Source organism: Neomonachus schauinslandi, chromosome 9 (assembly GCF_002201575.2).
Source record: "Neomonachus schauinslandi chromosome 9, ASM220157v2, whole genome shotgun sequence".
In the NCBI taxonomy this organism is placed as follows: Eukaryota; Metazoa; Chordata; class Mammalia; order Carnivora; family Phocidae; genus Neomonachus; species Neomonachus schauinslandi.
Window position 1 is genome coordinate 72,402,341 of NC_058411.1, and position 72,089 is coordinate 72,474,429.

At 42.6% G+C, this 72,089-nt stretch overlaps 3 protein-coding genes and 1 non-coding gene across 4 annotated transcripts; 3 read left to right on the forward strand and 1 right to left on the reverse strand.

Moving 5' to 3' along the window:
* Positions 1 to 24,708: 24,708 nt before the first annotated feature.
* Positions 24,709 to 25,656, forward strand: LOC110585357 (olfactory receptor 4E1). Its single transcript, XM_021695567.1, has one exon. The coding sequence runs from the start codon at positions 24,709 to 24,711 to the stop codon at positions 25,654 to 25,656; it is 948 nt and encodes a 315-aa protein (XP_021551242.1).
* A 3,491-nt stretch (positions 25,657 to 29,147) lies between these two features.
* Positions 29,148 to 30,074, reverse strand: LOC110585358 (olfactory receptor 1509). Its single transcript, XM_021695568.1, has one exon. The coding sequence runs from the start codon at positions 30,072 to 30,074 to the stop codon at positions 29,148 to 29,150; it is 927 nt and encodes a 308-aa protein (XP_021551243.1).
* Positions 30,075 to 34,140: 4,066 nt separating this feature from the next.
* TRNAK-CUU lies at positions 34,141 to 34,213 on the forward strand. The gene has a single exon. It is a non-coding gene; the product is annotated as a tRNA-Lys (tRNA).
* A 27,949-nt stretch (positions 34,214 to 62,162) lies between these two features.
* LOC110585509 (olfactory receptor 10G2) lies at positions 62,163 to 63,117 on the forward strand. Its single transcript, XM_021695698.1, is given in 2 exon segments — positions 62,163 to 63,070; positions 63,072 to 63,117. Coding segments are annotated over 2 exon segments (954 nt in total).
* Positions 63,118 to 72,089: the final 8,972 nt, after the last annotated feature.

Below are 72,089 nucleotides of genomic sequence, written 5' to 3' on the forward strand. Positions count from 1 at the left end.
TATTTGTGGAACATAAGGAATAACATGGAGGACCATAGAGGAAGGGAGGGAAAACTGAAGGGGAAAAAATCAGAGAGTGAGACAAACCATGAGAGACTCTGGACTCCGGGAAACAAACTGAGGGTTTCAGATGGGAGGGGGGTTGAGGGGTGGGGTTGCCGAGTGATGGGCATTAAGGAGGGCACGTGTTGTGATGAGCACTGGGTGTTATACACAATGAATGAATTGTTGAACACTACATCAAAAACTAATGACGTACTATATGTTGGCTAATTGAACATACTCTATGCCAGAACTGAGAACGAAGACCAATATATATTTCTTATTATAAATCACATTATCATAGGCCTTCGTTTTTATGGCTATGATGTGTTCTTTTGTATGGATGTTCATTAAGTTTTTTAATCAGTGTCTTACTGAGGGATATTTAGGTTATTGCCTATTCTTTGCCACCACAAAAGTTCCACAATAAATCACCTTGTACTTTTTAGATGTGTGCACATAGCTAAAGAATAAATTCTTCAGTGGGGCACCTGGGTGGCTCAGTTGGTTAAGCATCTGCCTTCAGCTCGGGTCATGATCCTAGGGTCCTGGGATCGAGCCGCGCATCGGGCTCCCTGCTCCACAGGAAGCTTGCTTCTCCCTCTCCCACTCCCCCTGCTTGTGTTCCTTCTCTTGCTGTGTCTCTCTCTGTCAAATAAATGAATAAAATCTTTTAAAAAAGAAGAAGAAGAAATTCTTAGAAATGCGGAAGCTGGTTCAAAGGATATAGACGTTTGTATTTCTGAAAGATATTGCCAAATTGCCCTCCAAAGGCAAAGGAAAAATTTATATTCTCACCAGTATCAGAGAGGAATGCCTGTTTTTTTGCATCCTCAAAAGTTTTAACCAATTTTTAGATCTTTAGAAATCTGACAGGTGGGGGCACATGGTTGGCTCGGTCAGTGGAGCATGCGGCTCTTGAACTCAGGGTTGTGAGTTCGAGCTCCATGTTGGGTGTAGAGATTGCTTAAATAAATAAATTGGACCTCTGCGGCAGCACGAACCCTGACAACAAGCACGCATTCTCCTCTCCACTACTCTTGCCTGCACTCACTGCTTACTTTACTAAATACCACAAGCCCTCATCTAGTGTAACCATTATAGAAAGGCAGAAGGGATTGATGTCAAACTTTCTGGTTAAAACTCCTAACCTTTTTGAATTTTGAGATATTTTTCCCAATTCAAATCTTCTCACATCTCTCTTATTCTCCAGGACTTTTCAAAGATTAAAACAAACAAACAAACAAATCAGTATCTCCCCCAGCGTTCATCGTTCCTCGGCAGGATCACCTGTGACCTGGCTCAGGAAGATGCAAGGAACCTGACAGCCACCAGCCAGACCAGAGACCCAGCAAAGTCAATGCCAGACCCCATCCTGAGTGGCTACCACCAGCCACCACACTTCAGAAGGCACCCGGCTCTTCAGAGCTCCCTCGGTCCCCGCCCTACCCTGTTGCACCCCTTGAACTGGGCAGGCTGCAAGAAGCAGAAACACTTGGGTGCTTTTATGTCAAAATAGCAAACAAATAGCAAAAAGGAAGTTGAGAGAACCCCACTCTTTACTATCCAAGCCACAGATGAGTTTTCTTGACACCTCCTTAACTGTGGGCCTTGCATCAAGTGGAACATAAACTCTAAGCAGCCAGTAAAAACAAAACAAAACAAAACAAAACAAAAGCAGAAATAAAAGAAACGTGTTTCTCTGCAAACAAGTCCAGTCCTCTAGGATCTATTTTATCCAGGCCTAATGACATATGGCAATTTTCAATGGATAGGTAGTCTTAGAGTATCTTTTTACCTTTCTTGGACTTCACAGATTTATTAACCATATTCAGTTTACCATTTTAAGTTTTAGAAGGATTATCCTTGATTTGGAAAAGCATTTCCTAAACTTTTGTACATTATGTCACATGGAGAAAATTTTAATATTGGTGCCGTGCACAGGAACAGATACACCCAGAGATGATGGGTACAAGGAGTTTAGCCAGCCCAGATCCCCCTGGCTGTCCCTACAGCAAAATGGTCAGTATTTCTGAACCCTCACAATACATCCAGGTACCTCATGTGGTAGGGAACACTTCTGACATGGAATGTGTACGCTCAGCCAAGATTAATAAATTATGCCAAAGTTTCTCTCTTCTTCTCTGTAACAAGTTTTACTTTGGTTTATTCTGTGTTTAAAACTTATTTACTCTATTTTCACAGCTTCAGGAAATAACCCTATAGATAATTCTTGGTTACCTGTGACTTCCTTCAAGTACACCACACACACACACACACACACACACACACATTTTTACTCTGCTTTCCTTCATATAGTCTGTACTTCAAGTAGAAAATTTTCCTTCAGCAGGAGGAATTACCTTTTGTATTTTTTGTGGTGAAGATCTAGGGGTGCATTTTCTATGTTTTCTGGGAAATGGTTTCTCATACACCACTACTTACAAATCCTTGCCTTTAAAATAAAGAATGAGCATCAAGGTGGACATTTTAGGCCTTTTAGACCTGGCTGGAAACACCCTCCCATGTGCATTTCTTTGTGCTCTTTCCCATCGTGCGGATGGCTGCAGAGTGTATGACCTCCTAGGGAAGGAGAAGCCCAGGGTGGAGGGACTCTGGGGTCCTGAACGACCACACGAAGGAGGTTAGCCTCCAATCTGAACATCCACTCAGCACTGTCCTGTGGGGAAATCTATGGTGACTCGCTACCAAAATTAGGGGAGTTATTCGGAAATTCAGCATATTGTAATATAGCTACCAAATGTGGAAATCACCGAGTTAACTTAAATAGTTATCCGTCTAGTACATGGACATTTAAAAATGTCCAAAGGGGCACCTGGCTGGCTCAGTCATCAGGGCATGTGGCTGTTGATCTCAGGGTCTGAGTTTGAGACCCACGATGGGCACAGAGTTTACTTAGAAAACAAAACCAAAGAAAACAAAAGTATTTACAAATGACCAAAGCCAATCAGGCTCTAACAATTGAGCTGGTCAGTGGTGGGATGGATCCTCTCACCTGTTCTTTCAGCCACTGGGCCCTGAGCACTCGGTGCCAACGCTGCTAAGCCAACCAGGTCCTCCCGCTAGGAGCTCAGGGTCTAGAGGGGAAGATGGACAAAACATGAAACAAAACCGTGAATGAAAAGAGCAATCGTGCCATAGAAAAAGAGCAAGGTGCTACAACTGGGTCCTGTACTCCCACCAGGGGAGGGGTCTGAAAAGGCGGAGCTGAGGCCGCGGTGAGATTTCCTACAGCAGGAGAAGGAGGAGCCAGCCCTGCACCAATCCGAGTCTATGTCGCCCGGCAGAGGGCACCATGGTGCAGAAGATTGTTGGAGGCAGAACTTGATGTTGCCAGAGTGGAGGTTAGACAGGAGGCCAGGGTGGCTGGAGGAAGCTGAGGATTGCGGAGAAGGTGGGGGCAGCCCGACAGTCTCAGTGCCCTGCTCCTCCTGCTGTGGGACCCTATTTCCCCACACTCAGTGGCCTGATCAACAAACATTTACTGTCTCACCATCTCAGGGGACCAGGAATCCAGCAGTGCTCAGCTGGAGGCTCCTGCCAGAGCCTCTCAGGAGGTTGGGGCTGTTGTCAATCCTGAAGCGGGACCTGCTTCACTTAGAACCTCAGCTCCCTCAGGGGTGTTGGCAGGATTCAGTCCCTATCGAAGGCCTGAGTTCTTCTCTGCCTGTTGTTGACCCTCAGGGCTAGGTTACGTGCTTGTGTCTGTGTCATGGCTCCCCATAGGGGCTTGTTCCCCAGTGTGGGGATCTGAGAGAGGACACAGGTCAGAGTGAGCACGTGGCTGGGCATGGAGCTATTCAAACCAAATCTCAGAAGGGGCTTTGGTCATGCTGCCGTCTTTTGTGGCATGGAAATGTTCACTAAGTCCAGACCACACTCCAGGGGAGGGGGTTACACAAGGATGTATCTACGTGAGTCGGGGATCGCAGGGAGCCACTGAGGGGAGAAGGGGAACACCCCAGCAGGGTCAGTGCCTTGCCCGGAATCACAGACTGGTAAAGGCAGAACCAGGCATGAACCCAGCTCTGTGAATGTCCTCAAAGTTGGGGCCATGGCTGCACCTCGCTGTTCACTGGGAGCTCCGGAAAAGGTGGTGTTTTGTAACTGGCTGTAGACATGGAGATGGTACAGGGGTGAGGATAAGCATCGAATCCTAGACAGGAGGCATTCCAGCACGTTCCTGTCTGAGGAGGAGCCCAGGGCAAGGCAAACCACTGAGTGCCCCCGTGTCCACATGTCACCCAGAGGAAAGGAGGGAATGGCTCATGACACATGACTGGCAGAGTCTAGGGGTAAGGGTGGGCTCAGCCCTTCTAGGCCAAGGCTCCAATACCTTCTGCAGGGATTGCCTTGGAAATTAACAGCCCAGGACCTTGGGAAGCTATTTCCCATCCATCCCTAGGTGGGACTGTCATCTGGATCTGTAGAATGTGAGCACTGGTGCACACACATGTGCACACAGGACCATGCATGTGCCCATGGGCACATACACACACACCAACTCTCTCTCTCTCTCTCTCTCTCTCACACACACACACACACACACACACACACCATTAGGACTCTGGGGTGGGATCTGAGAAGGTGCAGACTCAGAGAAGGTGAGAAAGGAAGAAAATGCAGTTGGAGGTATTTCCTACATGGCATACCACTCCTCCAATTTCATAGATATTATCCCACCTATGCCTATGGACTTCTGGAGGACGTACATGCTAGAATAATCCATATTGCACAGGCAAGACACAGAGCATCCATGACAGGCACATTGGCTTATCCAGGGTCAAAACAGGTCAGACTGGAGAGCTGTGTCAGAACCCAGGTGTGTTTCCAAGCTGGGGCCCTGGCTGCACCCAGACCTTCCCTGGGGCCTGTGGAGCGGGGTGTATTGATGTCACTGGGTACAGATGTGGCCTGGCATGCAGACCGGGGATGAGCAGCCGGCAGCCCAGAGCACTGTTGGTGTAGGTTCTAATCCAGGAGTGGACCCAGGTAGGGGATCCCAGGCAGTGAAATCACAAACTTTATAACAGACCCCAACAGAACTTGGAACCCCAGTCACCAGGCACCCACATTCTAGTGCAGTCCCATATCAGGCTCACTTGGCTGGAGACATCCAATTGGGAGAGATGTTCTTGTGCTGCTTGCCCACTTCCCAGGGCTCTGGCTTCCAGAAACCCCAGTGTGAGGGATTTCTCACCTGCTGCAGACACTGGCTCAACTCATGCCCCCGATGCCTCAGGGCATTTGCCAGGAGGTGCAGGAAGGTAATACCAAGCGAACTAGCCCGGGCCAGGCCACCTCTCCAAGCCATCCCTGAACAGCCCCATCCCCTCCTCTTCAGTTTCAGGGAAAGAGGGATGTGTGGGGGGGTCCTGCCCTGGGCTAGAGGGGGTTGCAGGGCAGTGGATAATACCCTGGTGATGCCTTCATGTTCACACCGATGGCATGGTGGGCAGGGTGGAAAGAGGATTCCTGAGGCGCCTCTCACCTGTGCCAGAGTGAATCCAAGGCCCTCAAGCTGTGTCCCTTTTCTCTCCATGGTGGAGCTGTGTGCATCCTGGGGTGTGGCGTGTCTGGAAGGGAGTCCCCTGGGTCTGAGGACCAGCAAAGGCAGCCAGACAGGGCTCCGAGGCCTCCTGCCTGGCTGCCGGGCACTGTCTTTACAGAGCTCCACACAAGAGATGGGGCAGGAGCTGAACAACGGGATTCCCTGCCCCACCTCCTTGAAGGACAGGAAGGAATCCCCACTGCCAACAGAACCCGGCGCTGGCTCAGGGTGAGTGCAGGTGCTGGGGAGACCCAACACCCAGGGCCCCGATGCAGCAAAAAGGGCCCCGGGTCCCAGCAGCCAGTCTGCTCCTCCCCTGGGCTCCCTCCTAGACTCCTGCTCCCACATGAATCTGGATCTGCATCTCCTCCCCAAACTTGCTCTCAGGGCCCTGACCCGGTGTTGGCCAGATGCAGAGTCATGTCCACATATTTGTAGAAAGAGCAGAAAAGAGACTTTAAACCATGTCTGAGGCCATTCAGTCTAGAGTCCTTTTGCACTGTGCTATGCATTTTCCCAACTAGTGCTCCCTGGTGTCCCCGTTGGCTTGACAGTCCTTCCCCACCTTCCCCAGGTCTTGCACATGATCATGGTGGGTCGGGGGACTTTTCCCCAAAGGGACATGGGGCTCATGGTACTATGTCTGCTGCTCTGCCACTGGGTTGTGAAACAACACATCCCTGGGGGCCCCTCAGGGTCAGGAGCAGGGGCCTCATTGTGCTGCACAACATTCCAGAAGGCCTATCAGTCACCCCAGCCATTGAGCCCCTCACTGATGCAAGACTTTGATGTGATTCCCTTCTGTTGCCAACTCACAGTGCTGCACTGAACATACCACACGCCCTAATAACCTGAGCACTCCCACCCAAGGAACAGTCTCTGTGTTCTCCTCTCAAGACTGGGATATGCTGTCAGAAATCACAGGGACGATGCCGTTAATGCAGGGAGGAGCTGTCACTACTCAGCTGACAACCTGACCTGAGATACCAACATGGTCAGACATCCTCCATTTCACATCCTTGTATTGTTGCCAAGATCCTTTTTCCTTAAAAAGATTTAATTATTTATTTATTTGAGACGGAGACAGAGACAGAATCCTCAAGCAGACTCTGCCCTAAGTGCGGAGCCTGACGAGGGGCTCAGTCTCAGGATGCTCAAATCATGACCTGAGCCGAAACCAAGAGTCGGACCCTTAACTGACTGAACCACCCAGGCACCTTGCTCCTTTTGTCTACTGTGGGCCCTCCTGTCCCACCTCTTTGCACATGTCACCGAGAGCTTGGGGGTTTGCTCTGGGCTCCAATCCCGAACCCTCCTGGTGGCTGCAGTGCTGACTGCATGTCTCCCCTGTCCCACCTCAGGTAAAAAGGCCTCAACCGTGAAGAGCAATGAGACCTGCGTGGTGTGGCCCCACCGGGCAGAGCTGCTGAGGAAGCGAGTAGAACACCTGGTGCCCGCCTTCCTAGACAGAGACCTCAGCTAAATCTCCATGTTCCTGGGCGCATACAGAGCTTTTGCCACCACCCACAAGGTGCTGGACCAACTGTTTACAAGGTGAGCACCCTGTCCCTCCACAGCCCAGTGGGATTTGGCCACCTACAGGTTGGGAGTCTTGAGAATGTCACCAAACTTCCCTGAGCCTCAGTTTGCTCCTCTGATTCGGACAGAGCTATTATAGGGACTCAGTGGGGTCCTGTAGGGAAAGTACACCTGGGTGCTTGGCCCTGTGGAAAGATCCACTAGAGGGGCTGTGGTCGTGCTCATTTATCATTGTCCTGCTCCCCACGATGAAACCTCTGCCTGATCCCTCACTGTCACCATGGTCTTGAGCTGGGCTCTTTTCCCACTGAAAAAGGAGACTTGAGACTCCATCTGGGGTGTGTGTCCTGGGTGAAACCAGAACAGGGATGCCCAGGGATAAGTAGGGGGCCCAGGCCCACTCAGATATTGGCGATGGGGCTGGTTAGGGCCCTTTCATTCATCAAGCATAAAGGATGCCCTCCTGGGTGCAGACATGCAGACGCTTCTCTGGGAGCTGACTGTGATCCCATGCACAAAGCAGACAGCACGCTGGAGCACCCCAGGGCGCCATACTAGTTGGGAGTCAGATAGTGACACTAGACATGACGAGAGGTAGGGTGGTCCACAGGGCATTTCATGTGATGGCCCCCTGGCCTCCTCTAGCTATGGATGCATCCTCTCTTACTGTGACAAGATCAGCAGAGCCCAGGAACAGTGGAACATGTGCATGAGTTTATCTAATGCAGGAGGGCCTTCCCTCTCCAAGAGGGCAGCAAGGGGACTGTGATTTGGAGGGGCCGCTGGACCCTCACCCCAAACATCTGAGATTCCTGTGAGAGGGTCAACGTCTGAGGGCTTCTTCTGCAAAAGAGGAAAGGGGTCCTGGAGAGCCGTGGGTGGGGTGTGGGCACTGGGGGAGAGCAGAGGGGGCTGGAGGAGAGCTTCAGCCTCTAAGAGAGTCATTCCCAACCCCAGCCCCCTCCCAGCCCTGTCTCTACCCCAATCCTGGGACCCAGAACAAAGGGTGTGGGGAGCATCACACGCACCCATCTGCTGGAACCTGGACACTGGGTGCTCAGCAGGTACTATGGAGACCCAGTGAGGGCTCGGGGACTGGACATCCCCCACCCTGTGGGAGATTAGTGTCCGTGGAAGGACACCCACTCGTGGCACCTAGTGAATGAGGCAGCACAGAGGCACAGGAGGTACAGTCTGAGGTACTGCGAGGGTCCTGGGAAGGCCTGGGAAGAGACAGAGTCCCTTTGTTCCCTCCTTGGTTGGATATTCACAGAGCACTAGTTTGTGCGGTGAGGGCAGTGAACAGGCCAGACACCACCCCTCCCTGCCCACATGCAGTTGAAGTCAAGTGGCAAACGGGCAGGGAGACAGACTGAGGAGTGTGTCCAGCTTCCACAAGGAGGACAGAAATGGTCACACCATGGGTCAAGGGCTCCCAATCACAGAGGATTTTTGCCAACCCCTCCTCAGTGACCAGGCCTGTCTCAGTCAGGACTGCCAGATCACAGGTAGACATGGAGGAGAAATGGTCTCTGACAGCCAGGAGCCAGAGACCCAGGGGCCCACGTTCCCACAGGGGTTCCCTGAGGCATCGGTGTAGAGGGTGCCCTGTCCTCTGACTCCTCTGCCCACCTGTCTGTCCCCAGGGCCATCTCCTCCATCCTGGGCACCTGGCTGGACCACTACCCTGAAGATTTATTCCAGCCCCCAGAATTTCCCTGCCTGAAGATGCTGCTGGCATACTCAGGGCTCAAGATTCCAGGCTCAGACCTGGATCGACGTGCCCAGCTCCTCTTCTCACAGCTGGGCCACCTTGAGCCCACTGAGCCAGAGGCTGAGGCTGAGGAGGACTGTGGGTGACTGATGGGGGCCTGTGGAGGGGAGAGAGTGGGCCACACAAAGCAAGCCTCCATAGACTGCAGTTTGGCTGGGGGCAATGAGTAGTCTCAGATCCCTGTCCCCATGGGCTGCAGTCTGGGGAGACCACCCAGGGACCGGATCTTGGACTCAGACAATACTGAGTGGTGGGCAAAGTTTCCTTAATTTAGAAGGGACATGGAAAGACAATCACGGTGACGTTACTTTCTCTTCTTGGAGCTACAGCAGCAGCCCCAGAGCAAGATCCTGAGCCACCCCTAGAGCTAGCCCCAGCTCCCCCTGGGGTGCCTGCTGCAGCTTCACAGCCTGAGCTGGCGAAACCCATCACTGAGGCTGGGGCTCAGCAATTAGAAAGAGCAGTGATGCCACCTGCCGTGTCGGGGCCAACACAAGTGACAGCCACAGCTCTGATCCAGGGACAGGAGCTTGAAGAGCCCCCTGCACCTTTGGCAGCCCCGGCGACTGACAGGCTCCAGCAGCAGCTATGGGGGTTCCCGAAGGGCTCAAGCAACCCCCTGCCTCAGTGCAGCAACCAGCCTTGGCCCCTGAGCAACAGCTCCTGTTGGCTGCAGCCCCGAAGGATGGCTTCCCCTCCCCTGTCATTCCAGTGTTTGTAATTTTGTGTTGTTCATGCACCTATTTAATGGCTTAATATATTTTGTTCTATCAATAAACTATAAATTGAGTTCACATAAAATTTTACTCTGATCCTTTTAAATTGTACATCCGGGTGCCATCAGGTCCACTCAGAGTGTTGCACAGCCTTGTCCTTCTACAACGTTTCCCTCCCAGAGACCCCTGTGCTACTCATCAGTCACTGCTCATTCCCTCGAGCCCAGTCCCTGCAGCCACTGCTCTTCTCTCGGGCTCTGGTGGTTACTTCTGGGTTTTCATGTATTTGGAATCATACAGTGTGGCCTTTTGTGTCTGGCTACATAACATATGAGTGATTCATTATTTTTTCAGGTTTAAAAAAATAACATTTTACTACAAAGGAATATTCCTGATAGAATAAAGATTATGGGGCGCCTGGGTGGCTCAGTTGGTTAAGCAACTGCCTTCGGCTCAGGTCATGATCCCGGAGTCCCGGGATCGAGTCCCGCATCAGGCTCCCTGCTCGGCAGGGAGTCTGCTTCTGCCTCTGACCCTCCTCCCTCTCATGCTCTCTGTCTCTCATTCTCTCTCTCGCAAATAAATAAAATCTTAAAAAAAAAAAAAAAAGAATAAAGATTATGTGAAGCTCCAAAACGAAATATTTTCATTACCTGGGATAGGGTTCCTTTTCGTAAGTATGACTCGAGAGCCAGAAATATCTGGGTCCATGAGACACCTTTAAAATCTTTCATTTTCCTGGATAAGCCATGTTTCAATTATTCTAATGTGCCTATTGTAAAAATATTAAGATTACATATTAAATCTTCTCATTTATTACAAACATATCAAGTAATTAAATAGTTCCCTAAGGTTTTAGCCAGATTATGTTTTGTTAGTAAAATAGTGATTTAATATGAAGAAAAGAAGACACATTCCTCCTACCAAGAAATGATCTCCCATAACGCATGGTGTCCCTCTTCCAGTCCCTTCCCTCTGAGTGCAGTACGTGTGTGTGTGTGTGTGTGTGTGTGTGTGAGAGAGAGAGAGAGAGAGACAGGGTGGGGCTGGGAGGGTTCCACAGCTGGGCTCTTGTTCTGCCTGAAGTCCCCACAGCGGACAGGCACTGTGCTCCTGTCCCCTTGTGAATTTTCAGTGACCACACATCATTCACTCAGCAGCACCACCTGTTGGAACAATTGAGCCATTTCCAATTATTTGAGACTCATAATTAAACTGAAGAGTACGTCTGTGCCATAAATCTCTTTTTCTTTAGGACTGATTCCTATAAGCACAATTTCTGGAACACACTTTAGGCACATTGTTGGAGTATTGGCTGCAGGGTCCTCTATCTATGCTCTCTTTATTAAAGTGGAGCTTTGTTCGGGAAAGGAGGGACCCCGGAGACTAGAGATGAGCCCTGAAATCATGAGGAGGACAAGTCAGCAGTGAGGCCATCAGGCTACGTGGGAGTGACCCATGGAGCAAGAAAGAGCCTGCCCACACTCCCGGATGGGTCCTCCCTCAACAAGCATCCCTGCCCATGTCCTGGAACACACCTCATCCAGGCCCCGTCCCAGGACACACCCCAGCCACTCCAGCCCCTCCTGCTCTGTAACCTAGCTTCTAATTAGAGAACCAGGCCCTGCTTCCAGGCCAGCAGAAGGGTGTCAGCCAGGCCACACCTGTCTGCTTGCTCCCTGTCCATCCTGCCTAGGCCCCTTCCTCTCACAAAGGAACCGCTAATGGAAGCGCAGGTCCGTGAGTTACAGACATGACCTGAGTGTGTTCATCCAGATGTACATTTAGTGGCAACAGCAAGAACCACTTGAACCTCTGTGAGCAGGAGAGACCTTTACAAAGCACACTGGGTGCTCACAGAAGCTGCAGGATGGACAGAGCCTCAACCAGGGGCTTTGGCACTGGGCATAGCCCCTCCACACCCCTCAGGCTCCTCCAGCAGTGGCCCCCTGCCCCTGCCAACCCCAACCTTGATATCCCTCCAGTTCAGTTTTTGTGAGAGAGGGCGCTATGCTTCCTGCTCAAGACACAGGTGAGGAGAAGGGAGAGATCCCTCTCCTCCCACAAAGTCAGCTAAGGGGGAGTCCACTTGATCTGAAGCTCTCCATCTGGGGGCCCGGCAAAGGACAGAAACCCTGTGACCCTCCGCCTTCCCCAGGGAGGTTCGGTGTGGTTGGGCACGGCAGGAGTCTGCAGAATTTGGCACACAACATGATCTCAGCTCCGGGGCTGGAGATCTGGGTGGCCATTTTAATTTTCACCCTCTAAAGAGGCAGAGAAAGCCTTCTGGGAACAGAAGCCACAAAGAGCAACCAGCTTACCCTGAGCCCCATCCAGCCCCCTGGCAAGGGGCAGTACATCTCTACCCAGGCAAAGACACCTGCCCCCCAGAAAACCAGGTGGAAGAACAGGCAAACAGCAAGTTTACAGACCAAACAGGACTGCAAAACTCCAGCACCAGGGGAAAATAGTATATAAAACTCGAGGCTTTTTTCTCATGATTCATTTATCTTTCCATTTAAAAGTTTCCATTTCTTTTTTTTTCTTTTTTCCCTTTCAACTAGTTTTTTATTTTATTGACTCTTATTTTTAACTCTTTTTCTTTCATTTTTTACATTTACATTTTATAGATATATTCTTCATTTTTGGATTCCTTTCACTGTATTCAATTTTATTTTTGTATATATGCATAAGTTTTGCTTTCTTTACAATTTTGGGATTTAGTGTCTTCTAACACACAGACCAAAAGACACTCAGGACCAAGTGGATCACCCTGTTTTGTCCACCCTGTGAGATCATATTCTCTCTTGCCCCATCCATTCTTCTCTTGGCAAAATGACTAGAAGGAGGAATTTACAACAAAAGAAAGAACCACAGGTAATACTCTGCCACAAATCTAATCGATATGATTGTAAGTAAGATCTCAGAGCTGGAATTCAGGATAACAATTATAAAGTTACTAGCTGGGCTTGAAAAAAGCATAAAAGACACTAGAGAATCTCTTAGTGCAGAATGAGATCAAATTAGGCAGAAATTAAAAAGGCTCTAACTGAGATGCTGTCTAAATTGGATGCTCAACAGCTAGGGTAAATGAGGCAGAAGATAGAGCAGGGACACAGAAGACAAGTTGATGGAAAGGAAGGAAGCTGAGGAAAAGAGAGAAAGCCAACTAATGGGCCATGAGGGGAGGCTTCGAGAAATCAGCGATACCATAAAAGGAAACAATATTCAAATTACTGTGGTCCCCGAGGGAGAAGAAAGAGACAGAGGGACAGAAGGTATATTTGTGCAAATAATAGCTGAGAACTTCCCTAATCTGGAACAGGCATTCAAGTCCAAGAGGTAGAGAGGGCCCCTCCCCAAATCAATAAGAATAGATCAACACCGCGACATATAATAGTGAAGCTTACAGATTTCAGAGATAAAGAGAAAAACCCTGAAAACAGCTCAAGACAAGAGGTTCTTAACCTACAGGGGTAAGAACATTAGACTGGCAACAGACCTATCCACGGAGACCTGGCAGGCCAGAAAGGGCTGGCATGATCTATTCAGGGTACTAAATGAGAAAAACATGCAGCCAAGAACACTTTATCCAGCAAGGCTGTCATTCAGAATGGAAGGAGAGATAAAGAGCTTCCAGGACAGAAAGAAACTCAAAGAATATGTGTCCACTAAACCACCCTGCAAGAAATATTAAGGGAGATCCTGTAAGTGAAGAGAGACCCTAAAGGTAACATAGGCCAGAAAGAAACAGAGACAATCTATAGAAATAGGGACATGACAGGAAATACAATGGCACTAATCTCCATCTGCTTTTGAGATTTTCTCTTTATCCTTGGTCTTAAGCAATTTTATTAGGATGTATATTGATAAGGTTTTTTTCATGATCCTTATGCTTGGGGTTTTTGTTTGCTTTATTTCTATATTCTTGAATCTATAGGTGTAGAGTGTTCATAAAATTTGGATAATAATCAGACATTACTTCTTAAATATTTTTTTCTGTACCTCAGCTAATTTCTTATCTACCAGGCCACTTGAAATTGCTCCACAGCTCACACATAGTCTAGTGTTTGTGTGCAGGGGTGGTTTACACCCTTCTTTTCCTGTGCTTTAGTTTGGACAATTGCTATGGTCATACGTTCAAGTTCATTTTTTTTTTTCTTCTTTGGTGTCTAATCTGATAGTAAGCCCATCTACTATATTTTTCATCTTAGACATGGTGTTTTTCAGCTCCAGAAGTTTGGTTCTCCTTGTTTTTATATCTTCTGTGTCTCTATTTAACTTAATACTTTGTGTACATTCTTATTTATATGAAATCTCTAACAGTTGTTTGAATGTACATGTGCAATACTTCCATCATCTTTTTCATTTCTGGGTATGTATCTACTGTTTCATCTTTCTCCTCATTACAGGTTGAACTTTTCTCCTTCTTTGCCTCCTGGTAATCTTTTATTTGAAGGCAGGTATTGTGAATTTTAATTGTTAGATATTAACTATTGCTTATATTCCTACAGATATTCTTGAGGATTATTCTGATAGTTAGGTTCCTTAAAAACTATTTTATCCTTCCAGACTAGCTTTCAAAAAGCTTTCTTAGGTGGTATCAGAGTAGTCTTCAATGTATTCTGCCTTGTTCTGATGGTATTCTGAGTACTCTTTACAATGTGTCATGAATTATGAGGTTTTCCACTCTGGCTGCTGGTACCACAGACATTTCCTGATTGTGTGTGAAGTCCAGTGACTTTTTTCCTTCTGCTTCTCCTGGGCTATTATTTTCCCCAGACCAGGTACATTCCTCACTCACATGCCATTTAAGAATTCTATGAAACTCAAAAGTGATCCTGTATGGGTTTCAGAAGTTCTCTTTCTCTGTACAGCTCTCCTCAGTATTCTGTACTGTAAACAATAGTCATATTGACCTCTCTGAACTTCCATCTTGCTGTCTCAAATTCAAGGAAATTGTTGGGCTTTGCCTGTATTCTTCATCCCTGACCTGTAGACTAAAAACTAAATCTTTAGGCAGTAAGTTAGGGAAATCCAGAGTCCCCCCCCCATGTTTGTTTTCCCTCTTGCAGAAGTCACTTTCCTGCATTGTCTGGATATATATAGAAAGTGTTATTTCAGGGTGCCTGGGTGGCCCAGTTGGTTAAGCCTCCGACTTGTGATTTTGACTCAGACTCAGGTCATAATCTCAAGGTCTTGGGAACAAGCCCTGCATTGGGCACCACACTCAGCACAGAGTCTGCTTGATATTCTCATTCTCCCCCTCCCTTCCCCCTGACTCTCTCTCTCTCTCTCAAATATATAAAATCTTTAAAATAAAGTAAAATAAGTTACTTAGAGACAGGCTATGCAAGAAGGACACTCAGACTCTCCTCGGTTCCCCTGAAAGCAGGAAATAAACCTCCCATGTGAAAGACACCCTCCCTGTTCCAGGAGGTCAAGAAATATCCTTATCACAAGAGATAGGAAATTAAGAGCCAAGAAAGCTGCATAAACAACCTTGTTCTTTTTTACTAATTTACCACTGCAGCCATTCTATTTTCCAAAGTGGCTGCACCAGCTTGCATTCCCACCAACAGTGTAAGAAGGTTCCCCTTTTTCCACATCCTCACCAAATTTGTTGTTTCCTGCCTTGTCAGTTTTTGCCATTCGAACTGTGTGTAAGGTGGTATCTCAATGTGGTTTTGATTTGAATTTCCCTGATGGCTAATGATGTTGAACATTTTTTCATGTGTCTGTTAGCCATTCGTATGTCTTCTTTAGAGAAGTGTCTGTTCATGTCTTCTGCCCATTTTTTGACTTGATTATTTGTTTTTTGGGTGTTGAATTTCAGAAGTTGGTGGTTTTTTTAAGATTTTATTTACTTATTTATTTGAGAGAGCGAGAATGAGAGAGAGAGGGAGAGCACATGAGAGGGGGGAGGGTCAGAGGGAGAAGCAGACTCCCTGCTGAGCAGGGAGCCCGATGCGGGACTCGATCCTGGGACTCCAGGATCATGACCTGAACCGAAGTCAGTCGCTTAACCAACTGAGCCACCCAGCTGCCCCGAGAAGTTCTTTATAGATCTTGGATACCAACCCTTTATCTGTAATGTCATTTGCAAATATCTTCTCCCATTCTGTGGGGTGCCTATTATTTTTGTTGACCGTTTCCTTTGTGGCATCACTTCAAAGTTTTTTCAATGGGTTTCCTTAAAATAGAAGTCACCTTAATTCAGTACTATAAATTCCTTATAGGAACAAATCATGATTCTCATGGATCTTTTTATCTCATACTACAATAAGTATGATATTGCACACACCCTAGATTATAGACCGCTTATTGATTGCTTTTAGCAGAGAGTCAGTGACCTTTCATAAGGGAGGAGCATGGCACTTTGATCTTTTGGAATGGAGAGAATGGAATGGGAAGGAGGAAACAGGAGGATCAAAAGTGGGGCGTCTGGGTGGTTCAGTGGACTAAGCATCTGACTTTGACTCAGGTCATGATCTCAGAGTCCTGGGATCCAGCCCCCTGACGAGCCTTGAGTGGGGGCTCCCTGCTCAGTGAGGAGTCTGCTTGTCCCTCTCCATCTCCCATCACCCCTACCCCCACTCATGCTCTCTCTCTCTCAAAAAATAATCTTTTTAAAAAAATACCAAAAAGTTACCTGTCCCAACACCGATAAAAAATTTCTATGTGATTCAACAAGCAACTCTTTTAGGTGTTGCTCCTCTATGAAGCACAGCATCCAAGTAAAGTAACAGAGTAAATATCAGAATCAGCAGCAACAGACCTGGTTCAGCTGCTCACCTGACATATAAACTCTGTGGAAAATCACTTAATGCCAAGTCCAATTTTCCACCTCACAGGGATATTGTGAAGATCAAATAAATTAATGAGTGTGAGAGAGCTTTGCAAACTCTCAAGTGCTATGCCAGTGTAAACAATTGTTCTCATTTATTCTGCATGAGGGACAATTTTGGAGCATGAGGGACTTCCGGGGAGGAAAAGCCTGAGTGGAACATTTAAGTGGCAGCCTGTATACAGTCAGAGAGGGAAGTACTGGGCCAGGGAGAGAGGGCTACCAAGAAGAAGAGGGAAAATACAGACACTGTATGTTAGGCCAAAACTCAAATTTCTCAACCTTGTATATTATCAGTGACAGTGGCAATAATAATTGCCCCATAATCAATTGAATGTCATTTTCTATATTATCCTTGGTATATTAGGCTTATGATAAAGGATCTCATTCCAAAAATGCTTGAGAATGAGTATGGGCAGTATATCCCTCTTCCTGATGCATACCCTAATTGCCAACATGACAGTATAATACAAGCCCCACATTGACCAAGTAGCAATATCTGTAAGTTCTGGAAGCTCTGAGTTTTTCAATCCAGTCAAGTCTGGCCTCTGATCAATGGTAACAAATGCAACAAGAAAACTGGGGAAAAGGAGCCCAAGCCACAAGTCCTTAGGAGTAAGAATTTTTGGTAATTTCTGACACTTTCCCCCTATTACCATCTTCTCTTCTACACACTGTTTCATGAAGAGTCAGCTATAAGGCTTCCTTCTAACTCCACACCCTTGATTTCATATATCCTAACCATCCCACAAAACTATTCAATCTTGAAATTTAAACTCAAAGTATAGGGGCGCCGCACTGGCCCAGTCGGAGGAGTGTGTGGCTCTTGATCTCAGGGAGGTGAGTTCAAGCCCCATGTCGGGTGTGGAGATTACTTAAATAAATAAAACTTATGAGAAAAACTCAAAGTATGATCTGTATTCTTCTCCTTTGGATTCTTCTTTCACCAACTCAAACTACCAAGCTTCTATATCTAAACAGAGAAAGCCAAAGGGTAATTAGAGCAAGAGGTTCTAGATTTTCACTGTATAAAAAACAATGAATATTGATGCCAAAAGAGTTGGCTGTTACAGGGTGGTGGCTTTTTTGTTTGATTGACTGAACTGCATATTGCATAACTGTATTAACTTAAGCAACATATTCACCAAGTGCCAAATGCTTTGCAAAGATCTCAAGAGTTCTAAGAAAAAAATTACCATTGTTATTTATGTTCTATGGATGAGAAGCTGAGGCCAAGAAAGGCTAAATGACTTGCCCAAATTTACACATCTAGGACATTGGAATTTGCACTCAGACAATCTGACTCTGAAGTCCAAACACTTGACCCCTCTGGCAGAGAGCTAGCTGATTAAAATCTTAACTCCATGGCCCATCCCTCATCTCTGTGTTTTTATATGGATTACATAAAAAAACACAAAAGCACCTCACCTAATACTTAGCACATAATAGTTCATTTAATCATGTCTAAACACATCCTAAAGATTTAGATGTGGAAGCCTTATTTTCCCTTTAAATTTCCCTAGTGACTATTTCAAAGTCTGTAACTTTAGTCCCCACAGAATTAACTTTTTCTAACTAGTGACTAGGGCAAGCGGATGTCATTGCTTAAAAAGTCCCAAGGCATAAAACCTATATAATTCAGGTAAAAAAAACACCAACACTGCAGCTGCCAGCCCCAGCTGCTTTCTTTCTGTACAGATTTCCTTTCAGTACTCGGTAGAATAATCCATCTGAAGCTAGCAATATAAAACTTACACCTAGAGAGTGTGCTGCCAAAGAAACAGAATGCCTCCGTCACACTGGTTCTGAATAATTAGGTCAAGTTTGTGTTAGAAGTCTCCTGGTAAACTAGCATGGCCTGCAAAAGTGGTGGGTAGCAACTTTCAATCATTCTGCTGCCAATATCACCTGAAAAAAGTGCAAAAAATATACCATTCTTACACCACATCTCCAGTTGACTGGAAACCAATTCTAGAAAATCTCAGGGCAGAGTTACATGCCCTACATATTGAAAACTATGATAATAATATAGGTGCTAAGGTGTAATATTTTGCAGAAATCCTGAAACACTTCTGATAAAATATCACCAAAGGTATTTACTGTGACTTAGCACCGAAAACTGAATAAGACCCAAGGGAACTTTGAGGGTTCTGGCCATTCTTATAGAAAGACCAAGGTAAGCAGGGTTATTTGATTTGTCCAACTTTAAATTTGCCCAATTAGTTATTTCTACTGGAAAATAATTCGCTATCAAAACTTGACATTGAAACTACAAGACCGTGACAATTCAGTTCTCTTTGGAGGGGCTGGGAGCATCGGAAACAACCCAGGGTGAGTTTTATAGACATTTTGTTTTATTCTGTTTTTGCTCTTAATTATTTTCCTCCATTTTTCTGAAATGTATGCCACAGACATTAGTTTTTCTTTTTGTGCACCGTATTCTCAACATAAACCGACACCAAATTTCTCTTGCAGTTGGGCACATCTCCATTTCTCAAAGCATTTTTTTTCCTGCAGCTACAAAGAAATAGAAGGGAAAAAAAAGTGATGATGATGGAACACAAGTCTTCATATCAGACCTGGTTCTCCATCCGCACAGCCTTTCTTGTGTGTGACGGTGAAATTCTCCAGTTTGATTTAAAATAAACCCCTGGCTCCATTCTTGCTCAGTTCTTCAGTTTTCAATTTTGCAATCATCCTTTAGGAACTTAGTAAATTAAAAAGGTAAGATGTAAATCATTCACCATTTAAAATAGCTTTCTAGGGGCACCTGGGTGGCTCAGTCCGTTAAGCGTCTGCCTTCGGCTCAGGTCATGATCCCGGGGTCCTGGGATCGAGCCCCACATCAGGCTCCTTGCTTCGCGGGAAGCCTGCTTCTCCCTCTCCCTCTGCTGTTCCCCCTGCTTGTGTTCCCTCTCTCTCTCTCTCTGTCAAATAAATAAATAAAATCTTTAAAAAATAAAAATAAAAAAATAAAATAGCTTTCTGGGGGCACCTGAGTGGCTCAGTTTATTGAGCATCTGACTCTTGGTTTCAGCTCAGGTCATGATTCATCAGGGTCATGGGATCGAGCCCCACCTCGGGCTCTGTACTAAGAGTGGAACCTCTTTGAGATTCTCTCTCTCTCCTTCTCCCTCTACCCCTCCCCCCACACACTCGCTCTCTCTTTCTCTAAAAACAAATAAATCTTGAAAACAATAAAATAAAGTAGCTTTCTAGAGCAGAAGCTTTAAGTGAACAATCTAAGAAAAATTTTTAAATAGTAAAGTTAAAGACACCATGAGTTTAATTCATATGTTAACTGAAAAACTTCTCCTGTCCCAGAAATACCTTCTTTTCCCATGACCCTACTTTGCCAGTTTCCTAATTTGACACTACCTTAGTCTTCCCTCTATTGATATAGACTATCAAAAGGGTCACTGTCTGCAGAAGACCAGCATGATGAGTAATAAGAAATACTAGAGAAGAAAGAGGTAACTACAAGCAGAAGAGAAAAAGTTCTCTAGGTTTTTTTCATAAGCAATGTGGAGTTGATTCATTTGTCTGCAAGAGAGACTGACCTTGAGGAATGCGGGAAAGCTCCAGTAGTAGTCAGTGATGGGAAGAAGGCAGCACAGGATGACAGGACCCAAGGAAGCAAGAGGGCGGCTTGCATGGGTGGGGACCCCTGGAAGACTGTGCATCCAGGCAGTGGCATGAAGATAAGCGAGAAAAGAGAGACTCCCCACAGATGCCCAACCAGGCTGGCAGGGGGCACCTAGCAGGGGAAGAGGCAGGTCACCAAGACACATTCCACTTAGCACCCTAATTATGCCAGCCATCATATAAATGATTCAGGTCAGAGTGGTGGCAGAGAGAGACTGGGCCGGGAGTCAGGAGGCCTGAGCTCCAGACAAAGCTATTACTGCAGGTCTCTGTGAACTTGGGCCCGTTGCTTTACCTCTCTGTGCCTCATTTTATCTACCTATAAAATGAAAAAAGAGAAAAAAGAAAAAAAGAGATGAGGAAAACACTCAGATCTTTGTAAGAGCTAAGATCTTGTGGGGTTCCTCGGTGGCTCAGTCAGTTAAGAGTCTGCCTTCGGCTCAGGTCATGATCCCAGGGTCCTGGGATCGAGTCCCGCATCAGGCTCCCTGCTCAGCCAGGAGTCTGCTTCTCCCTCTGCCCGTCCTCCCTCTGCCCCTCCTCCTCCCACTAGCTCTCAAAAAATCTCTCTGTCTCTCTCAAATAAATAAAATCTTAAAAAATAATAATGATGATAATAATAAATACATTTCTTATAAAAAATAGTGAGAACCCTCTTGCACTGTTGGTGGGAATGCAAACTGGTACAGCCACTATGGAAAACAGTATGGAGGTTCCTCAGAAAATTAAAAAGAGGACTACCCTACGAGCCAGTAATTACACTACTGGGCATTTACCCAAAGGAGACAAAAACACTAATTCAAAGGGATATATGCACCCCTATGTTTATTGTAGTAGTATTTACAACAGCCAAGATATGGAAGCAGCCCATGTGTCCACTGACTGATGAATGGATAAAGAAGATATGGCATATATATATATAAACACAGTGGAATGTTATTCTGCCATTTGCAACAACATGGATGGAGCTAGACAGTATAATGCTAAGCAAAATAAGTCAGTCAGAGAAAAACAAACACCATCAGTTTCATTCATATGTGGAATTTAAGAAACAGAAGAAACAAACAAAGGGGAAAAGGAGAGAGAGGGTGGAAGAGACAAACCAAGAAACAGACTTAACTATAGAGAACACACTGATGGTCACCAGAGGAGAGGTGGGGGGGGGGGAGGTGGAATAGGTGATGGGGATTAAGGAGTGCACCTGTCGTGATGAGCACCGGGTGATTAAAATTGAAAAAAAAATTTTTTTTTAAATAGTGAGGCCTGGGTCAAAAGGAAGTTAATTTAAAAGAAAAGAAAAGAACCACTCTGGTTTGACTTGTGGGCCAGACAACAGAATTGGACTTTATGAAGAGCTGAGGATAACCTAGTCAGGACAGGAAGCTCTTTTGCCTGGACCTTGATCTGCAGCTTGCAGGATGAGCAAGTCCGGGGGCTGAGGCCAGTCTCCCTCGCCTCCTCGCCAGAGATTCCAAGGTTTCCAGGGTTTTCTCCAGCCTCCTCCAAAGAAATGTTCCAAATAGACCCCAGCCACACTGCACATGGCCCAGCAGCTTGGGAAAAGGCCTCTGCCGGCCACAAACCAGGTCATTGCCATGACAGTCCCAGGGCATCACCACAGAGCCCACAGGGGTGGAAGTGGTTTGGCCGAATGAAAAATGCAGTCAACAGGCAATAGAGAAAACTGTGCTCAAGGCCAGGACTTGTACGACTTTGAACATGTTACTGGCTTGGGGTAGAAAAATCTTCATTTCTTCTCTGCTAAAGATTTATGACTAAATATAAGCACTCCCCTCTCCAAGGCTGCCTTAGATCTCTTAGTGAATCATGGTTCTCTGCACTATTATTCCAAAACCGTGTGTGTGGAGCCTACTGCGTGTCCAGCATGATTTAAGTTGCTGAATGGGCTTTTTTTTTATTATGTTATGTTAGCCACCATACAATACATCATTAGTTTTTGATGTAGTGATCCACGATTCATTGTTTGTGTGTAACACCCAATGCTCCATGCAATACGTGCCCTCCTTAATACCCATCACCGGGCTAACCCATCTCCCCACCCCCTCCCCTCTAAAACCCTCAGTCTGTTTCCCAGAGTCCATAGTCTCTCATGGTTCATCTCCCCTTCTAATTCCACCCCCTTCATTTTTCCCTCTTTCTCCTAATGTCCTCCATGCTATTCCTTATGTTCCACAAATAAGTGAAACCATATGATAATTGACTTTCTCTGCTTGACTTATTTCACTTAGCATAATCCCCTCCAGTTCCATCCGTGTCAATACAAAAGTTGGGTATTCATCCTTTCTGATGGCTGAGTAATATTCAACTGTATATATGAACCACATCTTCTTTATCCATTCATCTGTTGAAGGGCATCTCGGCTCCTTCCAGTTCGGCTATTGTGGACATTGCTGCTATGAACACTGGGGGTGCAAGTCACCCTTCTTTTCACTACATCTGTGTCTTTGGGGTAAATACCCAGTAGTACAATTCCTGGGTCACAGGGTAGTTCTATTTTTAATGTTTTGAGGAACCTCCACACTGTTTTCCAAAGTGGCTGTATCGACTTGCATTCCCACCAACAGTATAAAAGGGGGGGGGGGTGCATGGGTGGCTCAGTCATTAAGCGCCTGCCTTCGGCTCAGGTCCTGATCCCAGGGTCCTGGGATCGAGCCCCGCGTCGGGCTCCCTGCTCAACAGGAAGCCTGCTTCTCCCTCTCCTACTCCCTCTGCTTGTGTTCACTCTCTTGCTGTTTTTCTCTCCTTCAAATAAATAAATAAGATTTTAAAAAAAAAAAAAGTGTAAAAGGGTTCCCCTTCACAACCTCTCCAACATTTGTTGTTTATTGCCTTGTCAATTTTTGCTATTCTAACTGGTGTAAGGTGGTATCTCAATGTGGTTTTGATTTGAATTTCCCTGATGGCTAATGATGTTGAACAATTTTTCATGTGTCTGTTAGCCATTTGTATGTCTTCTTTTGAGAATGTCTGTTCATGTCTTCTGCCCATTTTTTCACTGGATTATTTGGTTTTTGGATGTTGAGTTTGAGAAGTTCTTTATAGATCTTGGATACCAGCCCTTTATCTGTAGTGTCATTTGCAAATATCTTCTCTCATTCCGTGGGTTGCCTCATTGTTTTGTTGACTGTTTCCTTTGCTGTGCAAAAGCGTTTTATCTTAATGAAGTCCCAAAAGTTCATTTTCACTTTTGTTTCGCTTGCCTTTGGAGACGTGTCTTGAAAGAAGTTGCTGTGGCCAATGTTGAAGAGATTATTGCCTATGTTCTCCTCTAGGATTTTGATGTATTCCTGTCTCACATTGAGGTCTTTCATTTATTTAGAGTTTATCTTTGTGCATGGTGTAAAAGAATGGTTGAGTTTCATTCTTCTGTATATAGCTGTCCAATTTTCCCAGCACCATCTATTGAAGAGACTGTCTTTTTTCCTTTTTTTTTTTTTTTAAGATTTTACTTATTTATTTGAGAGAGAGAGAGAGCACATGAGAGGGGGAAGGGTCAGAGGGAGAAGCAGACTCCCTGCTGAGCAGGGAGCCTGATGCAGGACTCCATCCCGGGACTCCAGGATCATGACCTGAGCTGAAGTCAGTCGCTTAACCAACTGAGCCACCCAGACGCCCAAGACTGTCTTTTTTCCATTGGATATTTTTTCCTGCTTTGTTGGAGATTAGTTACCATAGAGTTGAGGGTCCATATCTGAGCTCTCTATTCTGTCCCATTGATCTATGTGTCTGTTTTTGTGCCAGTACCATGTTGTCTTGGTGATCACAGCTTTGTTAATAGAGTTTGAAATCAGGCAACATGATGCCCCCTGCTTTGTGTTTCTTTTTCAACATTTCCTTGGTGATTCGGGGGCTTTTCTGGTTCCATACAAATTTTAGGATTGCTTGTTCCAGCACTCTGAAAAATGCCATTGGTATTTTGATGGGATGGCGTTGAAAGTATAGATTGCTCTGGGTAGCACAGACATTTTAACAATGTTTATTCTTCTGATCCATGAGCATGGAATGTTTTCCCATCTTTTTGTGTCTTCTTCAGTTTCTTTCATAAGTGTCCTGTAGTTTCTAGAGTATAGATCCTTTACCTCTTTGGTTAGGTTTATTCCAAGGTATCTTATGGGTTTTGGTGCTGTTGTAAATGGAATCGATTCCCTAATTTTGCTTTCTACAGTTACATCGTTAGTGTATAGGAAAGCAACTGATTTCTGTGCATTGATTTTGTATCCTGCCACATTACTGAATTGCTGTATGAGTTCTAGTAATTTGGGGGTGGAGGCTTTTGGGTTTTCCACATAAAGTATCATGTCATCTGTGGAGAGAGAGTTTGACTTCTTCTTTGCCAATTGAATACCTTTTATTTCTTTTTGTTGTCTGATTGCTGTTGCTAGGACTGAACATTCCTCAATTTCATAAAAACCATCCATGAAAAGCCCACAGCGAATATCATTCTCAATGGGGAAAAGCTGAAAGCCTTTCCCTTAAGATCAGAAACAAGACAAGGATGCCAACTCTCGACACTATTTTTTCCTAATTCTTGACAGAGTGTCCAACAGAGAAAATGGGAGAGGCAAACCTACTCAATCAAACCACTTCTGTGACATACATTCGGCTTAGAGGCTTATCTGTAAATCAGAAGGTACAGATGGCTGTGTTTGCCATGTTCCTCACTTTCTATGTCCTGACACTGATTGGGAACATCCTCATTGTCATAACTATTATCTATGACCGCCGGCTCCATACCCCGATGTATTTCTTCCTCAGTAACCTGTCTTTTATCGATGTCTGCCACTCCACGGTCACTGTCCCCAAGATGCTGACAGATACGTGGTCAGAAGAGAAGCTCATCTCCTTTGAGACCTGTGTCACCCAGATGTTTTTCCTGCACCTCTTTGCCTGCACCGAGATCTTTCTCCTCACCGTCATGGCCTACGATCGGTACATGGCCATTTGCAAACCCCTGCAGTACATGACAGTGATGAAATGGAAAGTATGTGTGCTGCTGGCTGTGGCCCTCTGGACGGGGGGCACCATCCACTCCATATCGCTGACCTCCCTCACCATCAAGCTGCCCTACTGTGGTCCTGATGAGATTGACAGCTTCTTCTGTGATGTGCCTCAGGTGATCAAACTGGCCTGCACGGATACACACATCATTGAAATCCTCATCATCTCCAACAGTGGGCTGATCTCTGTGGTCTGTTTCGTGGTCCTCGTGGTGTCCTACGCAGTCATCCTGGTGAGCCTGAGGCAGCAGATCTCCGAAGGCAGGCGGAAGGCCTTATCCACCTGTGCAGCCCATCTCACCGTCGTCACACTCTTCCTGGGACACTGCATCTTCATCTATTCCCGTCCATCCACCAGCCTCCCGGAGGACAAGGTGGTATCTGTGTTTTTCACCGCTGTTACCCCCCTCCTGAACCCCATCATCTATACTCTTAGGAATGAAGACATGAAGAATGCCTTGAACAAGTTCATGGGGAGGTTGGAGGGGAGAGGAAAAAAATGACAATGTCTAAGCTCTCAAGAGACCTGGTGCTCCACATCAAAGAAACACCTTGCAAAGAATAAGTCACCTAACATTTATCAGGCTCTGTGACTTATAAAATTGTCTTCTCGTCCAATATCTGACAATCATAGCAATAGGATCTTTTTAGGATCTTCCATATGCTGGAAATTGCTCTAGGCACTCTGCATTTACTCCATCCTCACAGCCACCTGTGAGGTAGGTATTATGCTTGTTTACAATGATGGAACTAAAACTCAAAGAGAGCTCAAAGAGAGCCAATGGCATGCCCAGCTAGGAAATGCTGGAAGCAGGCTATTAAGCCAAGTATATCAACACAAACTCATGCTATTTTCATGACACCATGCCGCCTCTCCCTGCTGTTGTCTTAGGGTGATAACTAACATTTAAACGAACCTTCAGATTGTTGGGCAGCACTTGACTACATCATTCACTCAGATGCTTGCCTAAACGGCTCAGCAAACACTGGTGACTCAGACCAAGTGAGTTTGCTTATGAGTTCAGTGATGTAGAAAGAAGACTTTGAGTCATTGAAGGTACTGATATCCTCAAGTGTCCAGGAAAAATCTGCCATCAGAGCAATGAAATGGGAATATCTTATTATTCATTCATTTGACAAATTTTTACCAAGTACCTATTATGTGCTAAGGACCAGGCTTACAATCAAAAAAAAAAAAAAAAAAAATTTGGTCCCTCCTTCATGCAGTTTAGAGTCTAGTGAAAATAGGAAACAAAAATAGAAACAAATACATTTTAATTACAGATCATAACAAACCCTGTGGAAAAACCCACTGAATGCTGATAGAGAGTTTTAGAAAAGACTGTCTTCAGAGTGGGTAGGCAAGGAGGGTCTCTTTGACAAATGACATTGAAGCTAAGATCTGAAAGATGAAAAGGAGGCAGTCATGAGAAAAGACAGGTGATGAACGTTCTAGCAGAGGAAATAGCAGGTGTTAGGAAAAGACCCTGGCTTGGTCCAAACAGTGAAAGGGTAGAGTGGTTAGAGCTTAGACCCTAAGGCAGAGAATGGTGAGAGGTGACAGTGAAGAGGTAAAAAGTATTCTTTTTTATACTTTCATGTCCTCTCAAGGGTCAACCGACTTTCAAAAAGGTGCCAAGATAATGCACGGGGGAAGAAATCTTTTTAAATAGTACTGGATCATCTAGGTAGATGGGAAAAATTAATCTCAACCCTCATCTCACACCTTGTATCAAAGTAAACTTAAAATGGATCACAAACCTAAAATTTAAAGCTGAACTGTAAAATTTCTAAAAGAAAACAGGAGAAAATCTTTGAGACTTCTGGGTAGGTGAAGATTTCTTAGGACACCAAAGGCATCAATCTTAAAAGTAAAAGATTGATAAATAAGACTTAACCAAAATATAAACTTCTGCTCTTCAAAATATATCATCCAGAAAATAAAACTGCAAGCCACAGCATGAGAAAAAATATTGCCAGGACATATATCCAACAAAGGTTTAGTATCCAGAATATACAAGAATACTGTTGTATACTCTTACAACACAGTGATAAGAAGACAAAAAATCATAATCTAAAATGAGCAAAATATTTGAACAGACACATCATAACACAAGATATATGAAAGGATAATAAGCAAATTAAAAGATTCTCAGCATCATCAATAATTAAGAAAATGAAGAGTAAACCACACACTCACTGGAAGGCCTAAAATTAAATATTGACAATACCAATTATTGGATGTTAAACTCTTATACTTCTTTTTTTTTTAAAGATTTTATTTATTTATTTAATTGACACAGAGAGAGAGAGACAGCGTGAGAGGGAACACAAGCAGGGGGAGTGGGAGAGGGAGAAGCAGGCTTCTGGCCAAGCAGGGAGCCCGATGTGGGCCTTGATCCCAGGACCCTGAGATCATGACCTGAGCTGAATGCAGTCGCTTAACCAACTGAGCCACCCAGGCGCCCCTAAACTCTTATACTTCTGATGAGAATATAAAAACGCACAACCACTTGGGAGCGCCTGCCTGGTCAGTCATGGGAGCATGAGACTCTTCATCTCAGGGTCATGAGTTTGAGCCCTACAGCAGGGGTAGAGTTTACTTAAAAATAAACAAATAAATCAATCAATTAATTAATTAATAACTTCAAAAAAAATCATACAACCACTTTGGAAAACAGCTTTGTAGTTTCTCACAAGTTAAACATACACTTACTATGTGATCCAATAATTTTACTCCTAGGTATTTACCCTGGAGAAATGAAGACATGTGGCCAAAATAACCTATACATAAACATTTATATCTACTTTATTCACAACTGTCAAAAACTGAAAACACCCAAATGCCCATCAATAAATAACTGAATCAACTATTGTGGTATACCCATACCATAAGATATTATTCAACAATAAGAAGAAAGAAACTGCTACTACCCCAAAAAAACACAGGTTAATCTCAGAAACACCTTGCAGAGCTAAAGAAGTCAGGTACTGAAAAGTTCATACCATATGATTCAATTTATATGAAGCTCTAGGAAAGACAAAGCTAATTCATAGTGACAAAAATCAGATTCTTGGATGCTTGGGTGGAGATAGAGGGATTGGCTGGGAAGGGACTGAAGAAACTTTCTGGGGTGATGGAAATGTCATTGACTGGAGAGATGGTTATGTGGGTGTATATATACCTTTGTCAAAATTTCTCAAACTGCGTGCATTTTATGTAATTAAATTTTACCTCAGTAAAGTTTATTTTAAAATAAGTTCTTGGGGCATCTGGGTGGCTCAGTCAGTTAAGCGTCTGCCTTCCGCTCAAGTCATGAACCCAGAGTATTGGGTTTGAGCCCCGCATCGGGCTCTCTGCTCAGTGGGAGCCTGCCACTCCCCCTGTTGGTTCTCTCTCTCTCTCTCCCTCTCTCTCTCTGTCAAATAAATAAATAGAATATTTTTTTAAAATAAAATAATTTCTTTATACATTTCCACCTTGATTTTATCAAAGTATTATGACAAATACAAAAGAGATCCAGGAATAAGGAAAGAATCATGTTCAAAGTAACAATTTAATTCACTATAAATCAGTGATGGCTTAAACACCTTGAAACTATATTTGAAAGCAAGATTAAAACCACTGTAATTTAATAGAACATAAGTGTGATATATAGCTTCCCAGAGGCAATAACCCACAGAATCCACAAATCAAGAAAATACGATCTCTCACAATTGTACCTGTTCCTGAAACTGAGTCCATGCCCCAAATTATGTTCTTTACTAGTGAAACCAGAAGCTTTCTTTAAACTTTTCCAGATTCTTTTTCCTTTATGTTCCACCATGATCGTTTCCTTTATATAAGTAATAGTTAATAAGTCCTTCCCTTTATAAAGAAGTCTGCCCTGCTCTGGGCCATTTTATCTACTCATTTTGTTTTTTACTTCTGCTGTCTCATTAAAGATATGGCCATAATTATATTTGTGATTCCAAATCCATCATGTACCTGACTTCATGAAAAAACCTGTTTCTGTCTGAGATGCTTGATGGCACTTTTTACCTCCTCATTCCTCAAGGTGTAAATGAGGGGATTTAGCAAAGGGGTGACCACCGTGTAGAAGACAGATACCACCTTGTCCATGGAGAAGCTGGTGTCTGGCCGAGTGTAGAGGAAGATACATGGTCCAAAGAAGAATGCAACCACCATGAAGTGGGCTGAGCAGGTAGACAGGGCTTTCCGGCGCCCTTCAGCTGACTGTCTTTTAAGAGAAACCAGGATGACCATGTAAGAGGTGACCAAAGCCAGGAAACAGGTGAGGGAGATGGCCCCACTATTAGACACAATGAGCATTCCCGTGAGGTATGTATCTGTGCAGGCCAGCTTGATGACAGGGGGCACATCGCAGAAGTAGCTGTCAATAATGTTGCGGCCACAGTAAGGTAGACGAATGGTCAGGAAGGTCTGCACCAGAGAGTGAACAGTACCCCCCAGCCAGAGAGCAAAGATGAGCTGCACACAGACCCTGATGTTCATCACATTGGGATAATGCAGCGGAGCACAGATGGCTACATAACGATCATAAGCCATGATGGTCAGCAGAAAGATCTCAGCACAAGCAAACAGATGTAGAAAGAAGAGCTGTGCGATGCAATTATCAAAGGAAATCGTCTTTGTCTCCAAAAGCAAGCCCTCTAGCATCTTGGGCACAGTGACAGATGAGTGGCAGATGTCAATAAAGGACAGATGGCTCAGGAAGAAGTACATGGGGGTATGGAGACGCAGAGTAAAAACTATAGTAACTATGATGAGACTGTTCCCCAAAAGGGTTAGCACATATGTGACAAAGAATGCCACAGAAAATAGTATTTCCAGCACCCAGTTCTCAGTGAGTCCCAAGAAGACAAATTCAGTCATTCTTGTTTCATTTAGAGCATCCATCCAATGAGTTTCCGAAGGACCTTTTCGGGGGGGGGGCAGGGGGGTAGGACCATGAAAGCTAATTTAGCTTTAATATTACAGGACTAGAACTCATTGAAGTGACTCTATGTTCCATTATGAATTGTTTATTTATTATCAGGGCATATAAAATAGAAGACCAACCTAATAGCGATTGTTACAATATACCCATTATGTATCAGGAGCCATTCCCAGCACTTTTTATACACCATTCTATCAACCACAACTGCACCATGGCTCAGGCATTATTGTTCCTGGCTTGCAGATGAGATACATGAATCTCACAAGAATAAATACGTTGCCAAAACTCTTAGCCACTAGTTAGCTGGCTTTTTCATTTCAGTCTAACCCACAGATAACATCAAATTAATCTTCCAAAATACAACTCCCAACTGAAATCATTCACCATTTCACTCTTCCTATCAAATTAAATGTACATCCAAAGCCTGCAACAGACTAATACCTGTTTATTTTTCCAGTCTGGAATCCTCCTTTTTCATACGTATTCTTCTTTCCAGGCAAGCCAGTTACTATGTTTCTGCCACGTTACCCCCACCTTTAAGAAAACTTTGCTGAGGGGCGCCTGGGTGGCTCAGTTGTTAAGCGTCTGCCTTCGGCTCGAGTCATGATCCCGGGGTCCTGGAATTGAGCCCCGCATCGGGCTCCCTGCTCAGCGGAAAGCCTGCTTCTCCCTCTCCCACTCCCCCTGCTTGTGTTCCCTCTCTCTCTGTCAAATAAATAAATAAAATCTTTAAAAAAAAAAAAAAAGAAAGAAAACTTTGCTGATACAATCAAATCCTATCTCTTTTCTTGCATACCTATTTTATGGTACTGAACTATAAAAAAAAAATAAGACATTTCTTTCTGTTTTCCATTAAATTGAAATTTTCTTAAAAAGCAATAACTACAAGGGCGCCTGGGTGGCTCAATCAGTTAAGTGTGTGGCTCTTGGTTTTGGCTTAGGTCATGATCTCAGGGTCATGAGATCAAGCCTGGAGGAGGCTCCATGCTTAGCAGGGAGTCTTCCTGAAGATTCTCTCCCTCTGCCTCTCCCCCCCAACTAGAGCATGTGCATGTACTCTCTCTCTAAAAAAAATAAATAAATCTTAAAAAAAAAAGAAATTTAACTTTTAAAATTGTATAATATGATTTGTCCTCTATGAGGTATTATTGTAATACTAAATAATTATTGTAATACAAAATACTAAAGCTATTTTGCCCCTAATTTTTTAAGATTTATTTATTTATTTGAGAGAGAGAGAGAGAAAACATGAGTGGGGTGAGGAGCAGAGGGAGAAGGAGAGAGAATCTTCAAGCCAATTCCCCATGATGGCAGAGCCCAATGCGGGGCTTGATCCTAGGACCCTGAGATCATGACCTGAGTCAAAATCCAGAGTCAGCCACTTAACCACCTGAGCCACCCAGTGCCCCTGTCCCTAAATTTCTATACTTATTCATTAGCCTAAAGCTGTAACAGAGTTTAGGAAATAATTTCCACAACCATGAAAAATATTTATATTCTTGATCCAACTATTTCACTTGTAGGAGTCTCCTAAGCATCCAAACTATCAAAAAGCTAAGTGCAAGAAAATACTAATTACAGCATTATTTAAAACAACAGTCATGGGATTTTTTTGAAGCTTGAATGAATATAATGGAAGTTGAATAGAATTACATGCAGCCATTGGAAATGGTAGTAACAAAGGATTGCCAATATGAAAAAATACTGAAATATGATGAAGCATAAAACAGGAGATAAAATTTGTTTATGCATTCTCAACAATTTAAAATATATAGTGTCATATAAATTATCAAAATGCAAATAGTAGACTAGAAGAAAATATTGCAACATATATGACAAAAAAAAGGATAATATTCCTATTACTTAAAGGGCTCTTAAAATATGACAAGAAAGGACAAATGACCATTAAATATGGGCAAAAAAGTATGAAAGGGCAAGTCACAGAAAAAGAAATAAAAATGACAAATAAGTATGAATAAAAAGGTACTCAACTTCAGTAGTGGGTTAAAAAAATGCTTTTCTCTCTCTTCAGATTGGCAAAGGTCTAAGAAATTGAGCATTCTATAGACTGCTACTGGAGGTAGATATTATTAAGAGCTTTCTGGAAAATGATCTGGCAGTACCTATCAAAATTCTAATGCCCCTACCTCTAACCAAGAAGCCCACTTCTAGGGCTGTATTTCATAGAAATAAAGGAATCCGTAATTAAGGGTACATGTTTACTGAAGCATTTTTAGCAAAACAAGGAACTGGAAATAAATTGGATGTTTATTAATAGAGAAATAAGTAAATACATTTTAATACAGCTGTGATTTGGAATATTATGTAGCCATGAATAAGAATGAGTTGCATCTGTGCATACAGACTTAAAGCACTGGTTGTCAATGTGGCTGCACGTTAGAACCATCTGGGGAAGGGACGTATGAATTCTGCTGCCCAGGCTTCACCTAAGACAATTAACTCAGAATCTTTCGGGGTTGGACCCATCAGTACTTTTAAAGCTCTTTGGCATTTCCAACATATAGCCAACGTGGCAAACTATTAACTTCAAAGAATGTCAACCATATATTGTTAAGTGAAAAGAGTGCATTATGAATATATTATGAACCAGGAAGGGAGGGAGGGAGGGAGGGAGAGAGGAAGGAAGGAAGGGGAGAAGGAAAGAAGGAACAAACAAAACAACAGAGGAAGGAAGGAATCAAAAGAGATTTGTGTGTGTGTGTGTGTGCGTGCGTGTGTGTGTGTGTACCTCTGTTCAAACATACATATATACATATTCATGAATTATGTGCGTATGCATTTATTCCTAAAAGGATAGAAAACGTGTGGAAGAACACACCTTATTTCAATATTAGTTACCTGTGGAAGTATAAAATTGAAAAGAATAGTAAGATTGTATTAATTTTTACATTATACTCTGTAATTGTTTAAGTTTGTTTAATAAGCATGGGTTACTTTGTTTAAAAAAAGAAAGTATTAAAAACATGTATAGGGGTGCCTGGGTGGCTCAGTCGTTAAGCGTCTGCCTTTGGCTCAGGTCATGATCCCAGGGTCCTGGGATCGAGCCCCGCATCGGGCTCCCTGCTCCTCGGGAGGCCTGCTTCTCCCTCTCCTACTCCCCCTGCTTGTGTTCCCTCTCTCACTGTGTCTCTGTCAAATAAATAAATAAAATCTTTAAAAAAAAAAACACGTATAGGGGTGCCTGGGTGGCTCAGTTGATAAGAGTCTGCCTTTGGCTCAGGTCATGATCCCAGAGTCCTGGGATCGAGCCCCACATAGGGATCCCTGCTCGGCAGGAAGCTTGCTTCTCCCTCTCCCTCTCCCCCTGTTTGTGTTCCCTCTCTCACTTTAAAAAAAAAAAAAGCATGCATATGGGGAAAAAAGGAAAGGAAATGAAAATGCTGACTTCATGGGATTATAAGTACATTTTTCCTTCTCCACGTCTAACATTGTATAATCTGGTTATATGCTTTATAAGGCAGTATTGCTAAAATGGGGAAGATCTTTCCCATAAACTGCTGGTCAGCAATGCATTAGTAACAGAGAATCGAGAGCTGTTTTGCTTTCAGCTAGGAAGAAAAGGGCAGAGGCTCTTCATAAGAGCACATTCAGTGAATTCAAATAACTATGACCTTTGGCCTTCACCTCCCTAAACCTCAGTTTTCTGAGCTATAAAAGAGGAACTAGATGCATCTCTTATACATGATTCGATGTAGCAAATATCCAGGTCTCTCTGTTGAAAAGATTAAGAGAGAAGCAAGCGGATGGGAGGAATGTCTGGCTTTGTTAGGGGTTCTGGGGCACAGAAGATCGTCGTTAAATTTGAAGTTCATATACACATTTTACTTGAGAAAAATCTAATGAAAAGGACTGAATCTTGGGACTGGCTGAAATTCACAAAGCCAGGATAATTCCCTTGAGGTCAACAGATGGTAGCTGCTACATTTTCAGCACCAAAGGTAATCTACACTGTGTTAGGGAAAAGAGTTTTTGCTCTGGTTTTAAAAATAGGTGGGTTAATGGGGTGCCTGGCTGGCTCAGTTGGTAGAGCATGTGACTCTTGATCTCAGGGTCGTGGGTTTGAGCCCCATGTTAGGTGTGGAGATTACTTAAAGACAAAATCTTCTAAAAAAAAAATAAAATAGGGGCACCTGGGTGGCTGAATCAGTTAAGCTTCTGCCTTTGGCTCAGGTCATGATCCCAGATCCCTGCTCAGTGGGGAGTCGGCGTCTCCCTCTCCCTCTGCTGCTGCGCACCCCCACCCCGCTCCTTCTCTCTCTCTCATAAATAAATAAAAATCTTTTAAACAAATAAGTAAAATAAAATAAATAAAAAGAGGTGGGTTGAGATTTTAACTCCAAGATTGGGTCTTATCTCAAATATCACCTCAGCATGGAGGCCCTCCTGATGATTATACCAAGAAGAACACTCCCCAATGACACGATATCCTAGTGCATCTTCTTTGAGGCACTTAGAAACACCTGCAATCTCCTGAATGATTTACATCTATGTTTATTGGCTGCCTTTCCAAATATAAACCCCTTGAGGGCAAGGACTAGATCTGCCTGTTTGCCGCGGCGTACCCAAAACTTGCGTTCAGCAGTGAATGAGATCCCAAAACCCAGCCCACGCTGTGATGAGCACTGTGACTAAGCCTTCCACACTCCAAAACTACCAAGCCCATCAAGAAATGCGAGGCAGTTTCTAAAGAATCCATAAAAACAAAAACATGTCTGTCTAAAACTAAGTAAATTAAAAATAATAATAAATAATAATGATTAACTTTCCCTAAAAAAAAAGAAAGAAACTAACAAATATACAGTGCCTGTTGGAAGTAGGAGGCTTAGCACTCTCCTGAGTTTCTTAAGGTTTCATTCTATTCTCCTTCTGAAAAGATGCAGAGCACCTCCTTCAACCTTCCCACCATATCTTTCTCTATTCTTCTTGAGCCTTTCCCATTGCTTGCTCACCACCATGCTGATCTAGTTTGTCAAATCTTTTTTCTTCTCTCTTTCCCACCCCCTGAAAGTAAGAGAAAAAAACCTGAAGTGCTTAGCAAGCTTTATAAACCATGTGGACAAAGTGAGGCACACTGGAGTGGCCCGATAAACCTGGAGGAAAGAAAGGTACACACAAAGTGTGTGTGACACATGCGCAGTGCTCGCTCACTGTAAACCCGTTACATTTCACTCATTCCTTCAGTCATCCAGTAAATTCACAGATGGATTGATCCATGAATAATTTGGCAGATGGGGACTTTCAAGTGTAGAAAAAAAAACTCGGGGCTTGCAAACTAAGGATGTCAAATAGAAAATACTGAATTCAGGGACGCCTGGGTGGCTCAGTTGGTTAAGCGACTGCCTTCAGCTCAGGTCATGATCCTGGAGTCCCAGGATCGAGTCCCACATCGGGCTCCCTGCTCGGCAGGGAGTCTGCTTCTCCCTCTGACCCTCCCCCATCTCATGTGTTCTCTCTCATTCTCTCTCTCAAATAAATAAATAAAATCTTTAAAAAAAAAAAAAAGAAAAGAAAATACTGAATTCAAATTATTGAGGTCAAACAAAAATTAGTTGTTAAATACCTCTTTTATTGACTTAACAGTGGGCTTTTTATTTATTTATTTTTTAAAGATTTTATTTATTTGACAGAGAGAGACACAGCGAGAGAGGGAACACAAGCAGGGGGAGTGGGAGAGGGAGAAGCAGGCCTCCCGCAGAGCAGAGAGCCCGATATGGGGCTCGATCCCAGGACACTGGGATCATGACCTGAGCCAAAGGCAGACACTTAATGACTGAGCCACCCAGGTGCCCAACAGTGGGCTTTTTTAAAAAAGAAAATGTCTTAGAGAAACAGCTTCCTTTTTAAACTCACAATTGAATATATCAAGATTTAAGCCATGAATTAAACTTTTCTCATTCAGAGCTTTCATCTTTTACTTATTTTTTTAAGTAGGCTCCATGCCCCACGGGGAGCTTGAACTTAGATCCCGAGATCATGACCTGAGCCGAAACCAAGAGACAGACAACTCAACCGACTACACTACCCAGGTCCCCGGCAAAAAAAAAAATAGTTTAAAAGTAACATTGCATGTAATGAACATGAAAAGTCTCAAAATTTGGGGGGACGTTGATCTGTGCATTAAAATAATTGTCCAGGTTTTTAAGGAAATCAGGAGGGGTAGTTGAATTAAAAAGACCAGAATCCCCACTAGACATCAATATTGTATATAGTAATGTGTATTGTGTATACTGAAATCCTTCATAAAGCACTGAAGGACCTTGAAAATCTGTCCCTTTCTGCCCTTTGCCCTTTCCTTTCACCTTTCACCCAAGGGCTCTGCAATCCCCACAGCAGCTACAAAAAGGAGATAATAACAATTTTCCTCTTTCGGAAATCACTGCTCTGAAGAGTATAGCAATTTGCTGGGGATCAGATGTGATGAGCAGCAGAGTTTAATCCTTTACTACCTGACTCCCCAATTTCAACCTCGTTGTCTCTGCCATTTCCTCCGAGATACCCCAAACCCCATCCTTCTCTGTCTCTTCTCTCTCTGTCTCCATCTGACTGCTGTTTCAGCACTGCAGGCTCAGACCTTGGCAAAGACACACAGCGAAGGCTCCTTCTGCCAAGAGGAACCTGAGTTTTCATCCTACATCCTTACTATATGTTCCTTACATCATCATTTCAGCCTCAAGTCAGTTTCATCTTGAGCTGCCAAGATCTTGTCTGAGAGAACTGCCTGATTGTGTCAAGTGAATGCCAGGGGCTTCAGCGCGAAAGAGGAGACAAGGGAGAAGCTCATGGGAGCACATGAACTTTGACATGCCTTTGCACAGCATAATTGGAATTCTGTCCCAGGTCTCCTGCCCTTAGATTTTTCCACTATTCAGCAGTGGCCTCCAGAGAGCTGAGGTAGATTAACTCCTAAATTTCTTTCAGTATATTGTACTTAGTTTCTTTTTTCAAGATTTTGTTCTTCACAGTAAGTTGTTTTATTTTATTTTTTTTTAAGATTTTATTCTTCAGGGGCGCCTGGGTGGCACATCCAACTCTTGGTTTCGGCTCAGGTCGTGATCTCAGGGTTGTGAGATCAAGCCTCACGTCTCTCTCTCTCAGTTTCTCTCTCTCTCTCTCAGATGAATAAATAAATCTTTTTAAAAAAAAATATTTCATTCTTCATAGTATATTATGATATTATCTACCTGGTTGCCAATCAAAACAGAGGAGAAATAAAGCTTGCCTGAAGTTCTTAACCTTTTTTTTTTTTTAAGAGCAGGAGGCAGGGCAGAGGGAGAGAGAGAATCTTAAGCAGACTCCATGCCCAGCGTGGAACCTGACCTTGGGGCTCAAACAGCCCAAATCTAATCTGTATGCTGACTTTCAAGGCACAAGAAAGACAGGCTTTCTCTGGTGGTAATAAAGATTCCCTTGCTTCCACAAACAAGCCAAGACTGAATGACCATTTGCCAGTAGAAGAGACTCTTTTCTTTGAAAGAGTGTATCTTATTCAACATTCATTCCACAAACATCTGTGAATGCCTAGCAGGCACTGTGCTAGTGATGGTATTGATCCCTTCCAACCCCAAAACTCCATAATTCTATGACTTTTTTGATGACTAGAAAGAAGGAACAGGTGCTGTGGCAAAATCTAAGAAGTGACAATAATCTTAGACATTTTGAGGAATCTTAGAGGGTGTGTCTATTTGTCGTATGTTGGGGGCACAGGGATGCCTTTGCAGAAAGAAACACATTGAAAAAGTATCCTGAGTCTGAGACAGAAGAGAGGTTAAAATAATTCTCATAAGTTGGGAGCCTGGGTGGCTCAGTTGGTTAAGCGACTGCCTTCGGCTCAGGTCATGATCCTGGAGTCCCGGGATCGAGTCCCGCATTGAGCTCCCTGCTTGGCGGGGAGCCTGCTTCTCCCTCTGACCCTCCCCCCTCTCATGTGCTCTCTATCTCATTCTCTCTCTCAAATAAATAAATAAAATCTTTAAAAAAATAATAATAATAATTCATAAGTTAAAAGGCCTTCTACTAAATGTATAAATACTACACACTTATGCAACATATCAGACAAGTGTTTGAGAATGGGTCTTGCTCAGTACCATGAACACATATGCATACGGGTGCATACCCCAGAGAAGGCATGGCAGGCAATGCAAGTAAAGAGGTGGTAAAACTCACCAATGTTCTCCAATGACACAGGGGTGATGTAGCTAACTGTTAAAATGTTCTTTCTTCCACTTCTTCCTTCATAATCTCTTCTGAAATGAAACAGAGAGAGAGCAAAATATTTTAAAACATTATGATTTGGACATTAGTAACTGGTTTTCTGTTAAAATAATTTCACCCTTTTAACTGGGTCTCTGGATTTTTTTAATCTCTTTCCTTCTCTGTAAATTTTGCATTTTGTCCTTTTCAATACTTCTGCCTTCTTCTAGCCAAGTAAGGTAGAACTAAGCCTACTTGCCCTTTCCACTTTAATCAGTAACTACTATGGCACCATTAGAATATATTTGAACAGGTTTCAAAATCTGTTCCTCAAAAGCTATTCCTTCATTCAACAAACATTTTTGTATAGAAGGTAAATACTCATTTTTAGTTAGTATAAATAAATAGCATACTTTATGAGATATATGCAAATACTAACCTGAAGCTTAAAATTTTGTATCAAGAAAATATAAAAATTTATATTTATAAAATATAAATATGTGACATGACAGTAATCATGTCACAATGTATACATATATAAAATCATCACGTTGCCACCTTAAATACATTCAATCTTTGTCTGTCAATTATACCTCAATAAAGATGGAGGAAAAAAGAAAATATAAAATATTTTGAGAAGTTGTGCCAAGTAAAGCCAGTCTTAGGTTCTATTGTTGCCCTGCTGAACTAATGAGCATTATTGAGTAAAGACCTATTTTGTCAGACAATATATCTAAAAATTTGGATTCTGGGGTACCTGGCTGACTCAATCAGTAGAGCATGCCACTCTTGATCTCAGGGTCGTGAGTTCAAGCCACACCTAGAGCTTAGAGGCAAATCAATCAATCAATCAATCAATCAATCTAGCACTAATCTTAAAAACCTTTGGATCCTGCTCTTTTTTACCCCTTTAACCAACTGATCTATCATAACTCTGGGTACACTTGTGCAGGTCACTTGACTTTATTTTCATTATCTGGAAAGTGGGTAATAATCTGATCTCTTTAATATTGTGATGGTTAGTTTTATGTGTCTACTTGGCTAGGCCATGGTACCCACTTATATGGTCAAATACAGGTCTAGATGTTGTTGGCAAGATGTTTTTCAGATGTAATTAACATTTAAATCAGTAGACTTTAAGTAGATTACCTTCCATAATGTGCGTGGGCCTCAGGCAATTAGTGGAAAACCTTCAAAGACTGAGGTCCCCAGCACAAGGAATTCTGCTTCCAGACTCAAGACCGAAAGACTGACTCCTGCCAATGTCCAGCCTGCTGGCATGCTCTGCAGACTTCAGATTGGCCAGGCCCAAAATCTCATGAGCCAATTCCTTAAAGTAAATCTTTCTCTCTCTCTCTCAGTCTCTCTCTCATTCTTTCTTTTTCTCTTTCTATATATACAATTTATTTTGATGATAGATAGAGATAGATAGATAGATAGATAGATAGATAGATAGATAGATAGGCAGAAAGATAAATATCCTATTGGTTATGTTTCTCTGGAAAACCCTGACTAATACAATTACCTCCCTTGCAACTGTCATAAAGATGGGAATGTGGTTTAGGTTTAGGAAAGTTTAGGTATATAGGAAGACCATTGTCATTCATCACTCCCAGGAGATACACTTCTCCTGAAGATCTTATTATATTCTCTCTCCCTCCATCAACATCTGCCTTAAATAAGCAACAATAGTCATTATTATTTTATAAAGGTGAGGCAGAAAGAGGATAGGAAAACTCAGTGTCATCAACCCAAATTGATCAACCCACTAACTCTATTAAACTCTGGCTCTCTTTTAAAGGCCAAAGCAGGGCACCTGGGTGGCTCAGTTGGTTAAGCGACTGCCTTCGGCTCAGGTCATGATCCTGGAGTCCCGGGATCGAGTCCCGCATCGGGCTCCCTGCTCAGCAGGGAGTCTGCTTCTCCCTCTGACCCTCCCCCCTCTCATGTGCTCTCTCTCATTCTCTCTCTCTCAAATAAATAAATAAAATCTTTAAAAAAAATAAAAATAAAAATAAAGGCCAAAGCAATATTCTTCAATGTATAATCAGTAACTTTCATTCATACACTTATCTTGCTTTTTTAAAAGAGACTTTCCACTGACATCAAACACTTACCATGTACTCCTGTACCTCACCCTGATTCAGTGTCCTCTTATACCCTGTTACAGAAGCCCAGGATGGAAAATCCTAGAGTACAAAATTTTACACGAGGTGAATTTCAGGCTTGAAAGCTTTGGGATTTTTATCTGCCTGACACAGGATTTTGAAGTGATCATTGGATGACTAGAATTGAACTTGCCATCAGTGAATACTCAAGGGTATTATTATGAGTTTTCCATTTCAATGAATTTCCTGTTACTAGTCTCCTTCATTTAGTAATTTAATAAGTGGACAATAAAACAAGCAGCCTCCAAATATGGATGAGTTCCAAACCTTTGGCAATTAGCATGGCATCAGTTTGTTCAGCCACTGTACTAACCACTGCAACATACACCAGGGAGTTGAAGTCCACTGACAAATGGAACCTCACCCATGAATCCTAAATAAATTGCTATCAATCCATGGGCTCCCAAAATGCCCAATAGGCAGCCTGGAACTCACTAAGTTTCCAGAAATATCTGACTCGGCACCTCCTCATTTGTCTTTTCTAATGCTTGAGGAAAAGTTCAAAGCAAAAAATTACAATCCAGTACCAGTGGGTTTTTCAATCTCCCAAAAAGAGTTTTGACTACCTAAGGCAAAAACAATACTAATGCATTGTGGAACTGAAAATATACAGGAATAAAATGTATGAAAATAACAACAAAATGACTGGGAGGAAGAAAATGGAAGTTGGAAAGATTCTTATATTATACAGGCAGTGGTATAATATTTTTTGATATATACTGCATTAAAGATGTATTCTCTAAATGCTCGACAAACAGCTAAAATAAAGTGATATGGCTAATAAGGTAATAGTGGAGATGAAATAAAATATTTTTTAAAAGCTCAGTGAATCCAAATGATAAAAAAAAAATGGAAGAAAATGAGAATAGAAAACAAATAGCAAAATGGTAGATTTAAACCAAACCCCATCAATAATCACATTAAATGTATATGGTCTCCCTTGTTTCCAAAATATATAAAGAACTCTTACAACTCAACAATAAGACAATAAATAACCCACCTTAAGAATAGGCAAAGGATTCAAACTGACATTGTTCCAAAGAAGATAGACAAATGGTCAGTAAGCCCATGAAAAAATTTTCGACATTATTAGCCTTCAGGGAAATGGAAAGCAAAGCCACAACGAGATACCACTTCACATGCTCTAGGATAACTATAATCAAAAAGACAGAAAATGACAAGTATCAGAAAGGATGTGGAGAAATTAATACCCTCAATAATTACTGATAGGAATATAAAATGATACAGGCATTTTATCAAATAATTTGGCAGTTAGTCAAAATGTTAAAGACACATTTATTGTTATCCAGAAGATCCACTCCTATACTCAAGAGCATTGAAAACATACGTTCAGAGCACCTGGGTAGCTTAGTCATTTAAGCATCGGACTCTTGATTTTGGCTCAGGTCATGATCTCAAGGTCATGAGATCCAGCCCCACATCAGGCTCTGCACTGAGTGTGGAGCCTACTTAAGATTCTCTCTTTCCCATACAGCCACTCTGGAGAACAGTATGGAGGTTATTCATAAAGTTAAAAATAGAGCCACCCTATGACCCAGCAATTGCCCTGCTAGGTATTTACCCAAAGGATACAGACATAGTGATCCGAAAGGGCACCTGCACCCCAGTGTTTATTTTTTTTTAAGATTTTATTTATTTATTTGACAGAGAGAGACACAGCGAGAGAGGGAACACAAGCAGGGGGAGTGGGAGAGGGAGAAGCAGGCTTCCCACAGGGCAGGGAGCCCGATGCGGGGCTCGATCCTAGGACCCTGGGATCAAGCCCACATTGGACTCTATTCTCAGCAGGAGTCTGCTTTTCCCTCTCCCTCTGTCCCTCCCTCTGCTCGTTCTCTCTCTCTATTTCTCAAATAAATAAATAAAATATTTTTAAAATAAAATTTAAGAAAAGAAGATGTGATATATATATACACACACACACACATACGCACACACAATGGAATGTGATTCAGCCACGAAAAAAAATGAAATCTTACCATTTGCAACAAGGTGGATGGGACTAGAGTATATTATGCTAAGTGAGATAAGTCAATCAGAGAAAGACAATTATCATATGATTTCATTCATATGTGAAATTTAAGAAACAAAACAGAAGATCATAGAGGAAGGGAAGGAAAAAGTAAAATAAGATGAAATCAGAGAGGGAGATAAACCATAAGAGACTCTTAACTACAAGAAACAAACTGAGGGTTGCTGGAGGGGAGGTGGGTGGGGTGATGGGGTAACAGGGTGATGGGCATTAAGGAGGGCACATGATGGAATGAGCACTGGGTGTTACATGCAACTGATGAATCACTAAACTCTACCTCTGAAACTAATGCTACGCTATAGGTTAATTAATTGAATTTAAATAAAATAAAATTTAAAAAATAAAAATAAATTTTAAAAAAAGGTTCTCGGGCGCCTGGATGGCTCAGTTGGTTGGGCGACTGCCTTCGGCTCAGGTCATGATCCTGGAGTCCCGGGATCGAGTCCCGCATCGGGCACCCTGCTCAGCAGGGAGTCTGCTTCTCCCTCTGACCCTCCCCCCTCTCATGCTCTCTCTATCTCATTCTCTCTGTCAAATAAATAAATAAAATCTTTAAAAAAAAAAAAAAGGTTCTCTCTTTCCCTCTCCCTCTGCCCTCCCTCCTCATACTCTCTCTCTCTCTCAAAGAAAAAAGAAAGCATATGTCCACACAAAAATTTGTACATATTCATTGCAGCATAATTCATACAATCCAAAAAGTGGAAACATCCAAAATGTCTACCCATTGACAAATGGTTAAACAAAAGTGGTATGTCCATAAAGTGGAATATTGTTCAGTAATAAAAAGGAATGAGGTACCGATACATGATAGAACATGTATCCACCTTTGCAGTGAAGATGAAGAGACTGCGGTTTGAGAATATTGAAGAGAAAAGGATATGGAGGCAGCCAATATCCCAGGCCCTGGCGGAGTTCCATCTTTGCAGGACAGTAAACATACAGCGGACTATAGCCTTGATAGATACTACACACGTGGTAGGGATTCCACACAATTACTAGAATCACGAGAACAGTGAGAGTCAGAAAAAGAACAAGGGATGGGAGACTGCTCCTGAAGGCCAGGCCCAAAAGCAACAACCCTACCTCAGACCATGGGTCTCACTACATGCATAGACCCCACCAGCCTTGACCAGACTATTACAACCCTCTGGTGCGAAGTGATGGAGGATGCTGACAACCTGGGTACAGGACAGCAAGGTAGACCAGTGGGACAGAATATGAATAGGAGTTATAGATCATAACTCTTCAGGGGCTCTCTTCACCAAAGACAGCACTGTGAGGACAGCAATGAAGAGATGAAACCCAAAGTCAGCAGCCACCTCAATCAATTACCCCCACAGATGTAAAAACTTAAACCACAACATGGCAAAGAGACAAAAGCTGTTGATCCACCAGCTGAACATTCATCTGCTCTTGAAGCTGAGCAAGGTGGGGCTGAGTAAAGGTCACCTTACCACCTCTGCCATCATCCAGTTTAGTCATCCAACCAGGAGAAATAACTATGAAATTCCAGTAATAAGAAATTAATGAAATATGGGAACTGATGATCTTAAGTGCTTGCTTTTTGCCCATTGACTAGATAACTAGAACTATCTGCATTATCTATGCAGCTTGGGGTTTTTAATATTTTTACTTGAAAACCTATCTTTTGGGTAATGACAAACATGGGTTGGTTTGTTTGTTTTATGCCTGGTTTTTCTCATTACACCTTATAGATTTTTAAATTGTTTCTTACCTGGCCAAGTTGACAATTTTAGGAATTTCATTTTCAATCTGTAACAAAAGTTCATAACTTGATTTTTTTAAGTCAACTATAATATTGTGATTTATAATAAGAAATACATATTTGGTTTTCATCCCCTTTTCTGGCACAGAGCTTCAAAAACCCCAGAGATTTCCAAAGTGATGAGAGTGATAAAGGTGTCTTTTTTTTTATGTAATGAGGTGACTTTGAAAACATCTCAGGATCAACCTTGTAATTAAAGGGTTGCTGGGCACCTGGGTGGCTCAGTCGGTTAAGCATCTGCCTTCAGCTCAGGTCATGATCCTGGGGTCCTAGAATGGAGTCCCACATCAGGCTCCTTGCTCAGCAGGGAGCCTGCTTTTCCCCTGCCTGCCACTCCCCCTGCTTGTGCTTGTTCTCTCCCTCCCTCTCTGTGTCAAATAAATAAATAAAATCTTAAAAAATAAAATAAAATAAAGATTTGGAACTTTCAGTCCCACTCCCTGACCCCCCAGGGACTAGATAGAGCCTGGAGGTTGAATCAATTGACAAAGGCCAAAGATTTAATCAATCATGTCCATGTAGTGAAGCCTCCATAAAAATCCAAAAAGACAAGGTTCAGAGACATTCTTTGAAACCATAAAGATTTGGGGAGAATGGTGCACTCTGAGAAAGCATGGATGCCCATACTTCGCCCTATGAATCTCTTACATCTGGCTGTTTCTGAGTTATATCCTTTTGTAATTAAACCCACAGTCTAGTGAGTAAACTGATTTGCTGAGTCCTGTGAGCCACTTTTGCAAATTAATCAAACCTCAGGAGGGGGTCGTGGGAACCCCTGATTGATAGCCAGTCAGAAGTACAGGTAGCAACATGAACTTAGAATTGGCATCTGAAGTGGAGTGCAGTGTTGTGGGACTGAGCCTTCTACCCGTGGAATCTAAGACTGTCTCCAAGCAGATAGTATAGTAGTGTCAGACTAGCACTGAACTGTAGGACATCCAGCTGGTGTCTGAGAATGGCTTGGTCATGTGTGAAAAACCCTCCCACACACATCAGAACTAATAGCAGAATCATTATCAACAAACTGTAAGCTCTTGTTTAAAGAAATTAATTTTTTAAAGATTTTATTTATTTACTTTAGAGAGAGAGAGAGAAACAGAGAGTGTGAGCGGGGGGGGGGGGGGGGTGGTGCAGGGAGGGGCAGAGGAAGAGAATCTCCAAGCAGACTTCCCGCTGAGCATGGAGCTTAACGGGAGGCTCGATCTCTCGACCCATGAGATCACCACCTGAGCCAAAACCAAGAGTTGGACACTCAACAGACTGAGCCACCCAGGCGCCCCCTAAATAATTAAATTTTCAAAAAGCTCTCCCTCTCCCTCTCTCTCCCTCTACCTCTTACTTTCCCCAGATTACTTTCTCTAGGGAAAGCCTGCTACCATGTCTTAAAGACACTATGGACAGACCCATGTGATGAGAAACTGAGGTCTCTTCCCAACGGCTGTGTAACTGAGCCATCCTGGAGGTGCATCCTCCTGCCTGGCCAAACCTTTAGATGATTACGTCTTGTCTAAAACTTCATGAGAGACCCAGAGCCAACACCACCCAGCTAAGCTGCTCTCAAATCCTCGTCCACAGAAACTATGAGACAATAAAATGTTTGTTAGCTGAATAAAGGTTTAGCCGCCATGTTTGGAATAATTTATTATGCAACAATAGAAAACTAATATAGTGGTAAATACATCATTTCCTCATTCTTCTAGCAGAATCTAGTATGATAATGTATACTTGAGTGGTTTCCTTCCCCTTCCTGTCTCATTTTCCCACTCTCTTACTGGTGTTTCCTGGGATTACCTCTCAAGTAACTACTTGTACTCAAACACATGCCTCAGGGTCTGCTTTTGGGATATATATGTGATATATATAGATATATATATAGGGACAGAGAGAAGAAAATCTATATATACTAAGACTTTGAGTAAGGGAAACACAGTCGAGAAGAAGTATTATAATTCCTCCCATCTTGTTTTTCTCTTCCTAAAGATTTTTACAGTTATAATTATTCTATATATTCAATTATGTACCTTACTCTTCTTGATTGATTACTATATCATTAGCAACTCAGAGGGTTTTTTTTGTTTTTTTTTTTTTAAAGATTTTATTTATTTATTTGAGAGAGAGAGAGAATGAGAGACAGAGAGCATGAGAGGGAGGAGGGTCAGAGGGAGAAGCAGACTCCCCGCCAAGCAGGGAGCCCGATGCGGGACTCGATCCCGGGGCTCCAGGATCATGACCTGAGCCGAAGGTAGTCGCTTAACCAACTGAGCCACCCAGGCGCCCTAGCAACTCAGAGTTTTTATACAATCTTTTAAAGATTTTATTTATTTATTTATTTATTTATTTATTTATTTATTTATTTAAGAGAGAGAGAGCAAGAGAGTGGCAAAGGGAGAGGGAGAAGCAGACTCCCCGCTGAGCAGGGAGCCCAATGCGGGGTTCCATCCCAGGACTCTGGGATCCTGACCTGAGCCGAAGGCAGAAGCCTAACCAACCAAGCCACCAAGGCACCCCAGAGTTTTTATATAGTCTTATGAAAGTCTCTTATTGGCTGTGCGGCAGGTAGAATTTCAAAGAATGGCTCCAAGATTCCATGCTCTAATCCCCAGAAACTTGAATACGATGAAATGTCACTCTGATGATTGTGTTGTGTTATGAGGCTCAGCTGATCTTAAAAAGGAGCGATATCTAGGTAAGTCTAAACTAATCACATGAGATCTGAACAGCGCATGAACTTTGGTGGCAGGCAGAAGATAAAGCCAGAAGATTCCAAGCCTCAGAAGAACTCGAAGTGCTATCACTGGTTTGAAGGTGGAGGGCATCACGTGAGAAGGAATACAGGGGACCTTAAGGAGCTGAAGATGCCCCCAGTGAATAAACAGCACAGAAACAGGGATCTCAGTCCCACAGGTGCAAAGAACAGAATCCTGGCAATAACAAATAAATGGAAGAAGACCCTGAGCTCCAGGTGAGAACTCAACCAGCCAATACCTTGACTTTGGTCTTGTGATAACCTAAGTACAGAACCAGTTGAACCTGCCTACACGTCTGATTTACAGAACTATAAAGAAATATATGGGTGCTGTAGGAATTTGTCATACAGCAATACAAACTAATACAGCTTTAAAATATTCCCTCCATCATAACTTACTTAAGATTGATGCCCATATTTTGCCCTCATGAATAATGCTGCTATATAAACACTCCTTTCTGGCCTGCCTTTTTTTTTTTTTTTCTTTAAGATTCATTTATTTATTTGAGAAAGAAAGAGCATGTGACAGCAGGAGAGAGGGGCAGAGGGAGAGGGAGAGAAAGTCCCAGGCAGACTCCGTGCTGAGTACAGAGGCTGACATGGGGCTCCATCCCCCAGATCACAACCCAAGCCAAAACCAAGAGTTGAATGTCTAACTGATGCCCTAGACCTGCCTTTCTTTAAGTGAGAACTCAAAAATGGAATTATCAGGTAAAAGAGGTATGAACATTTTAATGACCTTGATTTGTAATGTTAGATTGCTTTCCAACAGGATTGTGTACTTCCAAATTCCATCTCAAATTTCATTTTATAAATCAGAATGAAAACTCACCCCTACTTCACCCAAAGAGAATTTTGTTCAGTCTTTGATTCCAAACAAATTGTGTAATATATGACTGATTATCATATTAACGTGGAGCAGCCCTCAATTTTCATATCCAAATAACCTATAATTTGAGTTTCAAAGCTCTGGTCACCTTTATCTTGTGTGAGGCCAAAGCCGCAACAATAATCATCTATTTTCTAAACCTAGCTGACAGTAGGCTATAATGTTTAACAAACTTCACTGAGGATTTGAAGACAATATACAGGGAATTATAAAGCAGGAAAGGAAAATGTTAAAATTGACTACAGATTTTTACAGTTCCTGTGTGTGTGTGTGTGTGCACAGATTTTTACAGTTCTTAGTGCCTAATGACAATGCCTTGTCATAGGAATCCCCTCCTGGCTCTCCTTCCTCACTTTGAATTGTAGCTTGTCATTTATGCTCACCTTTCCTCCTGCCCCCATCTTCTATGCGTGATTATGTCCCAGCTCCCAAGTTCAGAGCCCTACACCTCATTTCTACCCTTCCTTATAAGCTCCTAAAGTATGTTGATTGTAATAATTTCTCAGGAATGCACATAATAAAGATATCCTTACAAAATTAATCAGAATACTTTACACCTCATTTTTTTTAAGATTTTATTTATTTGACAGAGAGAGACACAGTGAGAGAGGGAACACAAGCAGGGGGAGTGGGAGAGGGAGGCAGGCTTCCCGCTGAGCAGGGAGCCCGACATGGGGCTCCATCCCAGGACCCTGGGATCATGACCTGAGCCGAAGGCACAGGCTTAACTACTGAACCACCCAGGCACCCCTTTCACACCTCATTTTGAAGCGTTTGGATTTGGATTTCCAAAGTTCAGGGTCACCCTAAAAAGAATGAGTATCACCACAGTGGTCTCTCCTTCGCAAAGAACCCACCCTGTATACAAACTCCATCTTGCAGCCTTAGATCCACAAGATACAGTTTGTTGTCAGGATTTCACTTTCCACAAACCAGAGGACAGAGAAATACTGAGATCTAGTCCCAGAACCTCTGCCACATAACATTTAGTGAAAGTTCAAGATTAGAAACGAAATAGCTAACACTTTCATATACGGCTTATTATTGCCAGCACTGTTCCGGGTTACCCGTTATAGAGGTAGGTAGGCAAATAGATAGAGGCAGAAATATACATACATAGTTGTAACTCACAACAACCTGTGAGGCAAGGTACTATTATTACTCTCATGTTATAGATGAGGAAACTAAATCAAAGAGAGAGAAAGCGACTTGCTCAAGACCACGCAGCTAGAAAGAAGCAAATTCAAATCCGAGCAGTCTGCTCCCAAAGTCCCCAGTCTTAACTCACAGCAGACACACCCTCAGGAAATACAACTTCTGCCGCGGTCGCCTCTGAGTTTAGGTGCAGCCGAAGACGCCCCATAGCCACCTGTCCGTCAGAGCACAGAGGTCAGAGGCAGAGCCTGCCCTCCGCAGCTGCATGGGGAGGAGGTAACCGGCTGCGTCAGAGTGACTAAGGCTCCTGTCCCAGCCATCCAGAACAGGGTAAGACAGCAGCACCGGGGTTCCGCGGTCCTGCGGCCCGCGCCAGCACAGCCCGCTGGACCCCGGCGTCCGGCACGTGCAGTCCACCTGCTTCCGCAGCCGCCACCTGGTGGGCGGCTCAACGCCTTGCCCCGCAGAGCCCGCCAGAAGCCGCAGATCCGAACCCGGGCAGCCCTCCGCGGAGCCCCGTCGTTATTTTCTTTCTTTTTTTTTTTTTTTTAAGATTTTATTTATTTTTTAGAGAGCGAGCGAGAGAGAAACAGCATGAGAGGGGAGAGGGTCAGAGGGAGAAGCAGGCTCCCCGCTGAGCCGGGAGCCCGATGTGGGGCTCGATCCCAGGACCCTGGAATCATGACCTGAGCCGAAGGCAGACGCTTAACCATCTGAGCCACCCAGGCGCCCTCCCCGTCGTTATTTTCAAGGACAACACCGCCACCGCTGGAGGAGTTCCCCAGAGACAGAAGTGGCGGGGAAGTAGCAGCAGGGGTGAGAGGAACGGCAGCAGCGGTGGGAGGGGTGGTGAACTTTGGAAATCCAAATCCAAACGCTTCAAAATGAGGTGTGAAAGGGGTGCCTGGGTGGTTCAGTTGTTAAGCGTCTGGTGGTGGTGGCGGTGACGCGGGGACAATTAGCACCCCGTCTGGAAAACACGTACCAGAAGAGACTCTTTTTACAAAGACCAGAAGTTGCCATCATTTAGCTGGAAGAACGCTATTTTGGGAAAACTGCCTGCCGTGTTTGCTAGCGACTTGACACTTACCTCCCACTGTCAGGCAAACATAAAGAAGGAACACTCCCCACATCTGCTGCAGGACGCCCCGAGCCAGGCACTGCATCCCAGGTGCCTGAGCCAACTGGAGCCGGCAGAAGGTCCATGCCCTCCGGGGGGGGGGGGGGGGGGGGGCGGCCAATCTGGATGCAAAACCCAGAAGAAACACCAGGGGAGGGACTCCCGTCTTGATCCGTGACTTTCAGCTCCCATAGGAGCAGCTGGGCCTTCCCTTAGAGCAGCGTCTTGGTGGGAACATTTTCTACTGAGGAATCCACAGGCTTTAGTCCTAGAGATTCTGTGAACACTGAACAATAGAATTGTGTGTAAGGAACAGAGACAACTTGAGGCGCCTGGGTGGCTCAGTCGTTAAGCGTCTGCCCTCGGATCAGGTCATGATCCTGGGATCCTGGGATCCAGTCCCGCGTCGGGCTCCCTGCTCAGAGGGAAGCCGGCTTCTCCCTCTGCCCTTCCCCCTCCCCCTGCTTGCGCGCAGGCGCTCTCTCTCTCTCTCTCTCTCTCTGTCAAATAAATGAACAAAATCTTAAAAAAAAAATTCAAAAGCAGGGTGCCTGAGTGGCTCAGTCACTTACGGGTGCAACTGTTGATTTCCGCTCAGGCGTGATCTCAGCGTGAGATTGAACTCCACACTCAGCGCACAATGGGCTTGGGATTCTCTCTCCCTCTCCCTCTGCCCCTCCCACTTGTGCTCGTTCTCTAAAATAAATAAATAAATATATCTTAAAAAAAAAAAAATCTCTCCCTCTCCCTATGCCCCTACCCCTGCTGGCTTGCTCTCTCTTAAAAAAAAAAAAAACAAAAACTTAAAAGCAACTTGCAGAGTGATGGGCATTAAATGGTCTTATCTTTGTCAATATATGTATTACATACATGTGTTTGTAATACATATGTACATATATATCCTTTTAGAAGTTTGGGGATGCACACAGTGAACTACTAATATTGGTTATGTTAGGCTGCAGTGGCAGAGTGGAGGGGATTGTTTTTCCTGCACACCTCTATTGCTGAATGTGAAAATGAACAGGTTTCATTATTTAATTTAAAAGAGAATTGAGGAACACCTGGCTGGCTCAGTCAGAAGAGTGTGTGACTCTTGATCTTGGGGTCATGAGCTCAATCCCCACATTGTGGGTAGAGATTACTAAAAACAAACAAAAAAAAACTTTAAAAAATAATAAAACAGTAAAAAGTAAAAGAGAGAACTGAAAGGAAAGAAAAGAGATACAGGAGAAAGATGAGATGGGGGAAAGAAGGGAGGAAGAAAATGAGAACTAAAGAAAAAAGAGAGTAAAAAAAGAAAACCTCAACCATATCTTAAACTATTTATAAGATGTTCCAAAAAGAAATTTCCTGTGATCTGATAAATATTTTTCCATACCTATTGACCTCTCGTTAATACCATTTACTATCAAAGGCAGCTACAATAAAAAAAAATAGACAAGGTGCCTGGGTGGCACAGTCAGTTAAGCAACGGGCTCTTGATTTTGGCTCAGGTCATGATCTCAGGGTCGTGGAATCGAGCCCCAGGTCAGGCTCCCTGCTCAGCAGGGAGTCTGCTTTTCCCTCTGCCCCTATCTCCTCTCATGTTCTCTCTCTCTTTCTCTCTCAAATAAATAAATAAAATCTTCAAAAATTTTTTTAAATGTTTAAAAATTTTTTTTAAATTTTTAATAGATGGGCAGTAGGAAGTGTTGTTGAAGATGTGGAGAAATTGGAAACCTCGTACATTGCCGGTGGGAATGTGAAATGGTGCAGCCACTGAGAAAAGTCTGGCAATTCCTCGAAATATTCAACATAGAGCATATGACCCAGGAATTCTACTCCTACATATTCCAAAAAAACTAAAACCATATGTACACGCAAAAATGTGTACATGAATAGTCACAGCAGCATTATTTAAACAGCCAAATAGTGTAAAAACCAAAATGTACATCATCTGATAAATGGATAAACAATACAGTATATCCATAAAAACTGGAGTAGCATTCAGCCATAAAAAGGAATGAAATTCTGATCCACACTACAACATGGAGAAGCTTGAAAACATTATACTAAGTAAAAGAAGCCAGACACAAAAGGCCACATGTTATATGATCCATTTATATGAAGTGTTCATAATAGGCAAATCCATAGAGACAAAGTAGATTATGGTTACCAGGGGTTGGGGGGGCAGGAGGGGTAAGCAAGGAAGATGAAGAAAGACTGCTAATGAGTATGGGATTTCTTTTTAGAGTGATGAAAATGTTCAGGAATTAGTGGTGATCAGTGCACAACTTTGTAAATACACCAAGAACTACTGAATTGTACACTTTGAAAAGGTGACCTGTATTTGGGTTTTTTGGTGTGTATTTTTTTTAAGATTTTATTTTTAAGTAATCCCTACACTCAACATGGGGTTCAAACTTACATCCCAGAGATCAAGAGTTGCACGCTCCACCAACTGAACCAGCCAGGCGCCCCAGAGTGAAATGTATTTGAATTAACCTCAATAAAGCTATTATTTTTAAAATTTATTTAAATCAATGTTGATAGATGTTGGAGAATTTCACTACACTTGAGATCTGTGTATTAGAGGAAAAAAAGCTATTCGTTGAGCCCTGCTATGAACACAGTTGTGTTTTTGGAATCTCCTGTCTGACTGGGATTTTGAATCTTTGTTGCTCATTTTGTCACGCAGAGTCAGGATCATCTTCCCTCATGGATGGCCTATGGAATCAAGACTGTTGGGGCGCCTGGGTGGCCCAGTCATTAAGCATCTGCCTTCAGCTCAGGTCATGATCCCAGGGTCCTGGGATCGAGCCCCGCACCGGGCTCCCTGCTCGGTGGGAAGCCTGCTTCCCCCTCTCCCACTTCCCCTGCTTGTGTTCCTGCTATCACTGTCTCTCTCTGTCAAATAAATAAATAAAATCTTTAAAAAAAAAAAAAAAGACTGTTGAAGCTACTGCTGAGTCCATGTTGACTCCAGGCTTTCCTTGACTTCGTAAGTATGCATTAAAATTCCTTGTGTACACTGAATTCAGTCTCTTGAACAACAGCAGACTTTTCAGCAGCACTGGGTGGATAGCCGAAGTGTAGGGGTTCCTGCCTGCCTCCTCACCTTACTTGACTTCATCTGAACAACATGTTTGTGCATTTTCCCATGTTTGGTAAAAACTGGTAGAAAATGGGAAACAAATTGTTAGTGTCAGAGATGAGAAAATTGAAATAAACTTCATGCAACTGGGATAAAGATGAAAGTAAATAAGCTGGACGCAAAAAGAAAAAGTTAAAGTCAATTTGTATTTCTTGTGAACGCTCTGGAAGAATTATTTTCTACTTACTACATGTGAGTGGAATATAGCACCTGGCTATAGTAGATATAATACTGCCATCTTGTGGCACCATAAAGCATTGCCATTTTACTTACACACTTATTCTCACATATACCCCCAAATGATTAATATTGTTTTTCCCTACCAAAAATATAGAAATTTAGAATCAAAAGAAAGCTTTATTTTTTAAGACTTATTTATTTATTTGATAAAGAGAGAGATAGGGCATGAGCAGGGGAGGGGGAGGGGAAGAGGGAGAAGGGAAGCAGACTCCTCGCTCAACGGGCCCAATCGATCCCAGGACCCTGAGATCATGACCTGAGTCAAAACCAAGAGTCAGATGTTTAACTGAATGAGCCACCCAGGCACCCCTAAAAGAAATCTTTAAAAGCATCTAGCCCTTTTCAATTATCTCATTTTAAAATTGGCCTCATGTAAAAGTTGGCTAGGCAGCAAAATTTCTTATGAGTCTCTGTCCCTCTACCAGAAACTGGGTTTCTTTCCGAACATTGCTCAAGATATGATTAACCATTGCTACTGTCCACCTAGGTCTATGCTGAATTGAGTGGTCCATATGAGAAGCAGCTTGATTACAAATATACCCCTGCAATTTGGAGCATCTGTCCTGGTAGCTCCCAATTTGGAGCTTGTATTTAAATCTCGTGTGTTTTCTGTCTACGGATACGCAAAGCATTTCTCTTCCTGCTGGCACTGACCAGGGCCTCACAATGAGACTCAGGCACTTTTGGCTTGCTGCCTCTGCAGGCAAAGAGGTTCCTCCCACTACTACCCACAACAAGAGTGAGCAGGTGCTGAGCACTGGAAACCCACCTAAGGGAGGGGGCTCACAGAAACAGTGGCAAGAGATAAGAAGGGGTCTGGGCAGAATATCAGTGTTGTCCCCCGTGGTCTATCCCTCTCCCAATCTACTCTTCAAATAGATCCCAGAGGGGCACCTGGGTGGCTCAGTCGTTAAGCATCTGCCTTCGGCTCAGGTCATGGTCTCAGGGTCCTGGGATCGAGCCCCAAGTCAGGCTCCTTGCTTGGCAGGAAGCCTGCTTCTCCCTCTCCCACTCCCCCTGCTTGTGTTCCCTCTCTCGCTGTGTCTCTCTCTCTGTCAAATAAATAAAATCTTTAAAAATAAATAAATACAGGGCGCCTGGGTGGCTCAGTTGGTTAAGCAACTGCCTTCGGCTCAGGTCATGATCCTGGAGTCCCGGGATCGAGTCCCGCATCGGGCTCCCTGCTCGGCGGGGAGTCTGCTTCTCCCTCTGACCCTCCTCCCTCTCATGTACTCTCTCTCATTCTCGCTCTCTCAAATAAATAAATAAATCTTTAAAATAAATAAATAAATACATACATACATACATACATACATACATCAGGCTCCCTGCTCAGCAGGGAGTCTGCTTCTCCCTCTGACCCTCCTCCCTCTCATGCTCTCTGTCTCTCATTCTCTCTCTCGCAAATAAATAAAATCTTAAAAAAAAAATTTTTTTTAATATAAATAAATAAATAAATAAGTAAATAGATGCCAGACTGATCATCCTACAATTTCAACCTGACTATAACACTCCCAGTTAAAGCCTTCAATGGCTCCCCAGCCCTTACAAAGGAAGGCCAGACTATTCATCACATAAGATCCCAACTATATCTCACTTGAACTCCATTTACAGTCTATGCTGCAGATATTCTGAATCGCTTGACTTTCCCCCCCTCCATGCCAATCTGCTTCAGGTCTCCATCCTTTTGCTCAAATTTTTTCCTCTGCTGCAGTGTCCCTCTATTCAAGGAGCAGCATAAGGGTTACCCACCTGGTGAAATTTTCCTGGCCCCACTTGAACCATCCAGTAAACTTGAATGCAACCTTCTGTGTGGTCTCACTCTAGCCTGTAGTTGATTTATTCTTCCCACCATAATATAAACTTCTTGAGGATGAAGTATGGCTAACCAGCTTCTTTCCCCAAATAAATACCTATGTACTTATTGTCCCTAATCTTGAAAACCAAGATTTTATGGAAATGGAAGAGGAGCAGAAATCCTAATGCACCTAATTTAAGAGGTAAAGTTAAGATAATGAATGCTGGGTAATCATTAAGAGATCTTGGCATGAAAGGATGTGGATCAAACTCATAAGATACATTATACGTGATATACAATTGTACGTTTTATGTGGTGGAGCTTTGTTCTCCCAAAGGAGATGTCAGTCATGCTAGAACGGAAAAGGAGAATAAACTTCGGATAAAAGAGAGGCAAAGCCCTAACACCACCGTCTGGGCCTGGATTCAGAATGGGGAGAAAGGAAGTTTCTAGGAACAGTGTGGGGCTGAGAGTGGAGACCCTTCAAACTCAGTCGTGTTGGATGAGGGTTACACTTACATGAGTTGACCAGAAGAACCGGGTCACTGGGGAGCTGTGACAATGGCAGCCCAGGCTGTGGTGGCCCCGCCATAGCGGTGAGAGGAGAAAGACTTCTTCTACACCTGCATGCTAAGAGGTGGTGCCTAAGTGGAGGGAACCTGCCCGTGGCACTGGAACAGAGATGGCAAAAAATCTTCTCCACACCAGCAACACCATATGGCCAAAGAACACAAGACTTCTTCTTTTTTTAATTTTTTTAAAGATTTTATTTATTCATTTGAAAGAGAGAAAGAGAACGTGAGTACAAGCTGGGGAGAGAGGCCGAGGGAGCGGGAGAAGGACACTCCCCACTGAGCAGGGAGCCCGATTTGGGGCTATATCCCAGGATCCCAACACTTCAAAGAAAGTAATCACAGAAATTAGGGGTCACCCAAAGAGATCATGTTGTTCTTCACAGTTCACTTTCTAGATGTAGAAATGATTCCTACTTGCTGTCAAAACAAAAAATAATGAGGATCAGGGGAATGTAGTTCTCATGGGGGAAATGTCTCAGGGTAGAACTCCCAAGAGGTAAGTAGTTCTCTACAAATCTCTTGATAGTGTTTAAAAAAAAAAAAAAAACTCGATCAAAGAAGATCTACCTAATAGTGTAACTGATGTAAAATTCAAGGAAGTTAAGTAAAGAAGTCTCAATCTATAAAGAGCCTCCAAGGGCAGAGGATCTCATAGACTCTTAGCATAGTCAATGTTTCATTCCCCTGGAAGAGTTTAATTCCATTCCAAAGCAGAGACCTGATTACCTATCACCACAAGCCCAGGGGATGCTCTGAAGGACATTTTCCTCACCCACTTAGACATCCGGCCTGAGAAAGGCGAGCTTCCTCCAAAGTTTTGCTGCTGTGTCCATGTGAGTCCAATAACGGAAGCAGTCCTAATAGGAGGTCAATTCACAATAGGAGCAAAGACTTAATTTCCACACATTAAAAGTTTCACTAACTTTGTCAAAAACTGTATGTAGTCTGTCTTTCCCCACCTTCTTCCTTACTCACAGAGTTAATATATTAAGCATATGAATTTTGAATTAAATCAGCCTTTCTCCGGATTCAGGAACTTCCTTCTCTGAATTGAGAAAAAGAGTTTTTAAACATTTATCTTGTCTTTTGTTTTCGTATTTTGAGGGAGATAATAAGGCAATATAAATGCTGTAACAGATTCAGTGTTACTGGGCCAACATAGTCAGGGACAGGGGGTTTTAACCCTTCTTTTCCCAGTGGCAAGAAGACTCAGTCAATTTATTTGAAGGCTGGAAGGCCTTCCATTTCAGACTTTTTCTTTTCTCTTCCTTTCTTTTTTTTTTTTTAAGATTTATTTATTTATTTTAGAGAGTCGGGGGAGGGGCAGAGAGAGAGAGAGAAAATCCTGAAGCAGACCTCCTGCTGAGCAGAGAGCTTAACGCAGGGCTCCATCCCAGGACCCTCAGAACATGACCTGAGCAGAAATCAAGAGTCGGATGCTCAACTGACTGAGCCACCCAGGTGCCCTCATTTCATACATTTTCTTAAACAAGTCTTTTTTTTTTTTTTTCATTTACAGTGCCTGGACACTGATGGGATAATTAGAATAAAATAAGGGTTCTGAGGCACCTGAGTGGCTCAGTTGTTAAGCATCTGCCTTCGGCTCAGGTCATGATCCCAGGGTCCTGGGATTGAGCCCCACATCGGGCTCCCTGCTCCGCGGGAAGCCTGCTTCTCCCTCTCCTACTCCCCCTGCTTGTGTTCCTGCTCTCGCTATCTCTCTCTGTGTCAAATAAATAAAATAAAATAATTTAAAATATGGGTTCTGTCTCCCCACTGCACCCAAACTCTGTTCATTCCCCATGCTCTGCCTCTGCCCAGGCTGCCTCATGGTCTAAGTCTGGTCCTAAAGGCAAACAAGGGTGAACAGCGCAATGCTGGGTCATCCCTCATGCCTCAGCCTTAGCGATGCATATCTGCTTGGCATGGAGAAGCCCTCAACGCTAAGGTGCCCTATACAAAACCCCAGTGTTCAGTGTAGACATGCCAGAAAGAGGCCAAATCTCTGGAATAATCTGATTTTTTTGCAAGTGAAAGAGGCACTGCCTGTAAAGGGCTCAAAGTGAGTTTGCTCCCTAGTGAGGGGGGCCCAGCAACCTATGACTTTCTATCTGACCCTGTAAGGAGGATGACTTCCATTTGACCCTGTAAGAGGGTCTCACCCTCCCTGACTTTGCTCTCTTCATGCCATCCTCTTCCATTCCTTCCCTAGGAACCTCTCCCTTGAATTTCCAGGCCAAAGCCCCTGCATCTAATTATTTGCTATTTTAAATATTGATTTTTTTCAGTGATATCACTAGCTTCTTATTTTAATTGTATACTTTTGATATTAAATTGCAACTATTTTATAAGATGGCCTTGACAATACCAAATACTATTTAAAACAAGAAATTTTGGAAACTATATCAAGTTAGCCACCATGTGGATACTTAAAATGGTCTTTTTTTTCTTTTTATGAGCACTGGGTGTTATATACTACTAATGAATTGTTGAACACTACATCAAAAACTAATGATGTACTATATGTTGGCTAAAATGGTCTTTTAATTGATGAATCTAAGTTTGCTTCACTACTCAATTTAAATAGCTTAAGATGCCACAACTTCAAAAAATTAACAGCCCTATAAAAAATCACAGATAAGAAGGAAAATTATTCAATTAGTTTTATTCTTTTGTTTTTGTCTAGGCTGGCTCCTTTTTCTCTAGAAAAGAGAAAAGACAGTTCTCTTTTCTAAAACTCTTAGAGTGGCTTATCCCTTCTACAGATACTCCCTGCCTCTACAGAGATTCCACCTTACACCATCTCAAATCAAAACCGCCATCATCTGCTTCCTCTACCTGGAAAAGGAGCCTCTCCCTCAGACCCACCCACTGCAACGACCCTGTCCCCGTGCAGGCCAGAATGCCCAGGGCCAGATAGGAGGAGGTGGGCCTCCCAGCTTTCTCCCAGCAGGTCCTTTGGGAAAGTACATCCAGATGTGTGCACCACAGCTGGGAAAAAACTCAGACTGGTGAAGAAAGATTAAGTAAGGGGGATTTTTTACTACTCATAGATTCATTATGGATATTCTCCAGATAACTGCCTTTTTAGTATAATCCTAATATGAATTGATTTATAAAAATTTGATTTTAAGAAAAAATTTTAGAAACACATCGTTTGCTTAAAGTCGAAGTGTATTTATAGTATATATTTCCTCTAGCTGATAGAAGATAAGTTTTCATAATTGGCATCCTACATATGCTTTCAAATTATTTCTTCTCTTTCTGTTCTAGCCAAAGAAAGTACCATTCATCCATCCTAAAAGAAATTATTCTTGCTTCTGAAAATCAGGTAATAGCTTATTTTTCTCTTTGTGGACAAAGTCTTTAATTAATTTCAATGGATCCTATAGAGCAAGATACATTCATTATTATTAATAATTACTGGATATTATTATAGCCACTTAATTCTTTTTAAATAATAATGAAGATAAAATATATTTGAGATTGGGGGTGCCTGACTGGCTCAGTTGGTAGAGCATGTGACTCTTGATCTCAGGGCTATAAGTTCAAGCCCCACATTGGGTACAGAGATTACTTAAAAATAAAATCTTAGTGCTCGCTTCAGCAGCACATATACTAAAAAATAAAATCTTAAATATATATACATATGTACATATATATATATATACACACACACACACACATATGTTTGAGATTGGTGTTTATAAACACGTATTTTTAATGATATTCCAGTGTTTAGGTCTATCAATGTTCACACACCTCTATATAACTAACTCTTATTAGTTTAATTTTTTTGTTGTTTCTTAAGAATTACATGATGTTTTGGTTTAAGCATAAAAAATACCTAAAACACTATTTGGAGGAAAAACCCTTTTTTGAACAAACCATTCATCAAAGGGAGTTTTTAAATAACATAGGGCTCAGATGTTTAATACCTTTAAAAGGTTCTCGAGAATCTCATTTGTTGGAGGTCAAATAAGGTTTTCAAATAATAACACACTAAAGATCAAATCCTACAATAATCAATCTGTTTTAATCCAAATCACCAGAACCAATAAACTAGTTAGGTCAACCAATTAAGTTAAATAACATTCTAGAGCAAACAGAAAACATGGATAATGAATGCCTTTGACTTTGTTTTTACTGGGGACAGACTCACATTGCTGAGGTATGTGGCCAATCCCTCATCACAGTCCTGACTATGTGACATAAAGTACAAGAGATGTGATCACACAGGGAAATGGGATGCAAGACTAACCAGAGTTGGCAAAAGCTATTCAGTCAGCCAATCAACCAACAAATATTTATTAATTATCTTACTGTTGCCAAACACTGTGGCAGGTGCTGCAGATACAATAAAAGAACAAAACAGACTCAGTCTTTGCTCTGAAAGAGTTCATAATCTAGTAGAAGAAACCAGTGAGCATTTAGGTAAATAGTTATCATACTGTACTGCAATCACCACTTATAACTCTTTTTTTTTTTAAGATTTTATTTATTTGACAGAGAGAGACACAGCGAGAGAGGGAACACAAGCAGGGGGAGTGGGAGAGGGAGAAGCAGGCTTCCCGCCAAGCAAGGAGCCCGATGGTGGGGCTCGATCCCAGGACCCTGGGATCATGACCCGAGCCGAAGGCAGACGCTTAACGACTGAGACACCCAGGTGCCCCTATAATATAACTCTTATCTCCCAGAAGATTGTCTTCTAAGGGAGAAAAATTCTTCCCGAAAGAGGTGACAGCCAACTGAGTTCTGAGCAGTGAGACCATGTTAAGATGAATCAGTATTTTCCAGGAGGAGTGGGTCCAGTAAGTCCTTGTTGCTCCAAGGGATCCAAAGGAAGGAAGATTATAGAAATATGTAAGGGCCAGCAGCACCTGGGTGGCTCAGTCAGTTAAGCATCCACTTGATTTCAGTTTAGATCATGATCTCAGGGTTGTGGGATAGAACCCCGTGTCAGGCTCGGGATTCAGCCAGGAGTCAACTTGAGATTCTCTCCTTCCCTCCTCTCTCTCTCTTTCAAATAAATAAATAAATCTTTACAAAAAATATGTGAGGGCCAGATCTCAAAGCTTCTTGTATATCATGGCAGGAGATATTTTGAGACGCCAGAGACCAACAATAGGGATGATAATTATGGAGAATTGTTTGACTCTGCTCCATGCCACCAGAATCCACTTCTCTATTGTACAGATCCATCATATGCACTAACACTATTATTCAGACACAACCTTGTGCCTTGGCTTCCAATACTTGTAAGTGTCTCCCATAAAAGGAGAATTTCAGGGGGCGCCTGGATGGTTCAGTCGGTTAAGTGTCTGACTCTTGATTTCAGCTTAGGTCATGATCCTATGGTCGTCGGATGGAGACCCATGTCAGGCTCTGTGCTCAGCTGAGAGTCAGCTTGAGATTCTCTCTCTCCTTTCCTTCTCCCTCTGTCCCTCCCCCCAGCTCATGCGCTCTCTCTCTCTCTCATAAATAAAAAAATCTTTTTTTAAAAAAAAAAAGAAAAGAAAAGAAAAAAGAAGGAGCATTTCAGGACACCTGGAAACTAACCAGCCTCTGAGGGCTTGTCTTGCAGAGCAAACCCAGATGACTGATGGCAAATGCTTTCCACTTTAAAACATAGAAGTTCTGGGGCGCCTGGGTGGCTCAGTCATTAAGCATCTGCCTTCAGCTCGGGTCATGATCCCAGGGTCCTGGGATCGAGCCTTGCATCGGGCTCCCTGCTCCACAGGAGGCCTGCTTCTCCCTCTCCCACTCCCCCTGCTTGTGTTCCTTCTCTCGCTGTCTCTGTCAAATAAATAAATAAAATCTTTTTAAAAAAATAAAATAAAACATAGAAGTTCTTGGGGCGCCTGGGTGGCTCAGTTGGTTAAGGGTCTGCCTTTGGTTCAGGTCTTGATCTCAGGGTCCTGGAATTGAGCCCTCCTTCCGGCTCTCTGCTCAGTGGGGAGCCTCCTTCTCCCTTGCCTTCTTCTCGCCCTGCTTGTTCTCTCTCTCTCTCTATCAAATAAATAAATAAAATCTTTTAAAAATAAAAAAATTAAAATATAGAAGTTCTCTGTTTCCCTCCTAGACTCTGGTCATCAGACAAAAGCATTCTGTCACTACCTCCTGTGTATATTTCCCTTGTCTGACTTCACCATTCATCTTAGCAGACTACAGAAAGACATGGGAGAGACCAAAAATACATCCCTGGACACGGTGATGACAGACTTCATTCTCCTGGGCTTACCTCACCCCTCGAGTCTGAGGACCCTCCTCTTCCTGGTCTTCTTCATCGTTTACGTCCTGACTCAGCTAGGGAATCTGCTCATTCTGCTCACTGTGTGGGCTGACCCAAAACTCCATGCTCGCCCCATGTACATTCTTCTGGCCGTGCTCTCATTCCTGGACATGTGGCTCTCCTCAGTCATCGTCCGTCGGCTAATATTGGATTTTACTCCCACCAGCAAGGCAATCCCCTTTGGTGGCTGTGTGGCTCAGCTGTATTTCTTTCATTTCCTGGGCAGCACCCAGTGCTTCCTCTACACCCTGATGGCCTACAACAGGTACCTGGCAATATGCCGGCCCCTGTACTACCCTGTGCTCATGAATGGCAGGTTATGCACCATCCTCGTGGCTGGAGCTTGGGTGGCTGGCTCCATCCATGGGTCTATCCAGGCCACCTTGACCTTCTGCCTGCCCTACTGTGGGCCCAACCAGGTGGACTATTTTTTCTGTGACATCCCTGTGGTATTGAGATTGGCCTGTGCTGACACAACCATCAATGAGCTCGTGACCTTTGTGGACATTGGGGTGGTGGCCGCCAGATGCTTCATGTTAATTCTGCTCTCCTATGCCAACATAGTCCACGCCATCCTGAAGATTCACACTGCTGATGGGTGGCGCCGAGCCTTCTCCACCTATGGCTCCCACCTAACCGTGGTCACCGTCTACTATGTGCCCTGTATCTTCATCTACCTCAGGCCAGGCTCCAAGAGTCCACTGGATGGAGCAGTGGCCGTGTTTTACACTGTTGTCACTCCATTTCTGAACCCCCTCATCTATAGCCTGAGGAACCAGGAAGTGAAGTCTGCCGAAGAGACTAACAGCAGGTAGAGGGGCTGCCAGTGAAAATAAGTAACTACAGACTCAGGGACTACCTGCTTCACAGTTGTTACCACACCTCTCAGCTACTGCTGCATATGACAAATGTTCAAAATTAGATGTTGGCTTAAGCTGGCCTGAATGTATTCTACTGCAAAGAAGCTTCTAGTGCTATATTTAACCTCAATAAATTGGCCAGAACTCTTTTTTAGTTTTCTGATCCACCTCACAGAAGAAAGCACATTCTACACAAACATTGAATATGAGGAACACTCTACTGAGGAGGAGGGGGATTATTCCAGGAAAATTTGGGTAAACCAGTATAATGCTGTCCCATCACCCTTCATCCATTGCTTCACTCATAATTTCCCAAAGCCTCTAGACATTCGGGATTGCTTTGCTCCTATCAAGGAGATGAGTCTCCTGCCAACATGGGACATTCACTTCAGAATTTTAAGTGAGAGGAAAACAAACCTCTAATTCTTTAAATCACTGATTTGTAATTGGATTACTTTATTACAGCAGCTTTACCTCATCCTTATTAATGCTTCACTCAATCAGCAATTTTTTTAAGCTAAAACAGCACTAGGAAAGACTTTTGAACTACATCTAAAGTGTCCAAAGTATCCAGAAAAATTGTTGGCCAGTTATCATAATGTCAAACAGTCAAAGATCTGGAAGCCACCTGGTCAGTCATTTAGTGGGCCAGTTACTCACAGGACATCTCTCTGACCCGGCCAGCGTGATCTAAATGGCCTCAACTTACCCACTGTGACCTGTCCTCATCTTACCTGGAGGAACAAGAAAATACTTGAAAGAAGTTGGGGAGAGAGGACTCACTTACAATATAAGAGCAAGTGTCAATAGCTCTTTCAGAAAATGAAGGACAGTGGCTGCAGCATTTTACAGTCCCACCAAGAGTGGACAAGGGCTCCCTTTTATCCACAGCCTCACCAACACTTGTTGTTTTCTGTTTTTTTAATAGTAACCATCCTAATGAGTCTGAATTGGTAGCTCGTTGTAGTTTTGGTTTGCATTTCTGAATGACAAGTGATGTTGAGCATCCTCTCATGTGCTTGTTGGCCATTGGTAGGTCTTCTTTAGAGAAATGTCCATTCAAGTCCATTGCCCATTTTTGAATAGGGTTGTTCATTTTTGTTGTTGAGATCTAGGAATTCTGGATATTGATTGTTTATCAGATATATAATTTGCAAATATTTTATCTCATTCTGCGGATTGCCTTTTTATCCTGTTATTAGTGTTTTTTAATGTACAAACATTTTTAATGTCCACGAAGCCAACCTTGTCTGTTTTCTTCTGTTACCTGTGCCTTTGGTGTCATATCCAAGAAATCATTGCCAAATCCAATATTGTGGAGTTTTTGTCCTAAGTTTTCTCCTAAGACTTGTATTGGTTTAGGTCTTTACAGTTAGGTCTTTGATGAGTTAATTTATGTATATGGTGTTAGGTAAGAGTCCAGCTTCATTTTTTTATATGTGGATATCCAGTTTTCCCAGCACCACTTGTTGAAAAGACTGTCTTGGGCACCTGGGTGGCTCAGTCGGTTAAGCGACTGCCTTAGGCTCAGGTCATGATCCTGGAGTCCCGGGATCGAGTCCCGCATTGGGCTCCCTGCTCAGCGGGGGGTCTGCTTCTCCCTCTGACCCTCTTCCCTCTCGTGCTCTCTGTCTGTCATTCTCTCTCTCGCAAATACATAAAATCTTTAATAAAAAAAAAAAAAGAAAGAAAAGACTGTCTTTTCCCCCAGTGAATGATCTCAGTACCCTTGTCAAAAATCATGTGACTCTATCTAAGGGTTTATTTCTGGGATCTTTATTCTATTTCATTGGTCTTTGTGTCTTTATGCCAAAAACCACTTTTAATTACTGTAGCATTGTAGTAGGTTTTAAAATCAGAATATGTGAGTCTTCCAGTTTCATTCTTTTTTGCAGGAGTGCGGACAACAGTGATTCTTTCTCATGCTTGTTCAATGCCCTCTCTCAGGGCCACAGATTCCAGGCCCCATGGAGGTTAATATATGCCCTGACCAGAAGGCAGGAAGGCTTGTTCTGAGCGTTGCTAAAGTGGCGCAAAGAAGACTCCACTTTAGGTAACTAGTGGAGACAACTGATACACAGAAGGCCCTACTTTAGAAACTAGCAGAGACGGTGACCTGGGTGGCTCAGTTGGTTAAGCATCTGCCTTCGGCTCAGGTCATGATCCCGGAGTTCTGGGATCGAGCCCCCCCCATCAGGCTTTCTGCTCCGCAGGAAGCCTGCTTCTCCCTCTCCCACTCCCCCCGCTTGTGTTTCCTCTCTCGCTGTGTCTCTCTCTGTCAAATAAATAAATAAAATCTAAAAAAAAAAAAAAAAAGAAAAGAAAAGAAACTAGTAGAGATCCTCTGGCACACAGATGGTTCCACTTTAGATAACTACCCTGTGACCTCACCACCATGCGCCTTTCCATAAAAGCTGAGGATTAAGTTCTGGCCTGGGCAGAGAATAGCAGCAGAAGATGAGGGTGGAGAGTGACCGTGTACCAATGGATCGTCCAACCATTTCGATCCCCCCTGTGTAAGTTACCCTGAATAAAACTCTATGTAAATGGTTTTTGTCCTAAGTTTTCTCCTAAGACTTGTATTGGTTTAGGTCTTTACAGTTAGGTCTTTGATGAGTTAATTTATGTATTAAAGTGACTTCAGTCTTAAAGTGACTTCTCGGCTGGAGGATACTTTACTGACCATCCTCCACCTTCTAACACTTTACAAGATTGCTTTGGCTATTCATGGATCGGGGGGAGTCCATATGAATTTTAAGATGAGTTTTTCTATTTCTGCCAAAAAAAAAAAAGTCATTGGGATTTTGATAGGGATTGCATTGAGTCGGTAGATCATTTTGAGTAGTATTGATTTTTTTAAGTATTGACATTTTAATGATATTAAATCTGTCAATCTATGAATATGGGATGTGTTTCCATTTATTTGTGAAATTAAATTGGTTAATTAAAGTTCTTTTAAAATTCTTCAATTTTTTAGACAATGTTTTGTAGTTTTCATTGTACAACCTCTCATCTCCTTGGTTAAGTTTTAATTCCTAAATATGTATTCTTTTTGATGCTATTGTAAGTGGAATCATTTTTGTAATTTCCTTTTGAGATTGTTCATTGTTCATGTATAGAAATACAACTGATTTTTATGTGTTGACTCAGTACCTACTACTTTGCTGAATTCATTTTTATTATTTCTAACCGTGTGTGCGTGTGTGTGTGTGTGTGATCTTCAGGGTTTTCTATACACAAAATCATATCTGCAAACAGATCATTTTACTTCTTTCCTTCCAGTTTTGATGCCATTTATTTCTTTTTCTTGATTAATTGCCCTAGTTAGAATTTACAGTACTTTGTTGAATAAAAGTGGTGAAAACAGTCACCCTTGCCTTGTTCCTGATCCTAGAGGAAATATTTTCAGCTTTTCACCATTGAATATGTTTGCTATGGGTTTTTCATATGTGGTTTTTATTATGATGAGGTGGTTATTTTTCTATTCCCAGTTTGTTAAGTGTTTTTAATCAAGAAAAAGTGTTGAATTTTGTCAAATGCTTTTTCTGCATCCATTGAGATGATCATGTTTTTTTTTCCCTTCATTTTCTTGTTGTAACATAATGCATTGATCGATTTTCGTATGTTGAACCATTTTTACATTCCAGGAATAAATTATATTTGGTCTTGGTGTATAATCCTTTTAATATGCTGCTGAATTCTGCTGCTAATATTTTATTGAGGATTTTTGCATCAATGTTCATAAAGGTCATTGGTTTATAATTTTCTTGTAGCCTTTTTCTGGCTTTAATATCAGGGGAATGCTGGCCTCATAGAATGAGTTAGTGTTCCCTCCCTTTCAATTTTAGGGAAAGTTTGAGAAGGATTGGTATTAGTTCTTTAAATGTTTGGTAGAATTTATCAATGAAGCCATCAGGACCAGGGCTTTTCTTCACTGGGAGATTTTTTATTGGTTATTTAATATAATATATTAATAATATATTTATAATATATTTAATATATTTCAGAATCTGTTTCTTCACAATTTAGTCTTGGCAGCTTTTGTATTTCTAGGTATTTGTTCATTTCATCTAGGTTATCCAATTTTTTGGTATACAATTGTTCATAGTACTCTCTTATCCTTTTTATCTCTGTAAAAGTAGTAGTGATATCCCCACTTTCTTCACTGATTTTAGTGATTTGAGTCTTCCCTCTTTGTTTCTTAGTCCATCTATGTAAAGCTTTGTCAATTTCTTTGATCTTTTCTTTCTTTTCATTGACATTCTCTATTGTTTTTCTTTTTTTTTAAGTTTTTTTTTTAATTTATTCATTCGAGATACAGAGAGAGAGAATATGAGCAGGGGGAGAAGTAGAGGGAAGGGGAGAAGCAGGCCCCCCACTGAGTAGGAAGCCCGATGCAGGGCTCGATCCCAGGACCCTGGGATCATGACTCGAGCCGAAGGCAGACACCCAACCATCTGAGCCACCCAGGTGCCCCCTCTATTGTTTTTCTATTCTCTATTTCATTTGTGTTCTTATTTTTTATTATTCCCTTCTGCTAACTTTGTATTTAGTTCTTCTTTTTCTAGATCCTTTAGTTTTAAAGGTAAGTTGTTTTTATAATTTTTTAAATAATGTTTTTAAAGTTTTTTTTAAGTGCTCTCTACACCCATCATGGGGCTTGAACTCACGACCCTAAGATCAAGAGTTGCATGCTCTACCAATTGAGCCAGCTAGGTGCCCTGGTAAATTGTCGATTGAGATCTTTCTTGTTTTGGGTTTGGTTTGGTTTGGTTTGGGGGGGGGGTGTGTGTGTGTGTTTCTTTTATAAGTAATCTCTACACCCAACGTGGGGCTCCAACTCACAACCCTGGGATCAAGAGTCACATGGTCTATCAACTGCACCAGCTAGATGCCCCAAGATCTTTCTTGGTTTTTAATGTAAGCATTGATAGCTCTAAGTTTCCCTCTTAGCACTACTTTCACTGTGTCCCGTAAGTTTGGGTATGTCATGTAGTTTTCATTCATCTTTAATTTTCTAATTTCCTTTGTGATCTTCTTCGGTCCATTGGTTGTTTAAAAGTGTATTGTTTGGGGGCACCTGGGTGTCTCAGTTAAGCGTCCAACCCTTGATTTTGGCTCAGGTCATTATCTCCCAGCATCTGGCTCCATGCTCGGCAGGACGTCTGCTTGCGATTCTCTTCCTCTCCCTCTGCCCCCCCCCCCACCCATGCGCACAGGCTCACTCTCTCTTTTTCTCTCTACAGTAAATAAATATTTTTTTAAGTGTATTATTTGGGGACACCTGGCTGACTCAGTTGGTAGAGCATGTGACTCTTGATCTCAGGGTCATAAGTTCAAGCCCCACATTGGGTGTAGAGCTTGCTTAAAGAAAAAAAAGTGTGTTGTTTAATTTCAGCAATTTTGTGAATTTTCCAGTTTACAGTTTTCCTTTTACTAACTTCTAACAATCTCATTATGGTCAGAGAACATATTTTGTGTAGTGTCTATCTTTTTAAATACATTGAGACTTAATCTGTGGCCTAATATATGCACTTGAGAAGAATATATATTCTGTTTTGGGGTAGAATATTCTGTATAGTCTATTAGGTCTAATTGGCTTATTGTTGTTTAAGTCCTCTATTTCCTTATCTTCTGTTGTTCTATCCATTTTGAGTGGGGTATTGAAGTTTCCAACTATTATTGTAAAACTATTTCTCCCTTTAATTCTGTCAGGTTTTGCTTTATATATTTTGATCTGTCATTATGTGCTTAAATACTAATCATTGTTATATTTTCTTGTTGTATTGAATCTTTTAATGTGTAATGTCCTTCTTTGTCTCTTGTAACTTTTTTGTATTTAATCTATTTTGTCTGATATTAGTATAGTTACTCCTGCTCTCTTTTGGTTACTATTTGCATGGAATATCTTTTTCTGTTCTTTCACTTTCAGCCTGTTTGTGTCTTTGGATCTCTAGTGAGTCTCTTTCAGACACTTATAGTTGGATCATGTGTTTTTATCTATTCTGCCAATCTGTCTTTTGATTGGAGGTTTTAATCCATTTATATTTAAAGTAATTACTGATAAGGAAGAACTTCTGTCATTGACATTTTTTCATTTTTTTAAGATTTTATTTATTTTAGAGTGAGAATGAGCAGGGGGAGGGGCAAAGGGAGAGGGACAAGCAGACTCCTCACTGAGTGTGGAGTCCAACATGGGGCTTGATCCCAGGACCCAAGATCATGACCTGAGCCAAAGTCGGATGCTTGACAGTCACCCAGGCACCCCTAAAATTTTTTTCTAAGATTTATTTATTTATTTTTAGAGAGAGACTGCCCCTGGATGGGGGGAGGGGCAGAGGGAAATGAAGAGAGAGAATCTCCAGCAGACTCCCCACTGAGTGTGGAGCCTGACACAGTGCTCTATCTCAAGACCCCAGGATCATGACCTGAGCCTAAACCAAGAGTCAGACACTCAACCAACTGAGCCACCCAGGCACTCCTCTTTTTTTTTTTTTTTTAAGATTTATTTATTCTTCTGTTGTTGAAGTTTATGTGTCAAATGTCAGTGTCTACAAATAAAGTTTTATATAATGCAGCCATGCCCATTTTATGTGTATTGTTTATGGCTGCTTTCATGTACAATGTCTGACTTGAATAGTTGCAACAGAGACTGTATGGCCCTCAAGGCCAAAAATATTTATTATCTGGCCTTTCTAGAAAAAGTTTGCCAACCTCTACTCTAGACCTTTCAATACCAAGGGGACTTGGGAGCTATAGAGATCACCACAAACATCTGGGGTTAGGCAGAACAGATCACATTTAAGGTATTCTCAGAAGACATAGACCATCTCTAGACATTGGGGAAAAAATTGGGAAAGTGGTTCAGAGAATTCCAAAGATCAGACTAGCAGAAAAGAAGTCAAACCAATCTCAAAGCATTCAAAGAAACAGGACCAAGAAATACTAGTAAAGGGGCGCCTGGGTGACACAGTTGGTTAACCATCTGTCTCTTGGTTTCAGCTCAGGTTGTGATCTCAGGATTGGGAGATTAAGTCCTGCATCTGATTCTGCCTTCACCACAGAGTCTGCTTAAGACTTTCTCTCCCTCTTCCCCTGCCCCTACCCCCTGTTCTCTCTCTCCCTCTCTCCCCCTCCCTCCCTCTTTCTCTAAAATAAATAAATAAATCTTTAAAAAGTAAAAATCACTGCTCAGTGACCATGACTTATGATATTGTAAATGATAGCTAGATTGGATGATTTCTCATGTTCCTCTAACCCTGAGATTCTGTTTCTCCTACACTATCAGATATACGTTAGCACCTTAGTAATTCTAACAAACGAGTTTCATAACATGTGAATGTGCCAATAAGAAGACCTCCATGACTAGTAACAACCACACTAGTTTTTTGTTTTTTGTTTTTTCTAAAATTTCTTTTTTGGAAGAGAAAAGAAATCACAGATATGAAATCATCCACAAGCCTTATGAGCCCCACAGATTTTGTCCCAGCTGATGTTACAAAATTGGAAAAAACTAGAAACTAAGTATCCCAGGAAACAAAGCATAGATACTTGTCTTGTCTCATCACAGGGGTCACATTACAATATTCCCCAAGCTACAGGTCTCATACACTGTAATCGACTCTGGGGAAAATAAAAGAAGTAACAGAATACAAGGGAGACCAACCTTAGCAGTTATCTTCACTGAGGGCCACAACTCTTCCCCCAGCATAAGGCAATTGGAAGAGGATGTTTACAAATAAACAAGCAAATAAATCAACTTTCAGTAATTTGGTCCTTCATTTTGATCCAGCCAGAACTGACTAATTAGGTCTTCTGCCATGAGCTCTTCACAACTACTGTTGACCCTGTGGGATCCAAAACCATTGAAATCTCTCTAAGAACAGATTTATATCCCATCTCTCAGCCTGAAAGAGGGTTTTCTGTGGATACTGACACCTCCAGGTGAAGGGGATTCTCTCTCCCCCAAGTAACACCTGCCATTGTTTTGTCCCATTTTCCAGAATTAATCATCATCCACAGGATTTGAACACTGATGTGAAGAGCTGAAAAGAGAGGAAGATAAGAGGAAGATACTCCCAAATATAGATGAACACAGAGTAAATTTCAGATATAGATAAATGTTGAGTCCAAACACTGTGCAAAGGATTTCTCCACTCTCAGTCACTTCATCTCTCAATGTCTTTCCTTATCTATTCAATAGATTTCTTTTTCTGTTCTCACAGAAATTTTCTTAACTACTCTGTTAAGACTATGCAGCTACCATTTAGCTACTTTATTATCAAGCTAATACTATTTCCACAAGACTTTTATTGGTTACATATTTATCCAAAGCTACCTTTCTTCAGAGGTTCATTCACTGCCTAGATTGCATACCAACCAGAGAAGGTAAGACTATCTTGAGTTCTGTGGTGGTTTCATATCTGCTCCTTGCTGTTTGTTACTTATCAGGTCCCTTCCCCCACCTGTAAGACAGAATGGATACAAGTAAAATTGTAATCTCATTTCTATGTTCGTGAATATGTTAGACACATCAAATTCATTGCTTTAACAAGGGTTTTACATGTTAATGGAAATGTTTTATCTCATTTCTCAGACTTAGTAATTCAAATTTTTCTCATCTCATTGCATATGTATATATTCATTCTAATGTTGTTCTTCTAGACCATTTTCCAATTTATGTGTCTTATTAGAAAATTCAGAAAATGGCAATAGATCATCTAAGTTTTCTAAATATTTGAGATGCTTTTTTAAAAAAATATTTTATTTATTTATTTGAGAGAGAACTTGAGTGGGGGTGGGGGTGCTGTGGAGATCAGAGGACAAAACAGACTCCCTGCTGAGCAGGGAGTCCAACACAGGGCTCAATCCCAGGACCCTGAGATCATGACCTGAGCTGAAGTCAGACACTTAACCGACTGAGCCAGCCAGATGCCCCTGAGATGCTTTTTA

Excerpts from the sequence above, each read along its gene's own strand:
- LOC110585357 (XM_021695567.1), top strand. The coding sequence starts at position 24,709 with ATGGGAGAGGCAAACCTACTCAATCAAACCACTTCTGTGACATACATT.
- LOC110585358 (XM_021695568.1), bottom strand. The coding sequence starts at position 30,074 with ATGGATGCTCTAAATGAAACAAGAATGACTGAATTTGTCTTCTTGGGA.